This window comes from Lytechinus pictus, chromosome 11 (assembly GCF_037042905.1).
Source record: "Lytechinus pictus isolate F3 Inbred chromosome 11, Lp3.0, whole genome shotgun sequence".
NCBI lineage: Eukaryota > Metazoa > Echinodermata > Echinoidea > Temnopleuroida > Toxopneustidae > Lytechinus > Lytechinus pictus.
Window position 1 is genome coordinate 31,561,649 of NC_087255.1, and position 55,381 is coordinate 31,617,029.

Here is a 55,381-nt window from a genome sequence, read left to right on the forward strand (position 1 = left end):
AGGGGGAGGGAGGTGAGACCCCAGGGTGAGACGGAATTATGGGAAGAGAGATAGGGAGAGAGAGAGAATATAGAAGGTGTCTTATATGAAGGAGAAGTTCAAGAACTTTAATACTGAACGACTATTCCAAGCTAAAAGTATATATGAATGGATATTAAAACAAGCAAGACAGAAAATTTCATCAAAATCGAAATAAAATGAGGAATAAATAGAAATTTTAGATATTTCGGGGAAGTGATGCTACATGGAATGTAAAGAGTGAGTGGATGCCGTCATCTATCTTTTTTCTTTTTATTACTGGGTTTTCTTATATTCTGTCAAAATACATATTTTTGATTGCGGACATCGGGGGTCGTTAGTCAATACAGGCCAATAGATTTGCAGAAAAAGAGAGAGTAAGGAGAATCGTGTAAGAGTGCATGAGTGCATACAACCATTTGATATGTTTCTTTCTTTTATATGAAATACGTATAAAGTGAGCCAAATATTGCTTATTTTCTCCTTTCACACAAATCACACAAATCATTTTTAAAATGATTTGTGTGAAAGAAAGTAAGACTGCAGAAAGTTTGAAAGAAGTTGGACGAAATAACTGTTTAAAAAATGAGATCACTTTAAAATATGGAAGCCTCGATTTTGAAATACTGATTGTGACACGTGGGGACACTCTTCAATTTTTGTGAAATTATTATTTTTTTCTTCAAAATTGGCATAAAATACCTTTCCCCTCACCGCGATATCAAATATAACATACTTATCATCACCATCATCATCGTATATCATCATCATCATCATCATAATCATCATCACCATCATAACCACCATCATCATCATCATTGCGTAAATATGTTCACTAAAATGATCGAAATTGTATATTATCAGTAAAAAGTAGGATTCGTACTAAATTTGATGTACAATGTTGTGATTTAGTTAAAATTATTACTTGAACTATGATAATGACATTATTTGGGGCTAACCTCGATTAGCATCTTGATATTAATATGTTATCTCCAATTACCAAATGTTTTGTTCATATGTGATGTTCCAAGTAATTGTACCTGACAGTGAGATTTGGTATTTAAAAAATCAAATTCAATGCAATTCAATTCAATCATCATCTTCATCACCACCATCGCCGCCACCACCACCACATCCACCCAGCATCACCACTATCATAACCACCAACACCACTCTACAACCATCATCATCATGCACCGCCACCATGCACCACCACCACCACCATTATCATCATCACCAATATCATGGATATTGTCAATTTTTCCACTCTTCATACATGTAATATAATCTTGATGATGATGATGATGATGATAATGATGATGATGATGATGATGATGAACAACGGGGATCATTTCAATGAATATGGTAAGATATAAGATAAAACTCCATAAAGACATATTCTATGGGTATGAGAGTATAGTGATATTTGCAATGAATACGTGACAACATTGAACATACAAAGCATAGAAAAATGTACATTGGGACAATAATTGGGATTATTATAGTTACATGACTATAATAATAATAATGCCCTTTTTTCTTTTATCCTCTTGATCTTTATTCACAATAACATGTACATAATATACAAACAATAAAAAAATCAATTCAATTAAAAAATGCAATAATTTTTTTGAAAATAGCATTTTTTTTCTTCAAATGTCCAAACTTGCTTTTTTTTACATAAACTTTCTGAATAAGCAATAATAATATAGTAAACTGTAATTATGCCTTTAAAAAGTCAAAAGTACAGGATATTTAATCAACCTGCCAGGGGCTATGGGTGTCGATTGGTGTTCAAGTTGGGAAGGACTGACATAAATATTGTTTTTTTATCACAGGACTCTATAAGGGATTTTTCCCCTTTTAGTTTAAGAGGGGGGTGTCTTAACTGTCTTTGGCTTTAGGCGTCTAATATTTTTGGGGACCAGACATGGCGTAATGATTAAAAGGGCAGATTTTTTTAAAAGCCTGTCTACGAGCAAAAATGTTGACCTTTTGGATACAAAATCAAATTTTGTGATAGATGTGTCATTCACCCTTTTATTTTCCCATCTTTAAGTATTTTCTCCTTCTTTCTTGGTTGTGAAACTTTTTTGGCCATGGCCCCAAAATTTGACGGGTTCCAGAAATGGCATAAAAGGTAAAATTTATTCCCAAAAAGCTGCGAGTGAGTGAGTGAGAGAGGAACAATTTTGACTTTTATATATACAAAAGAAATCTGTGATAGATTTTGACATACAGGTTTATACTATATGGGACTTTTTTTTCATTTTCTATTCTTTCTTGGTTGGTCAGTGGCAGTAGCGTACCGTGAACCGCAGGAGACAAAGCATTGGGGGGGCAGTGCATTGTCTGTGAACAATGCTTTGCCCCCCCCAATGCTTTGTCTCCTCCGAGTCACGGTACGCTACTGGTCAGTGGGTACAAGGCTCTATAAGCCCCACGTCTCAGTGCATCAGGGGGGGGGGGGTTAGTCCTTAATCAGACCGATGGTGTTTTTTTAGTAGGCTATGTTAGCTTCGACGAGCGCGAAGCGTGAGCTGAAGTTAATTTTAGTTGGATAAAATTGCCAGAAAATTAACCATTTTGATGACTCGTATCGGTTTTCATTTCCCTTTAATTCCCTTTAAATTTAAATTCTCATTACTTTTGTATGTACTCCATTTATTTTACATTATGAACCCGAAGAAAGAAAACTTAAAACAAAAATAAGTCGGACATTCAAACGGGTGTTAAAATTAAAAGGGGCACATTCCATGCGCTTTCGGGGAGGAGTAAAAAGAGAATGCCATTTTTTTTCGATTTCTCCTGGAATTTGGTTCTTTCTCAACTTATCTAGTTTCCGTAAGGAATGGTTTAATTTATACGTAGCAGTAAACATAAAATAATGAAGAAAAAAAAAAAACGACCATCAATGATCACCATGCGTAAAGTGCCAACCATCCAGGGACCTGGGAAGCGGGGGTGCATGGGGTGCTGCGTCACCTGCGTGTATTATTTTCCATAGGCAGCACCCCCACGAAACCGGGTTCCCCCCTGTATTTTTTTAAATATGTTTTAATCTACATAATTATCACATCCGACAATCGCAAATCATTTACATATAGTCTTTCACATATTCCAATAACATCCCTCTTATAACGCGACTCAATCAAGCTCCAGCGGGGCAGCACTCCGATACAGACGTGGTCGCGCGCAATACGTGATAACCATACACACTCTTCAATAGCAGGGAGGGACATGGGGGTGGTTGGACTTGAAACTTCCAGGTTTTATGTCGAATCAAGTGAGCGCGCGCCCGACCGCCCGTGTATTGTATACACAAATTGCAAGTCAGACAATAAAAATCAAATTTCAGTCTTTTTCTGTTTTCTTTTTCGAAGTGGGGGTGCTGGGGGTGAAGCACCCCCAAATTTTTTATTTCCGCTTGCGCTTCGCGCTCGCATCAATTGTATAGTTTTATACCTATCCTCATTATGATTAGAAAAGTGCTTCAAATCTCTCGGTTTTTTTTGGCTGAAATCTCAATTTTGTTTCCGCTCGCGCTTCGCGCTCGCATCAATTGTATAGTTATATACCTATCACCTGTTCGTATTTACAAAACGTGCTTAGAATGTCCAGTATTTAGGTCAGAATGTCAAATTTTCAAGCTCGCACTTCGCGCTCGCATTATTTGATTGTTGATATATGTACGCGTCTTCATGGGTAACTGCAAAACAGTCCATAACACGTCCCTTTCGATCAGGCCAGAGCGTATATAAAAAATATCTGTTCGCGCTGATCGCGCTCACAATGATTATTTGTTACATACGCATCTTGGACCACAAACATTGCTCAAAATGTTCAATTTTCAGGACAAAATACATGAAATTTCCACAAAAAATAGCTCGCGCGTCGCGCTCAAATTGTCTAATTATATATTTATGTTCTTTTATAAGAAGAAAGCTAAGAAGTGACTGTCATATTTATGTATATATATACATATATATATATATATATATATATATATATGTATATATGTGTGTGTAATTATGGAAAACTCAATTGTGTCTGCCCCCCCCTCACCTTTGAGGAGAGATTTCAGCACCCCCACTGAAAAAATCGTTCCCAAGTCCCTGCAGCAATCATCATGATACTATTGTTATTTTATTATTAGGCCTATTATTATCATTATCATTATTATAATAATTTTTATTATATAACCCTCTATCCCCATGGGATCGACACCCATGTCTTCGGGTAACAGCACTCCTAAAGTTGTTGTTTTGTCCAAATATGCATCCCTTCTGCTTGCATGCATGGGTTTGTGTGCATGCGAAGTGAAGCATAATCACAAATCGGGCATTTTTTCAGAAGGCAATTTTTCTCTATAGTAAATAGCTTATTCAACTGATCTGTGAATCAGTTTTCTTGGCTTCATTCCTTACTGAAAAACGGGCATATCATAATAGATGATGAAATTCATCACCTATAATCAATATGTCCAAAGGTCAAAAGAAGGGCGTATATCTCGCTGAGACTGGCTTCGAGGCATCCCGCGAGGCATCCACTCCCTCCATATATACTAGGAGGAATAAAAAAAAATCAGAAAATTCTTGAAAAAAGCTCCTCCTAAAAACAAAAACAAACAAACTCCAGAGTACAGCGAATTTTTGAGTCCATAACAAATAACGTTACATAAAACATGACATTATTTAGACCCCTCTATACCGAAAAATATGTGCTATCATACATGTTTAATATTAATATTAAAACAAAGGAAACTACGATAATTATGGTAGAATATAGTGTTAACAAATATATTGCTCTAAGAAAACAAGGGCAGATACTATACTAGTAATCTTGTCAAATTATATTCATAAGTTTGCCACATGTACGCAGCATCTTTCTCAATGATTTTTTGCTGTAGCGATTTCATTGGATTGAAGAAACGACTTCGTAACTTCCGCATCTGGGTCACGAAGTTCGTCGCCGCGTGGTCCGCTGTGATTGGCCAATACTTGACCCTCCTTCTTAGTTGACCAATCACAGCTCGACATTTGGCTGCAGACTTCACGTGTACGTCTACCACCACAACATCTCGTAGGGTTGCAAATCACCATCAAATAGTGCAGATTTTGTCTGTACTTTCCCAGTGGCACACGTATTCCATACTTGTTTAAAGTTATAGCTTCAAGATGAGGATAATTTTGGCATGTTTTTGCTTGATGCTTGCTGCATACACGAATGCAGATACATATTTTGAGGAACGATTCGACGACGGTAAGTTCTTACTGGCCTGCCCCTGGGGCCAGGTCCTGCATGTTCGGCTATCGCCTACGGAACCGGTAGGTGCCCATCCCACTCCTTGCTCCCCGATCTGGCCCGGTCAACCAAACTGGTGCTTGTTCAAGTTGTTGAATGATGATCATGATGAATGATCTATCATATGGCTATGTTAAATGATGATTGAAGTAGGGTTTAATGAACTTTTGACTATACACGTCTTTCTTTGTTTTTCAATTTTTTTTAATTTTTTTTTCGATGGAAATTGCTGCAGACCTAATTTTTATCATAAACAAGACAAAATTAAGTTTAAATAATCAGTAAAAGTCGAAAAAGTGATACATTTATGAATTTTGGCTAAGTACACAATTTGCATTGGATTTGTACATGAATTCACGTTTTTGAGCAATTTTGGGTCTGACATGCACTTACATAATGTTGCGTAATTTTGTAACCACGTAACTGGGCATCGCAAATTTGATCCCCTAATTTCCAGATCCCCTACATAGAAATTGAACAAATTGACAAGAAAAATTACACAATCAGTTATCTGTAACCAAGTTGTAAGTCAAAGTAACAAGCAAGTCCACAACAGTATGAGTTAAGCAAACGCTTACTTCATAAGGTATTAAAAAGTCATTAATTTGTTGTAAGAGAGTTCTGACTTCTGGTGACTTGCAAGATTTGATTTTCACTGGAAGTGAATTCCATAAATGAGGGGTTGCAACATAAACAGTTCTGTCGCCCAAGGACCTCTTCACTCAAACTTCTTTAGTTGGTGAACATTCCCTGAAGACAAGGTCTTCATTATCTCTTCACCTCCAGAAGATTGATACACTGGCATGTGGTTTGTTAGAAGCTTAATAAAACCAAGAGTAGATCTTTGTATTTTAGTTTTTGCCTAACAGGCAGCCAGTATAATTCCTTGAGAACTGGAGTGATATGCTCAAATAGCTCTGAACGCTTCACGAGTCATGCGGCAGAATTCTGGACCTTCTGTAATCCTAACAATTCAACCAAAAGTTTTGTTTTACTTCAGAACTGCAAGGAAAATTTTTTAATGGTTCTGCCACCATCTTGGCTTTAATCATGGAAAACAGTTGCACTGTTTCAATGGGCAGATCACTCAGTCCAATATATTGGTATAATAGGGAATCTATATGTTGTGAATGCATTGGTCTTAAATCTTATCTTTTCATATTGATTTATAACAACAATATTGAAATTGAGTCACACCGTGATCAAATGCTAGACTACAGTAACTGCTGTTGTTCTCCTATCATTAGTAAGAGAATAGTGTTTACAAATTGGGCATGATGCGAGTTTTTGCTCTTTTCTTGTTGCCAGTGGCAAGCAGTGTTCATCATTGCATACGCCATTGCGCAATACGGTGAAAAATATTCACAAGATGACAGTGCTTTCTTACTATACTATGTTTCAAATGATCATTTTATACTCCCAACTGCTTAGTCATGGACTGCTAGTTGATGCAAGTTGCAAAACAATTTTTTTGTTTCTTACCTTCCAGAAGATTGGGAGTCTCGTTGGGTTGAATCCACAAGCAAAGGCAGTGATGCTGGCAAGTTCAAGTGGACTGCGGGAAAATTCTACGGTGATGCTGAGAAAGATAAGGGTAAGACTTTCGTCTTGATCTTTTTTTCAGATCGGCTTTTCTTAACTAAAATGTACTTGACACATCTTCAGTTCTATTGTATAGATTTTAATGAAAGCAACATGCAATGTAGGTAGGGTCTGGGAGGCCTTAAAAAAGCCAGAGTGTACAAAATGTAACAAGAAGGAACTGAATTAGCTGGGACCAGTCAGATATTGATTTTACGTATTTGTGTCTAGTTCCAGATTTCTAAATATGATGCTGCCATCCATGCCTATCTATTTATTTTACACAAAGTAGATCTGTTATAAAATATATTTCCCCTCCTTTTAAACTAATTTCCTGATCACTTTACACTCAAAAAGTAAAGAATCTTATCCTATGCTGTATTGTTTGATTTGACTTCAACTTTACAGGTATCCAAACTAGCCAGGATGCCAAGTTCTATGGCCTCTCTGCAAAGTTTGAGAACGAGTTCAGCAATGAGGGCAAGGATCTTGTCATTCAGTTCACTGTAAAGCACGAGCAGAAGATTGATTGTGGTGGTGGATACGTCAAACTCTTTGCATCGGACTTGGAACAGAAAGATATGCACGGTGATTCTCCCTACAACATCATGTTTGGTAAGGACATTTCTCTTCGATTCATTTTATTTTTTTCTCCACTTTTATTAAAAACAAAAAAAATACAATAAATACATGTATGCTATGATGATTACAGTTATCAATTTGATGTGCAGTTGAAGGAAACTCCACTTTTCAGGAATCATACTTGGAAGCGAAATCTGACTTCGCTTTTATCAGACTGTGCTGTGTTATCTAATATTTTCATGTTTTCTGTGATTCTTTGAAAAAAAATCTACAGAGCATTCTTACCATTTCCCATAATTTTTTTTTAAAATCTTGAATCTTGTGTTCATGAGGAACACGCAGAGAGAAATAACGTAAAAGCAATGCGTCAAACCAAATTGTAGAAAAATATTAGGTAACTGACAAAAGAAGCAATGTCATTTATTTCTGAACAATTCATTCTTCCTCATGGATTCCATTATTTAATTCCCAGTTAGTGTTGTGGAAATGATGGAGGTTGGTTAGGCCTTGGTTATCTCTCATTTCCTCTTCTGCTACACATGTATATTCTCAATGATGTTCATTTTCTAGATTGTTTGGTTGAAGTTGGTTGGTAATAATGTTGAATTCAGAAATTTTACTATGTCTTGACTCCCCAGCTGCTAAAATAATTACTGGGCATTTCAAGGATGGAGCAGTACACAAAATTCCTTAATTAATGTTTAGAACAATGCACCTACTCTTCACATAATACTATGTTTCAAACCACAATTTGTTTTTACTGCATAGATAAATGAAACAAATGTGACTTTCCTCAAAGATGTTCTCATTAATGTGCAGTGAGTTATAAGAGAACATTACTGCATCCTTACCATCTGTTAGCATGCGTGGTTATCCTTGTCAAGCATCTGGTTTTTAATGATGACTAATGTTTAACAATTGAATTTTGAAGTTTCATGATGTGTTTTTATGTGGAAAGTGAATGAATTAATTGAATGTATCTCTTGATTTTGATTAAACAGGACCTGACATCTGTGGACCTGGTACCAAGAAGGTTCATGTCATCTTCAGCTACAAGGGCAAAAATCTTCTTATTAAGAAGGATATTCGATGCAAGGTAAATGATCAGACATTCATCTGGGTGGTGTTTCGCAAAGATTTAAATGTGACCATATAAATCACACTTTAATTCCCAGGTGTGTGGTATATACACATAAACTCGTTAGTACAGATCATGCACAGAGAATGTACATAGCTGCGTAGTCATAACTGAGGTTATGAGTTGGATAAAGTATGACTCTAGTCACACTTAAACCTTTGTGAAACACTCCTGGGTCCCGTAACACAAAGGTTAGCAATTAATCGTAAGCTGGATTTTGACGATTGATTGTACATTGTAGTCAATGTAATCAATTGTAGAAAATGTTCTATGATCATTGCTAAGCATTGTGTTACAGGCCCCTGGTTAATTTTTTTATTAAAGTGCTAAAAATGAAAATATGAATTTTGTTTTCAGCTTAAAGATCCCATGGTGTATAAAGTTTTTTTTTTGTGTGTACCAACACCATTGACCCCATGTGTTTCAAAAGTACTGTAATCAGCTTAAGTGGACTAATTGGGTCAGAAGATAAAGATGTAATTTTTATAGCCTTATTGTTCATCAGTATGGTAATTTACATTGCTGTTGGGTACAGTCTACCTCTGGTATTTTATCGGATGTGATATGATGAAATGGCATTAAACCAAACCATCTTTCGGGGCTGAGCAAGTCCTGCTGAGAAAAATGCTTTCTGATTTCATCTGTTGATACTTTATAAGGTGTTAGTTAACTTTATTCGCTAATTTGAGAAGAAGACCAACTGACATAATTTCTGAAGGTCTCCATGGTGAAGAATAAATCATCATAGAGGTTTCACCATGTCTTCTTTTGTGGGCATGTGTTGGTCCTGAAAAGGACCACCCAAGTTCAATGTTTCAACAAGAATGTTCCTGTCGTCTTCAGGAAAATGAGGCAAATTTTGGAAAAGCAAGCTTTTTATACTCTTATCAGGGTGCCGTATGTAGAGTGCCTTGTAAATTGTCTAAACTGGCTGCTTGAAGACCAAGTAAATATTAATCATAGTTCTAATCGTCATTCATCTTTGCTTACAGGATGATGAATTCACCCATCTGTACACCCTGATTGTCAAGCCAGATAATACCTATGAGGTGCGTATTGACAACCAGAAGGCTCAGTCAGGTAACCTTGAGGATGATTGGGACTTCCTTCCACCTAAGATGATCAAGGATCCTGATGCAACAAAACCAGAAGACTGGGATGATAATGAGAAACTTGATGATCCTGAAGACACAAAGCCAGAGGTAGGATTCTTTAACATCTTGCAGGATTTTAAAATGTTTTTTTTCTCTTACAGCTTATACTGTAATTGTAATTCCGAACCTTCAGGTCAAACATGGATCACCAGAGATTTTGAAGCTGATCCGTCACTGAATTGCTGTGATAATCATGACTAAAATCACAATCGTCCACATAGTTGCTTGTATTTTATCGGATGTGATATGATGAAATGGCATTAAACCAAACCATCTTTCGGGGCTGAGCAAGTCCTGCTGAGAAAAATGCTTTCTGATTTCATCTGTTGATACTTTATAAGGTGAATAGTTAACTTTATTCGCCAATTTGAGAAGAAGACCAACTGACATAATTTCTGAAGGTCTCCATGGTCTCCATGTATGGGCTATGGAGAGAAAATGGTAACTCTTCAACTTCTTGTGAAGCATGCATGATGCTTATGAAATTTAATTTTCTGGGTCTCCTCTTGAAACATTAATGCATGCATGGACAGCATGTAGAGCAGCACAGCTCAGATTTTTGCAAAAGTCTACAAAGTTATTTACTCCCTTTAAAGTTTTGCCACAACAGCAACATTTCCCCTATAAACTTTTGACTGAAAGATGGCAGCAAGGCAAGACCCCCCCCCAAAAAAAAAAAGAATAAATAAAAAACAAATATATTTACCTCGGTAGGATTGGGACAAGCTGGAATTCATTGTATTTTATACAAATAACCAATATATTGCTTTCTGCTTGCATAGGATTGGGAAAAGCCAGAATTCATTGCTGACCCTGATGCCCAGAAGCCAGAAGATTGGGATGATGAGATGGATGGAGAATGGGAACCACCAATGATTAACAATCCAGATTACCAGGTCAGTATTACCTCTCTCAAGGCATGCCTAATACCCTCCATAGGGTGTACATAAAGCAGGGGTGTGAGAGTTCAGATTTTTATCTGATTTCAGATTTTTTTGTTTTGATTTTCAGCTTAATTTCAGCTTATTTTTGGCCTTCCTCTGTACAAAAAGTATGGGAGCTCTTTCTATTTCAGACTTTTTCAACACTCTTCTGCTTTTTACAGATCTTTTTATTTGTGACCACTCACCCCCTGATAAAGATATAATGCATGATATTTACAATGGATTGTAACATTTTTATACCTGATTTTTCATAGAAATATAGTTGTGCTGGTGTTGCTCTCATGTATTGGGGCTGGACGGTATATCATGGAATTTAATTGTTGAATTTATGCCATGTTTTTTAATGCATAAATTAGCATAATTAATTCACATGTAAATTCTTTATCATTTCTGGAATAATTAACCATACAGCCTTGTAGATTACATTGCACACCACCACTGTTCAATTTTTTGTGGTGCTCGCAAGATCGGCGACCGAGATCCCGGCTGTGAGATGGGTCCAGGTTAACTGGCTTCATGAGTCTTTTCGGGGTTAAGAGCTATCCCCTTCTGCAGCTATCCAAACTCTCCAAATATTGGCTCATAAGTTGGTAACATCCTTCTGCTTTTCAATCCTTGATGTATTTTGACCTATTCTTGATTATTATAACAATTTTTTTTTTTCCTATTTCAGGGAGAATGGTCACCCAAGAAAATTGACAACCCCAACTACAAAGGAAAATGGGTACATCCCGAGATTGAGAACCCTGAATATGAAGCAGATGAAAACCTTTACAGCTATGAAAGCTTTGGTGCTATTGGTTTTGATTTATGGCAGGTAAGTAGACAAAATGAAGACGTATCTATCCAAACAGTTCAATGCATTCATTCAGCCAGGCTTCGTTTTGATATTGAGCAATGCCCTCAAAATGTTGACCTCCGACCCCTCGTAGGTGGGACCTTTCTGGGCTTGAGCAATTCATAAGAGGAGATATAGAGGGTCAGGTTTACAAAAAGTAAAGTGATTATTTTATGGAATTGCCCTACTAGTTCAAAGTGTGAGGGTCGGTGTACAAAAAAGTGGTTATATTATGGAATGGTCCTATTGTTAGTTATAACAAAGTGGAATTGTGAGTAGTTCCTACTGATGCCTTTCCATCAGCTGGCATATCTAATTTCGATACTAAGAATTTTTTTTTTTAATGCAAAAACATCATGAGTACCCCTTAAAGTGTAACAGACTATTCCCTTAGTTGGTTTCCCACATAAAACATTCTGTTAGTGGAGAGCTCCCTTGAGGTCAAGACTCCTGGGAAGCATTTCATGAAACAAATACATGTAGTGATTTTTACTATCTATTGTTATAAGCTACTATCATTATAAGCTACTGAAATCTTTGCATCTGATTGGCTCAGAGGAAACTTTATTTCATGAAATACCAGGGGCCTCTTATGAAACTGGTTTGGCCTATGATAATGACTTTGGAGACCACCTAAAAGATATCATCTTCAAAGATGGTCACAGAGGAATCCTCCTCCCTGGTGGGTTGTTCTTGAACCAGAAGTAAAAGTCCATTTCAGTCAGTATATTGATGAATCACATAATTATTGAAAACAAAAATGGGAGGGGGGCACACCCTCAGAGTAATAGCTCACGTAGAATAATTCTCAACCACATCCGTTCATTGAGGTGCACACATTTTTTTTTCTTCACAATTTTTATCAAGATATTTTGTATCAAAGTATACAGGCAAGCAAATGTGATTATTATTAACAGTATATTATGGTGTCAAGTATCTGCTTATAAAAAGATGCAAGTCCTAAAAAAGGTGACTATTGGAATATCTTGGGGAATATTGAGTCACAGGAGAGATCTTGGGGGAAATAATAAAATAAGAATGTCAAGAGCTGATAATTGTTTGTTTTGTCCCACAGGTAAAATCAGGAACAATTTTCGACAATGTACTTATAACAGATGATCTTGAAGAAGCAGAGACACAAGCAAAAGAATTATTTGAAAAAACAAAGGTAAGTGGTTATTTTCATTAAGTGAACATTATTCATTTGTGTAACCTCGACACTTGCTAATATGGTAATTTACATAACATAAACAATTTTGTGACAGATGTGAAATGATGAAATGGCATTAAACCAAACCATCTTTCGGGGCTGAGCAAGTCCTGCTGAGAAAAATGCTTACTGATTTCATCTGTTGATACGTTTTGGAACAGCTAATCTTGACGATGACGGCTTCTCACTTTTGCACACTGAGCTGTAAACGTGTGTAAATTGACGACTGATCTTGAACAAAAAGAAAAGAGTCTGCACAAGTTAACATCACCTGGGGCCCTTAACACACAGCTTAGCTTTGATTGTAGATCATTTTTCTGCGATGGATTGTATTGACTACCATGTACATTCAATCGTGTAAATCAAGCATATGATTAATGACTAACCTTCATGACCCTGGTGTTGATTATGCAATGGTATCATTTTCACATCATCTCAAAGCCCTTTTTGGAGCCCAGGGTGGTGTTTCATGAAAGGACTTGTCACATGTTTCAAACAAACAAAATCTGTCTTTCCATAATACAGTCAGACAACTGCTTCTTAGACAATTTAAATCAAGAAAAGTTTTTAGATCCGACATGTCAGACTATTAAGTGTTGATGAAACACCCCAGTTCAGCATCCTGATGATTGCTCATGACATCCCCATCATTTGTGATATAATTTTATTATTCTTTTGAATGTTTTTATTGAACATGGACATTCTTTAAGTACAGGGATTAACAAATGTAGTTAAAAAAAGTATGTAGTACATGAAAAGATTTGCATGATGTTATTCCAGTAACCCTCTAATGTGTTATGATTGACATTGCAGGCAGGTGAAAAGAAAATGAAAGATGAACAAGACGAAGAGGAAAGGAAAGTACGAGAGGAGGAAGAGGCCAAGAGGAAAGAAGAGGAAGGCGAATATGATGAAGATGAAGAAGAAGAAGATTTAGATATGGATGATTTAGATTTGGATATGGGAGATTTTGAAGAGGATGACGAAGAGCTACCTGAGGATGACGAAGATGATGTTGATCTTCCTAAGGATGAATTGTAAAATAATCCTTGGATCAGAGACTTTATTATTCATATATCGGGGGATTGAAAGTACGGTGTTGGGGTGAAAGAACATCCACATCACCCAACCAGGGTTGTGGTATGATAGGCTCCATTTGATGTTGATTGGTATAATGTTTCTAAACCCAAACCTGTTTGGGAGAAGCTTGATCTGATCAATACCAACACCAGGGACAGGTAACACAAAGCTTTGTGCTTGACTGTAGGGCTGATGTTTATGATTGAATACATTGATCGTTATGTGAAATCAAGCATACAAATCAACTGAATGATTAATCGCTAAGCTTTGTGTTACGTGCCCCTGGACTGTACTTAAAATCATCTGCTGGGTTATCATGATTAAAATTGGGATCTGCTGGGTTATTGGGATTTAATACTTCAAAGAGTGGGCAAGACTGTTTTGAGGCGATGAAAACTATACTTCATTTCCATTCAACCTGCGTGTGTAATCACATTTCAAAAAATTATTTTTTCCTTATCACACATGTACCAAGTACTAAAATTCAATGATATCTTCATATTTTTATGAAGGAGTGGTATTGATAGTTATGTAATGTCAATGCTGCTGGAAATGGATTTGTGAATTTTGTAATGTTTTTGTTTGAGATGGTATATTTTTCCTGCGTTGTGACCGGCTTAGAGAGTGAAGCAGGGATGTATAATTTGTTACCAAGGCAAAAAACAATCTCAGACATTTTTTCTCTGATGCAGATTTCAAAATTCAGATTTTGGTGTGAAATATTGGTTCATGGGATGTCGGGGAGATAGAAACATTCATACCAAAGTGACTGTAAGATGTCAAAGTCCATTTCTACAAACTTTGTTTTTCTAAAAGAGCAATACTTAATGATTTATTATTGTATTTTTATCATGGCACTGTGTCCATTAATATGAATCATGTAATTTTAGTCACTTGTTTCTTTACAGTGTTCCATTTGATGCATTTGTTGGGATGTTAAATTATGGTTTTTATTTTAATTGGGATTATTGCAACTCTTGCTGGTATACAATGTATTGTTTTACATTAAGGAAATGAATTATATGAATGCTTTACCTTGCTTAATGCAGCCACTTCATATTTTTCGATGTTCTTCAATTCCACAGTTTTTTACTGTGAATGTTGACTTTCCTTGATAGAATTATCCGTGTCCATTTAATGTTTTCACCACAGGCATACTGCATACTTTTTAGTGAATAGTTTTTACTTTTTCAAAATCAAACTAAATTCGATACATGATTTTCATGTATTTTATTATCATGATTTCTGGTAATTCGTGGTAATTTATTATTTTTTTTTAGATCTCAACCAATATTCAGTTTCTTTTGTATATGATGGTGATGATAGCAAGAGAAGCATTCATGTCTCTATTTATGTCACTTTATTTTTTCATTTTTTTCCCATTTTGGTTGTAATCTTGTCTACCACCTTCAGATAGGTTATCTATTGAACAAGCTGCATTGTTCTGATTCAGTCAAAAATAGTTTTATGTTTATAAGGCTGGGAACCTCTCAAAATAGTCACCCCATTTCATTCAGAAGAATTAATCTTTATATTAATTTACAGAGTATGTTGGGGTTAAAACTTCTATGTGAAATGGGGCGACTACTTTGGGGTAGGCTTCTGGTCTGAAAAGAGAAAATATATGAAATGTTTCTTTGTTTTCATAATAAATTGTATGTGATGATGCAGCATTTCAAAGTTTGAGGTGTTCTGAATATTTTGTCTCTGTCATTTACCCCTCTTTTGAGGTCACATTCCATCCTTCAGACTCATGTAGATTAATAATATGAGCTGATCACAGAAGTCAAGTTTTTCACAAAGCTTGGACTTCATTAAACAGTTAAAGGGGAATGGGTTTGAGTAAAACCATAAACGTTAAATTTTCAAGTCTAAACGAAAGTTTAGGTATCAATACCCCCCTCCCCATACAGTGTAAGTCCTCGGGGGGGGGGCGTTTTACAAAGATTGTGCTAATACCTCGGTCATATTTGCTCTATGGCGGCAGTTCGAAAACAGCCATTATATTCATTTTATTCAAACCACCTATATGTAGCTGGTACAAAAAATGTTAAAACGTTTGTTTTCGACTCGTCGTAGAGCAATTGTGACTGAGGTATTACACACCAAAGTGCACATGATCTGATCAATGCCATGATGCATTATACAGTGCGTTTCAGAAAAAAGGTAATCCAAATCTAGAGGGCTGATATTCGAATCATATTTAATTTTGTGGAATTACTTTGCATGGATTTGAAAGAGAAACTTTTCAGCTTTCCATCGATACCCTATTTGTACCATTTGCGCCACGCACGACCGAATTAATTGATGTTGAAGACAAGTTTTGGTAAAGTGGGTAAAAAATCTGAAACGATTGAAAGGTAATTGTCTTATTCACCCACACCTTCAACATGTCCTCTTCCTTTGCACACAAAACCGGTAGCGTGGAGGAATTAAGGATATCTTGGACAGCTCGTCTTACCATTGCCCGATCATTGCACAAAAAAAGCATCCACCTCATGTCGAATTCGGCCCTGCAAATCATCAAGATCTTGAGGAGGAATTACAAATAACTTATTTTAAGTGTCTCCAAAGAAAATAATCACAGGGTGCGAGATCAGGGGATCTTGGTGGCCATTCTACGTCATGGTTGAGGGCAACAACTTGATGTCCAAAGAGTTCTTTCAACTTCTTTGAGTCTATCTCGAACGATGTTGGATCGAAGGACAGGAGTGCTAGTCCTGAATCCACTAAAGATGCAGGTACACTCCTCGAACCTGCCTCTCAAAATGTTAGTCCAACGACTGTGGTACAATCTCCTCGTTAATCATTTGCAATTACTTTCGCCCATTTACACTCCTTTGGAAGAAAAAGGTCCAATCAAGATTGTTTTCACGCTCAGGCATGGATGAAAGTATTCACATCGTCATCTGCCCTTTCATCAAGTTTTCGAAAACTTGGAGAAAGTGGTATCTGCACCTGTTGTCTTCAACATCACTTAATTCGGTCATGTGTGGCACAAATTGTACGAATAGGGTATCAATGGAAAGCTGACAAGTTTCTCTTTCACATCCATGCAGAATAATTTCACAAAATTGAATATAATTCGAATACCATCCCTCTAGATTTGGATTACCTTTTTTCTGAAACGCACTATACAGAATGCAACTGAAATTCAAGTGATTTTTTAGTCGCACTTAAATCCTGGTGAAACACTGTCCTCCAAGTTTTTTTGGACAATGAATACTGAATATATTTTTTTCATATGTGCGATAAACTTTATTCATTCCCAAAGCCTAGTCTAGTATTGAGCACAATATTGATTTACAGGGGGTAATTAACAAGGACTAGCTTAGATACAAATCGCTCTTTTAACTGGAATGTTTTTGTATGATGTAGATGAAGTTCGAAGAGCCAAAAAATCAATTTCTTTTCTTAAATTCAATTTTATTGAATATAAAACAAACACATACATATATAAAGTAAATATACATTGGGGAGTCTAAATAAATGACTCGTTCATATGATGTATCAAAGAGAATTCTGACCATGATCACTCTCGGTATTTCTCTATAAACAACAGCAGCAATATTTTTGGACACCGCCCTTGGCACTACCCAAGCAAAGGTTCTCTTCCCCGCACATATCAAGAATGAACATAATCCGTTTTTTAAAGCTCCATTTAGCTCCTCCATGTCTACAGTCTTCATCCTCCTCGCCTATAGACCTTATGCATTGACGTGATTGTGCTGCCATCTAGTAAGCGGTTAGTGCCATTGCCTTGTGTGCATTGGTGTTCTGCAGCTGGCGCATCTCTGACAACTCCGCTTACGCATATTCCTACACTATAACCTTCGGGGAAGGGAGTAATGAGATCATGATGCATAAGGTCTAAGACCCCTGTTACATCTGAGAGATTCCCTACCTCGGGCCGGCCCGGGGCCTACCTCGGGTCGGAAAGAAATCAGATGTAAACATCCCAAACCTACCTCGGGCCACCTTTTAGCGAACCTACCCGAGACCACATCCAGAGGTAGTCTCGGGAAGGTATCGGGCCGGCCCCGGTCCACCGATTTGTAGATGTAAACGCACACAAGCTTTCTAACCTATCTCGGTCCATTCGCCAGCTGTCAAATTACGTCATAGCGCGCCCTATCCCCTCCCCAGCCCCGTCGTTCTTCGAATGTTTTGTGGCATGCGACATGTGATTGATAAAGTCTTTGATTTGAGTGGAAAGAAGGAAGCATTTTAAATGTATCCTTTTCAAGTCGATCATATCTTCAACGACTGCTGGGATTATCAGCATTCTTCCAGAATCTGGGGTTAAGGTAAAGAGTCGTTTCGACTCTCTCTGGAAATGATCGGCACATGTAAACAACTTCAATTAGCGCGCAAATTATTCAGAGCCTAGATCGAGAGCGCCCTTTGATGTCAGCAATCGGATACCGCTCGAAACCGTACCGATAGGGGAGGGAATGAACGCTGTGATGTAAACAGACCACATTTCGGACTCGGTCCGTTCCCGAAGCTAATCCACCAATAATCCAGTCAAGGTTGCAAGTGGACTCGGTCGGGTCTCGGGTAGGAAACTTTCAGATGTAACAGGGGTCTAATACTGTAACTTAAGTAACTTTGACATTCACCTTCAAAAAGTCAAAATTTTATCCAACTCTATTCGCCCTTTTATCTGAAATGAAAGCTGTTGTTTGCTACCCTAATTTACAATGTTTGACCAGGGGCCCGTTGCATAAAGAGTTGCAATCAATCGCAACTCTAAAAATCATAAAAATCGCAACTTGATTTTCAACCAATCAACAGCACGCATTTGGGACTTGCGATTGATTTTTAGACTTGTGTTAAACGCAACTCTTTCTGCAACGGACCCCCGATGGTTCCTATTTATCAACTGCAAACATAATGTGAAATTCAAAATAATGTTTCCTCATACACGTATGTATTTCATGAGTCTGAAATTTAGCAATGTATTAGCAAAATATAATGCCTCCACCAATCACATACAGTAGGCATGAAAAACAAACTAAAGATGCAATATATGAAATATTGAGTACTGTATTCAAAATCAATGATAAAAACAGATCATGGGACACATAAAAACACTGATCCTGCTTTCACTAGAAAAGTGAAAAACAGTACTTTGTGATTTGTAACAATACCTTGACAGTATATGCCAATAAGGTAGGAAATCACTGAAGGATGTGCTGTATCAGTAGGTGAGTTGCCGGATTGTGAACATAATAAAAAAAGGCTTCAATCACACTGCAGTAGTATTATCTTTTGGCAAGATGCTAATATGTCTTTTTCCAGTATTAACCCAGATGTAAACTGGATGACTGTACTATGTACTGAAAATATCAGACTGACTTGAAATGACTTCTTCTGGAGATCAGTGACAAAAGAAATGGGTACAATCCTCAAATAAAAGAATGACCTGCCTCTGTTCCAGATCCAGGATACATACAATGATCACCTTATAACTTATTCAGATAGATGATCCAACACTAACAACCCCTCTTCAGGTCTGTATAATAGATGAATCACCAATGAAGCTATCTTGCAAAGGCGAACAGTAAAGGTTAACAATTTCTGTGGATGATCAAAGGCAATGAACAGTTCCTCAAGATTCCATGTTGTTAACTCCTCATTGGAATGTCCTCATTGTTCTATCTCCAGCGAGTATGAAGCAAACACTAGTTCAGGTCTCTGCACTGGTGCGCCACTAATGAAGAACTGATCCCGAAGATTACACGTTGTCCACTCCTCATTGGAATGTTCTCACTGTTTTGTCTAGCAAGTATGAGGCAAACAATTGTTCATGTTTTAACTCATCTTTGGAATATTGTCATTGTCATATAGTGGATGATCATAGCCAATGAACGATTCCTCAAGATTCCAATTTGTCATTCCTTCATTGGAATGTCCTCATTGTTCTATCTCCAGCGAGTATGAAGCAAACACTTGTTCAGGTCTCTGTAATGGATGAGCCACTAATGAAGCCATTTTGTTGTAAAGGTGTGGTATCATCCGTCCAACCTCATGGATGTATGACGTATTGTTCTTGTCAAGGTCTAGGAAAACATCATAGATGTCCTGCATGGGCATACAAGACAAAAAAATAAAGATGAATACCGGTAGTAAAAAGGGATGAAATTCGTTGTTGGACTGTTAAACCACATCTCAAAATTCATAAATGTATAAATATGAGGGTAGCTCATAAAAAGCTTTATTTTAGCAACTTCATATTGTATGAAAAACAGACTCCTGATTCCTGAAGAAAACTCTCTCGAGGCAAAAGAATGTCATAACTGAAAAATCTTCAATCCTTAATTTTGAAGTACTATCATGAACCATTAAAAAATGAGAATTTAGAGAATTTATATTACATGTCACATGGGGCTGCTACTCGCATATGATATCACAAATTCAAATTTTGAAAATTCATAACTCTTTAATTCTTTGAAAGATTTTTGACGAACCTTCACCAATATTTTCTTTATTTTTTTCTTCTGCTTTTATCTATTACAATCCCCTTTAAAATCATTCTGTCTCACATACCTTGCAATAGTTTTCTTCCGATGGTGATTCGTGGAGATAGAAGACATCAAAGAAGAAATATGGTGAATTTGATAGGGCTACTTGAGCCTATATAAGGGAGAGAAAATGATAACATAAAACATCAATATGGACTAATGGATTATCACAATTTTATTTGGCAATATCAATGAAAATAAATAGATCAAATACAAGCCATAAGATAAGGAGAGACATATGGATTGCAATTCATCTATGGAGAAATTTTAAATCTATCTGATACAGTATCAAGCCAAAATCTAACCTAACACTCTTCCAATTAAAATTAAATAGCATGATATGAACTAGGGAAATATTAAGACAATTTTAAAGGGGTTTTTAGTGATATTTTTCAAAACTATTTTCTTAATAAAGCGGTTACATTGAATTGCCAAGGTTTTTTAAAGGCTTTAAGAAATAGTTTCAGCCAAACAATTATAAATATGTTATCTGGTACTCACTTCTCGACCGCTGATAAACTCTGGAATGAGAGCTGACCTTCCATAGAAAAACAGAGTTCTAATGACGTATGGAGGAGGCAAGACTTCAATATCATCAATCACTGGTAGATCTACTTTATTTGCGCTGTCAGAAACAAGGAAATATAACCTGGAAGTTTATCCTACTCAGAATTTGACAATTACCACAGAGGAAAAATGGCATTTTGGCAATGTAAGTGAAGTACATTGATATGAAATGCATGGTTAAAATGGTTATATCCGAAAACAGAAAACTATTAAAAATAAAGGAATACACTATGACGTATGGAGAAGAATTTTTTCATGAAATTAGCTTTCTTGGAGAATTAGATATCTACAGCATTCCCTGTGTTCTCAATCAATATAACATAATGTTACTATTCATGTATATTCTTATCACATTATCAGGTAAAATCGTCACCTCCCCATCCATGGCCCTGACACTGTTTCCATCTGACTTTCAACATTTCATAATGAGGGCTTGCTCATACTCTATCAGAACTTCCTGGATCTACAACCAAAGTATAAATATGTTAATTTAGCATGAATTTTAGGACTCTTCCTCATGAAAGATTGCTCACTTGGCTTTAAAATGATAACAAAAGTTGAAATTTTTAGATAATAACAGAGGCAACATGATTTTCAGGGCAATTCTGCAGTCAGCAGAACCATCCTATGAATTATAAGACCGGCCTTGTTAGGGTATTATGTTCAATCCTGACGCTTTACTTACATGGTTTCAAAGAGTGATGTAAGGTCACATGACTCGCAATCCTGTGTCTCACTGGTCAGATCAAACATTACATTGAGAAACTCCTCCACATCAGAAGTAAAGTCTTGCAGCTTTAAAAATCAGAAAGAATAATAGTATTATAATAGTGATAATGAAGATAATGGTGATGAAGGTGATGGTGTTGAAGATGGTGATGATGATATTGACAATGGTGACTACGATGATGATGATGGCGATGATAATGATGTTGATGATGAAGATGACGATGAAGATGACATTGATGATGATATTGACGATGGTAACTATGATGATGGTGATGATGAAGATGAGGATGATGATGAAGATGATGATAATAATGATTACAACAAAATAATAATTATGTAATAATGATGATAAAACTATAGAACTATGGTTAATTTTTCTTTACCATTGTCACAGTTCTCAAATACGAGTCCTGGGTCCCGTAACACAAAGGTTAGCAATTGATCGCTAATTTCAAAGAATAGTTCTGATTGGTTCATAGTCAGTCTATTTAGCAAAATGCACATGCAACAAGGATCTTGATTGGTAATTTCATTTAGCGATTAATCGCTAACATTTGTGTTACGGCGTCTAGGACTTCGTCAAAGGTTTACAATCAATAACTAATTTCCTATGATCATTTTTCAATGATCGAACACACTTGGATTCATTTAATCCAACTATTTGCTGATGCATTTACCCCTAAAAATGTTGTTGGTAAGGGGCATATTGAATTCACTTACCCACACAGCACTTTCCTGGAGCACCACTAATGCAAACTGGTGTCTTGGGTTAATGCTACTCTTAGTTCTTATAAAGATACTCAATGCTCTTTTCACCAACTCTATGGGTAGGTGTTTAGTCCTGTAAAAAAAGAAGGAATTATGTTACATTCTGTCTGCTGACTTCAGGTTTATAATCACCTGGAAATTAATTGACAAACAGTAAATAATGAGCAATTTTCTCCCTCATCATGGCCAGAATCACCCCTAAAATTTATCATATTTGGGGGAAACAATCTCTCCTATAAACAGTATTAAAGAACATTTTAGAAAATCAACATTTACATTTACCACATCATAGCTTCTTGTGAAAAAGTAGCCCTTGAAATGAAAGAATTTGCCCCCATTCAAATATTGCCCTAGGAAATAATTCATATTTCCTTGCCTGCTATACTAACAGCTGGCCAAATTTTCCAAATCTTCCAAATTTAAACACCCGTGTCTAAACTACTAAGTCCCAGGAGTTCGAGGTTTGGTAATTTTCCACTTTTCACAAGCTTGCAGTTTACGATACCTTGAAAGGAGAACCTCAATATTAACACAAAGTGTATCTGATTAAAAGATGGAATTTCACAATGCTTTAAGTAACAGAGGTGTATCTGATTAAAAGATGGAATTTCACAATGCTTTTAAGTGACAGGGGTGTATCTGATTAAAAGATGGAATTTCACAATGCTTTAAGTGACAGGGGTGTATCTGATTATAAGATGGAATCTCACAATGCTTTAAGTGACAGGGGTGTATCTGATTATAAGATGGAATTTCACAATGCTTTACGTGACAGGGGTGTATCTGATTATAAGATGGAATCTCACAATGCTTTTAAGTGACAGGTGTGTATCTGATTATAAGATGGAATTTCACAATGCTTTACGTGACAGGGGTGTATCTGATTATAAGATGGAATTTCACAATGCTTTAAGTGACAGGGGTGTATCTGATCATAAGATGGAATTTCACAATGCTTTAAGTGACAGGGGTGTATCTGATTATAAGATGGAATTTCACAATGCTTTACGTGACAGGACCCTGAATGACTCACCCATCTCTTTGCAGGAAAGGTACTCTATTCACCTCACTGGCCAGGTCTAAGCAGATAATCTATGACAAAAATGAAAAATATATACAGTACAAGGTGCTACATAAGCACTTGCCCGAGTGCCCAGGGCAAGTAAAAGTTAGAGTCGGGCAAGCGTTTTGAAGTAAAGACCAAAACTACTTGCCCGAATTGGGCAAGCAATATTCTCACAGTAGAATGACCAAAATTAAGGTCGATATGATATGATATCGACCCTAATTTTGGTCATGGCAGGTAGATCAGTACATGTCAAAAGAGAGAAAAAGGTTAATGGTTTATAAAACCGCAAAATTTTCTTTTGAAGAGGTAAAACTTCAAGGATTTTTTCAGGCAAGTGAAATAGATTTTTGGGCAAGTATATTCCAACTATTTGAAAATTTACTTGCCCGACTGGGCAAGTGCTTCTAAAAAGTTATGTAGCACCATTTTTCAATTAAATCACATTCTTGAAAGATTTCTTAACGAGTCCTTTCAGTTCCTTTCTCCTGCATACAAATCTGATATTGTTTATCATTACAATGTGCTCAGAAAATAAATATTTGCTACAAGATGACCATATATTGTGGAACTGATTTGCCTCTGAATATTTGATCCTGAGCTCTACATGTATAAATAAGGTTAGCGGCCCATTGAAAGCTATTTACACCAACAGCAAAGTTCAAAAACTCACTACCATCCCTGCTAGTTACTTACAATTTTCTCTGGACAATTGACCGATGGTAACCTAGGTCGTTTGACAATATTGATACCACCATCTTCATCGGTGATCCCTGCCTCTGTCTCTGATGGGCCTCTGGATCTGAATTCAGTCTGGCTAGTTGTTCTCTTGGGTGGGGCTGGTCCAGTCTGGCCTTCATCGTTATCTGGTTGCAGGCCGCTGCTACTGGCTTGATCGACCCTAGAAAAAGAATGCGGACAAGCTTGAACAGAGAGTAACGGCACTACTGGGTGGTTCCTGTACAAAGGAATCAGTATCAATAGGTTAATGTCGCATTTACAGGTAAACTCAGATACCGGTAAGCTGACCTTCCACGAAACGATCTTCACCCAATTTGAGGTGATTTTTTCAGACCTGGGTCCCGTAACACAAAGGTTAGCAATTAATAATACGCTTGATTTTCACGATGAATTGTACATTGTAGTCAATGCAATCAATCATAGAAAAATGTTCTACGATCATTGCTAAGCTTTGTGTTGCGGGCCTAAATTGCTTTGACTTAGGTGATTATTTGACTGATGGAAGGTCGACTTAGGCAGAGTTACCTGTATGTTGTTGATAATATCTACTTAGTCAAATTTCTTCCAAGTCAAACAGAGTTCTGTGGTCCAAAAAGATTCAATTAAGGCAAATTTACTTTTTAGCACATCATTATGATTTTGCTTAGTATAGCACTACTTGAACCAGGGAGCTAAGACTTAATTGGATAACCTGCAGATCTTTCCTCCAAGTAGGCTGTAAGTGTATTGGGGTAAATACACTAATACACAAGCACCAATGATAATTGAAGGAAAGAAATACTTACACAACCTCAGATCCGTTATCTGGTTTATGTCCCTCTCTACTACCAGGATCGCTGCATTCTGTATTCCCATCGTAAACAGCAACATTTTCTTCAGGTACAGCTGGAATTTCCTCTCCTTCTTTGTCCATTTCAAGTTTGTTTCAGCTCAAACTTGATACTAGATTACAAAAGAAATTATAGCACCATATAATTATGATAAAAAAGAAAAAGACTGAGGGGACTTTGATTCGACATACCGTCCGGGAATACAAAAATCTGCTTGCCATGCCAAACATTACAAGTGATCATAATGGGTTGTGAATTTTTATATTGTCTTTAATTAAAAAAGTTTTGAGTGATCAATAGACCTTGTGTGTATGTGCTGATATTCGATTTTAGAGATATTCTTAAGCTCTTTTCAGTCTTCAGAAGATTGTGCCTGGAATAAATGTACAACAAACTATAACTATTAACACACATTAAAACCTCCAATTATTCCATTGGCAAGCAATCTGAACAAAAATATAAAAAAACTAAAAAGTTTAAATTCTTCCCCAAAAAAAAATTAAATCATATTTAAACCTGGAGTGAAACAAGAAAGCATGTTGAGTCAAATCAGTGAAGGAAACTGCTCATCTCCACAACCAACTAGAATATCAACATATAACATATTAACCAAATAATGAGATGACCCAGACAACTGGTATTTGTGAACCCAAGATCAACAGTAAACAGTTACAGCTTCTACTCCCCCAGAGCTGCCATTTGGTTATAAATATCCTTGGCCCAACAGAAAATAGAGCAACACAGACTTAGCATACAGGAACTCGGTCAAAGATCACAACCTGTCATGGCATTCCTAACTTATGAAATGGGAGAGATTTGTCATTGGAGCCCAGTGTCAATGCCACCAATCAATAAGAAAATAATGATTTGTTTCTTTAACAGGTGAATCTAGACATTTTCATTTTAAGCACATGTAGGCATATCAGTGATCTATCATTTGTCTGTTTTTCTCTCTCTCTTTCTGTCTCATTTTACATTGCTCTTTCCCCTTTCTTCTTTGAATTTTGATTCCCTCTTTACATTCATTCTTAATTCCTAGTTCTCTGTCTCATCATAATAGCTCCATTTATGTTTCTCACGGTTGACTTGATTCCTTTCTTTTATCCTTCATTCCCTCTTCCTTCTTACTTTTATTTTCCCTTTCCCCCTTTCTTTTCCAAATTTTTTTCTTTCAAACAGTCCAACACCTCTTACGAACCTTTGCAAATTATGTCTTTAAATAGTTCATGTTTGGACTGTATTAAAATTAAATGTTTTTTTTCTCACCAAACAATAAGTTTTTACCCAAGAAGATGTCCACTCAATGCCTCAGAAAGGTCCCTCTCCATATCCAGCCATAGGACAGCTGTATATTCATATATCTGGTGTTGAAAAGCAACTCTTACAGCTAAACCCTTCAAAGGCAAGTGGGCCTGATGAGATTCCACCAAGACTGCTCAAGCTTGTGGCTCATGAAATTGCACCACCATTAGCCTTCCTCTTTCAACAAAGTTATGATAATGGTGTGGTTCCATCCCAACGGAGACAAGCTTTTGTAACGTCGATCCATAAGTCAGGGGACAAAAGTGACCCATCCAACTACAGGCCAATTTCCTTGACTTGTATCTCCTGCAAAATCATGGAACATATCGTTCTGAGTCACATCTCAAAGCACATTGCAGTAAATAACATTCTTGCCGATGCACAACACGGTTTTCGACAAGGGTTATCAACTGTAACACAACTTACCTCGGTGGTCCATGAGTGGTCTCAAACACTTCAAAGTCGTAGTCAGTCTGATGCTGTATTTCTGGATTTCCAGAAAGCCTTCGACAGAGTACCGCATGAGCGTCTTTCCATCAAACTACAATATTATGGCATTTCTGGGGATTCTCTCAACTGGATCCGTGCTTTTTTTATTGGAAGGTCACAGTCAGCCGTTGTTGATGGGAGTCAATCATCATGGAAGGAGGTCTCATCAGGAGTACCGCAGGGTTCAGTTATCGGCCCTACTCTCTTCCTACTCTATATCAATGACATTAAAGATGACATTTCATCATCCATACGTCTCTTTGCTGATGATTGTGTAATCTTTCGTGAAATTTCATCAGACTCTGACTATAATGCTTTGCAACAGGACCTTCATACTTTAACTTCATGGTCATCAACTTGGCTCATGCACTTTAACGTTAGAAAATGTGGTGTGATGTCTTTTACTCGGAAACGCAGTCCAAGGATCTACCAATATCACATCCAGGATGATATTGTCCCAAGAGTCTCGGAGTATAAGTACCTGGGAGTAACTGTAACACCAGATCTTCGCTGGAATACACATTGCCAAAATATCAGGCAAAAAGCCAGCAAGGCCCTAGGACTTATCGGCCGAACTCTTTCGCCATGCTCAAGAGAAGTGAAGTCGAGAGCTTACACAGCCCTGGTTCGACCCCAGCTTGAATACGCCTCAGAGGCATGGAATCCCTACACCTTGACTGCCATCAGAAACCTTGAGCAAGTGCAAAGGACAGCAGCTCGGTTTGTTGCCCATGACTACAGGTGGTCTACGTCATCCTCACACCTGTTGTCTGCTCACGGATGGGACACGCTACATCATCGGCGACTCCTGGACCAATGCTCTCTTCTTTTCAAGATTCACTACAGACTGGTCAACATGCCAATGCCAGCTATAGTCACTCCGGCAACATATCTTGCAAGGAAGGACCATACACTGAAATTTGCTGTGCCAAAATCGTCAATTGATTCCTTCAAATACTCCTTCTTCCCAAGGACAATCAGAATATGGAACCACCTGCCTGGCGAAGTTGTATACAAAACAGGTCTACCAGCATTCAAAGAGGCTGCACTTCCCATCATTAGAAATCTGCAGCCTCCAACCGGATCTCTTGTTCTTTAAGATGTATCCAGGTTTTTTTTTACTTGCACATCGCACTCTCCTTTTATTGTAAAATAGAGATCTTCACTATGACACCAATCTTTCACGACATATTGCAAAGTTCATTCCAGTTTAGCTTTTTGGAGCTGCAAGAGGAATTATCGCATCAAGTATCAAGTAAGAGTCTCCAACATAAACTTTATTTCTTTAAATATTCTACAGGCATATCCACATCACCTCACTTAAAAGTGAGGGAGAGAAGCAACTGAGCTTGTCATGGGGGTGAGGATGCTTTAGCATTTTCTAAAGTGAAATTGAAGGATTTCTTGCACACTTTTGTGAAAATGTTCAGTGAAGAAATATTCTAGGTTTTTATTTTTTATTTTGTGCTTTCTTTATTCTTCCGGAAATTTTTTATTGCATAATTCTATAGTTGATTATACACACTTCACAGCTAAAACATAGTATGAACACATGCACACTTTTTTGGGCTTACCCTTAGAATCCAATCATAAATGTCATGAACTGAACTTCATTTTGATGCCTAATTCTAACACTACATGCTCTCATATTCGATTACGACATTGCATTGGATTGTAAAGACTAAAGTTACTCCCATTTTTGTCATGTTATCAATAAATAAATATCATAAACACTCACACTAGACTAGTGCTAGGTTAGTAATTAGTATACTAACATGTCAAGCGTTTGACAAGTCAAGCGTCACAACAACGTGCAGTGGCGAGCCAGGCCAGGTGACAATTTTCAAATTCACTGAATATCCCGAGTCAGGATAAGGCTATTATATTATAGGCTAGACAGCTGGCAGCCGTCTGTTTCGAGGAGTTTTTTAACATTTTTTTTTATTTTTTAATTTCTCCTCATACACAGACGGCTCGCTAGCGTGCAGCCACCATTAGGGGACTTGCAATGCAAAATCCCCCCGTCGGGGCTCTTCAATTTTTGTCTTTAATGAGTAAAAATTTTGAAAATTCACGCGACCAAAATGCAAATTAATATTCCCTCTTGGCATCAATTGCCAAAAAACGGAGAAAAATCAAGTTAAAAGGAACAAAGACAGTGACTTACCTCGGCTGTCGCGCAAATTCACTTCCCCGTTTTATCCGATCTTAAGTACATAAACATATGGCCATTGAGTCCCCTGTACAGATCGCGCTAGAACTTCGGTCTCTGTATTTGGTGAGTGAAGCCAACGGAGTTCAGCTGAACAACCAACATAACAGAGACCGAAGCTTTTGGTCTAATTATAGGCCTACTTATAGACTAGCCCTCTACTTGTAATTAATGTAAAGAATAAGATTTATTCACGGCGTGTCCTAAACATGCAACTAACACACACACAATTGAAAAAAAAAAGAATTGGTGTTCCCTGCATGAGTACTAGCTCAAAAAAACACTAGCGGTTCAGTTAACGACGACGTCCCCGAAACCCCCGGGGCAGCAGCCAGCAGCAGTCCATTCTCTCTAACTCGGAGGCCGAGTTGCTAGTTGTCCAGATAAATTAAAGACCCACCCAGTGCGCAAGGCGAAAAGGCTAAACTCCACTTGACAAGCTTGTAAACGGGTAACACTTTATATTCGTGAAACAACTTCAAAACAATTCTGATCAAGAAATTGAATAAAATTTTGCATACTTGTGTACCACGGTTAGTGTAAAACCAAAGCAAAACTTACCCGAAGACCCAAGTTCACATATTCCGAAACTTCCGCTTCGCTATATTTTTTTCTTTTACGGTGGCGGTCGAGGTCTCGAATAAACAAAAATTGAAAAATATTCCACCGTATGCATGGTGATGATCCACCGTCGAGTTTTGTTGATAGTGACTCGAGTCAAACAAACAATGCGATAAATAAAAATAAAATCTTCAGTTTCTTTTCTGATACTCGCACTTTAATTTGTCTGTGCTCTAATAACAGGGGTGGTGCCACAAGGACAACTAATTCTATGAATTGTCAAGTAATGAAACAGTAAATAAGAACAACACAAAACAAGAGAAAGGTGAAGAGGGTGAATAAGAAGAAGAAAAAAAGTAAAGTATGAAAAAGGAGAAGACTAGACCCATGTAACTTTATAATATCCCTATAATTCAATCAAGGAAACATGATCTACACTGATTTACCTACAGGCAAACATAGGTTTACAAACTCATCTGTATAAGTTCTTTATGATATTCAATTAATCTAAGGAACTCTAGGTCACACAAGAATCCAGACCAGGTGCGTGTTTCATAAAGTTGTTCATAAGATAAGAGTGACTTTAAGAACGACTGGTGATCCTTTCTTTTGGCAAATGGTATACACCATTAGCGATTGTTTAGCGTGTAAGAGAGGTTCACCAGTCGTTCTTAAAGTCGCTCTTAACTTACATCTTTATGAAACAGCCACCAGTATGGGGAGAAATATTGATGAAATTCTCCCTCTCTCACTGTTTGTTTATCCCCATCCCCCTCCCCCAATTGCCATATATACTCATTACTCACTGGATCATCAACTCTCAAATAACCCTTCCTCTTTCACTCTTTCTCTATGCATACAAAATAAATCAAAGAATAAGAGTGTTGTGACATATAATAAATGCATATTTTAATCAAAGAATTATTTTATCAACAAAAAAGTGTAAAATCAATGTTCTCATACAGTGCACAGTTAATGGCATGATTCAATCACCTGCACACATCAGTGTTCAGTTTTATGAGAAGCTTTATCCACCTGTCAAAATATTATTGTTTTGGCTCCATGCAAAACGGACAAAGTGATTTTGAAGAGTTATATCTGAAAGGGGGAATTTACAATTTAAAACACATATTCAAAGATGGGACCATCTAGTGTATGTAAGGGATATGAGTGATTTCAACAACATGGTGCAAGAGCATATCGATCAATAAAGTATTATGAATAGTATGCTTTTACTTAAAAGTGCATATATACTTGTAACAATTTCAAGGCATGTAAAACTTGAGAGAAAATTAGTGTTCAACAACCAAATGAGATGATTTCTCGACATGGGACACATTTTCTAAAATAGTAGTCTTCTTAAATTAGAAGGAACATTCTTCACTGGGGTCATGCAGTTGCCAGTCCCTTTTAAATACTGAGCATACACAAGGAAGAAAACAAAGCCGGACCCTCTACAATATCAACAAATTGATATACTTCTCAAACAGAAATATTACAAATTTAAGGCGAATGTTTTGTATGAACTATTAATTACAACAGGTTATTCGAGAAATCAGTGAAATCTTAAATGTCTGAAAATATGACTAGTTTCTTATGAAAAAAAAAATATATCTAGCACCTTTTTCACACTGTTCAGGAAACACCTAGTCAATATGAGCTCATTCATAAAGTTTGAGTTTGAATACAGAGTAATACAGAACATATTCAGATGATATCACTTGAAAAAAATGTTTTGATTGCCCCCCAAATTGAATGAAGTAACTTTTCAGAACTTCATTAATTTAACTACCGACAATAATGGCAACAGAACCTATAGAAGCTTTCAACTGATAAACAGTTAATAACAAACTACAGACAATCAAAACATGTCTGTCCTTTTGCACAATTCACATAACAATGCAAAGAAGAAAAGTGTCAAATTCTGTATCATCTATATCAAGAGCAATCCTTTTAATAAAGAATTACTTCTGAGGTTTTACATTCTTCCTTAATCACATTAATTCTACGAAACTACTTTCTTCAATAAATTGTTATAGGATAACTCTAATAAAAATTGTGCAAGTATTCCAGGTCCAATATAAAAAAAATACAATGTCAATGATATGTTAATCGTACTCAAACCTTAATGGAATTATTTGCAATCAGGGGTGTGAGTGGTCAAAAATAAAAAGATCTGAAAATAGCTGAAGAGTGTTGAAAAAGTCTGAAATAGAAAGAGCTCCCATACTTTTTGTACAGAGGAAGGCCAAAAATTAAGCTGAAAAAAAAAAAAAAATCTGAAATCAGATAAAAATCTGAACTCTCACACCCCTGTGCAATGCATGTGTATACAGATTATGGATTTGAAATGAATTTTGACCACTGAATGCTGCAATTCTCATGGGTTTCAAAATCACGGGTCGTGTGGTCCATTGGTTAGAGCGTTGGACAATCGAAAGATTGTGAGTTTGAATCTGCCATTGTCTCCACTTTGATAAAAAGACTGGAGAGTAGTAATCTGTCGTCTATAACGTCAGCCACAATGACTGATTACTAGTAACCTAGATGTAAAATGTTTCCTAGGTAATTGGTTATATACCAGCTTGGCGTTTACCAGCAAAAAGCTGTCCTGCCGAGTTCCTACGGGAGTGACCATAAACAGACATGGACTACTTGGTTACAATAGCTAAATGTTCCCACGGGAGTTACCATAAACAGAAACAGACATGGACTACTTGGTTACAACAGCCAAAGGTTAAAGTGCACTACATGTATTAAAGGCTGTCATCCAGGATTTTCTTTTCTTATGATGCTTACTGTTGACTTTTAGAAGATAAGTGTGCACCTGGAAGAACATATCAACACAATGATACAAGACATATGTCAATACATAAACTATTTCAATTATGATAAAATACTTTATGCATATGGAAAAATCAAGATCAATAGATTCTGAAAATGACCAACCTAAGTTACTCTACTTGCCCATAGTGACACCTTTTTGTCATGGCTGCACCCCCCCTTGTGTTTATTGCTAACTGTGATGGATAACACTTATAATCATCACTGGCAACCACCATTTAACTATGGACAATGAGCCTCTGTAACGTCTAATTAACTGATTGGTTATGACTGGTTGGAGCTTAGAATCGGAAAGAAAACAGTGGGCTAATTTTTAAATCGTGCATGTTATACTGGGGGCATGAAATGATTTTGAATGTTTGGGGTGGGGGAGGGGCCTGACTATGCATAAAATCACAATCAGATGGTCATTTTCACAGATATGTATTGTTTAATAAAAAATGGGGGAAGAGACTGAAGCAAACCTATTCCCTGATTCCGCTGACCCTTTATACTTTACCAAGGACAATTTGTATTGTGCATTTGAGATGGATCACATATCATATTGCTGCAAATGAGGAACATAACATATGTTAACTACCAAAAGTGTGCACTGGTGATAAGATCTGATATGACAGGTTATGAATCAACATGGGTGATAATAATGATGATAACAAGGCAAACGCCAAGCGTTGTCTCGCCTGCATATTGCAGTCATGAAGAGACTGCATGTCAAAACTACATGTATGCTATATGACTTAGATGGACCTCTGTTACGAGTTTGGCAATCCTACCTCGAAGATATAAAAAGTTATTATGTGTACAACAAAGCACAGTGCCAGTCATGGAAAGTTCATTGACCTTTGACCTTAATCAAATTCAACTCACATTTGAACTTGACCTGCACCTTCAAAAGATGGACCTCTTGTATGAATTTGGCAATCCTTACTCGAAGATATAGAAAGTTATTGTGTGTACAGCACAGCACAGTGCCAGTCATGGAAAGTTCATTGACCTTTGACCTTATTCAAATTCGGCTCACATTTGAACTTGGCCTGCACCTTCAAGAGATGGACCTCTGTTATGAATTTGACGATCTCACCTCGAAGCTATAGAAAGTTATTGTGTGTACAACACAGCACAGTGCCAGTCATGGAAAGTTCATTGACCTTTGACCTTATTCAAATTCGGCTCATATTCGAACTTGACCTGTACCTTCAAGAGATGGACGTCTGTTATGAATTTGGCGATCTCACCTCGAAGCTATAGAAAGTTATTGTGTGTACAACACAGCACAGTGCCAGTCATGGAAAGTTCATTGACCTTTGACCTTATTCAAATTCGGCTCACATTTGAACTTGGCCTGCACCTTCAAGAGATGGACCTCTGTTATGAATTTGACGATCTCACCTCGAAGCTATAGAAAGTTATTGTGTGTACAACACAGCACAGTGCCAGTCATGGAAAGTTCATTGACCTTTGACCTTATTCAAATTCGACTCATATTCAAACTTGACCTGTGCCTTCAGGAGATGGACCTCTGGTATGAATTTGGTGATCCCACCTCGAAGATATAGAAAGTTATTATGTGTACAACACAGCACAGTGCCATTCATGGAAAGTTCATTGACCTTTGACCTTATTCAAATTCGACTCTTATTCGAACTTGACCTGTGCCTTCAGGAGATACCTCTGGTATGAATTTGGTGATCCCACCTCGAAGATATAGAAAGTTATTATGTGTACAACACAGCACAGTGCCAGTCATGGAAAGTTCATTGACCTTTGACCTTATTCAAATTCGACTCTTATTCGAACTTGACCTGTGCCTTCAGGAGATGGACCTCTAGTATGAATTTGGTGATCCCACCTCGAAGATATAGAAAGTTATTGGGTGTACAAAGTTATTATGTGTACAACACAGCACAGTGCCAGTCATGGAAAGTTCATTGACCTTTGACCTTATTCCAATTGGACTCATATTCGAACTTGACCTGTGCCTTCAGGAGATGGACCTCTGGTATGAATTTGGTGATCCCACCTCGAAGCTATAGAAAGTTATTGGGTGTACAACACAATTGTTGACGACGACGACGACGCCGGAAATAAGTGATACCTATGTCTCGCTCCGCTACGCAGGCGAGACAAAAATAAGGTCATATTTTACTCAGGGTAGCCACTTAAGTTAAAAAAAAAACTGTTCTCCCAATGGGACATGCTCAACATGATAATGATATTATTACCCTGGCTTTAGCACGGTACATTGATTGGGCACTTGAGCATTCATAATTTCTTCCTAGTGGGTACCCATTCATCTCACCTGGGTTGAGTGCAGCACAATGTGGGTGAATTTCTTGCTGAAGGAAAACATATGACTTAGGAATATAGGAATAACATATAACTGATCACCATTGGTGATCAATCGCGAGGTGATAAAGGTCTGAAACTGCCCAAAGAATTAAATCAAGGATACATAATCTGCATTCCTGACGTTAACTGTTAATACAGGGTGTAAACATTTAAGTATTGATGAGTATGAGGGCAAGATAAACGCCATTGAATCAATAATGATATAAGGTGCCTCAAGAACTGAAAATAAGCCTAGGTATGTAATTCTTGCTTCTAAGTAATTCTCCTTGATTTCAGGAAATTAATGTAAAAATGTTTGTAAGCCTCAAAGCAAATATATTATAAGCTGAAGTCGTTAACATGAAATTTAATTGATTAAAGTGATATGTGAGACATCTATTCCTGAATATAGAAAAGCCGCATTTTAATTGTGATACAATATTTGGTATTTTTCTGAGGTATTGTTAGAGCGGAAAATAAAACAAGAGAGACTATGCAAAGTTAAGAGAGACGAAAATATTAGCAATTTTGTAAAAAAATGCGCTGACACGTTTTCATTAACATTTTTACTTTTTTAATCAGCAGCTTTACGACTCAAAACTGATATAAAGAATCTACAGTTTCTTTGTAGTATAAAGAATTAGGAGGATCATACTATTTCAAATCATCAAAATTTGCTTCAAAGAAAAATTAATTTGACTGGTTAGATATATATTTACATGCCCATTTCATACCTAAACATCAATAAAATTTATACTGCAGGAAACCTCAGATTTATCAATTAAAGGGTAAACATACTAAGAATTTCTTAAAATCTGGTCTCTGACTGTTACAATGGTACAGAATGACCATTTGATAGAGTTGACAAGCTTTCTGAAATGATGCTCAGCTTACAGGAAAGTGGGTTCTAATGATATGCATTATTGATAGCTGTAAGACCTTCATGCAGAAACCCAATATTAATCTTTAAAAGAAGGAGTACAGATATAACTGAGGTTTTCTGCAGAATTATATCATCTACCTATGCTACAGCTGGCTTTTTATATACACCATTGAGTACTATCATTGTTCAACATTACCAGATTTAATAGTTGTAGCATTAGATGTTTGTGATATACTTTCCAATAACATAGAATCTTGTAGTGTATTACTTGGCAAAGTTTGAGTTGTAGGTAAAAGGTTTTCACATGATGCTAATGTACTGCTTCCTTTTGATGTATCGAGTCTACTAGAGTCCGATTGGCTCGTACTTGATGAAACAGGATTGCTTGTCTCCGGTAGTGAGTTCTGCATCAACGAAGCATTACTAATTTCAGTTTCTCCTTGCGATGCATTGTTTTGATTTGAATCACTAATATTTGTGACAGTTCTGCTCTCAGGCGATTCCTGATTGAGGCTATTGTCTGTATTTGTTGTAGCATGAGTTGCTGAGTTTGAGGTGGCTGTCTCTGCTGCAGTTGTAGCCACTTCTGTTTGTTGGCTTACAGCAGCGTTGGCAGTTGCTGGCCGCCGATAGAGCAACGCCCCAAGGTACATGCTGAAAAGCGTGCGACGTTGCCGCCACACTGGACGTTGAACAGCAGCCACATTAACACCCGGTACAGGTTGTGCAGCTTGTTGTTGCTGTTGTGGTTGGGTACCATTTGGTGTTGTATTACCTCCACCTTGGTTATTGTCCTCCTGTCTATCAGTGTTGCCTGGCTGGGGTTGCTGGGCATTCTCTCCAAGGTTGATATTGATGTTGATACGAGGATGCATACCACCATGCTGGTTGCGTTGTAGCAACACTTGAAGCCTAGCTTGCTGTAAGATGGCAGGTAACTCATAGTGGTGAAAGAAATATATCATGGAGTGCTGAAAAAAGGACAACAGCAGCAATCAATAAATATCAAAAATGAAATCCTGTAAAATTAGTCAAGATTAAATATCTACTATTATTCATGACAAATCTATTTGCTGGTATCACTTTTTCACATGCTTCAATTAAAAATAAATTTCTATCATTTTTTGTTATGTTATTACAAATGTACATTTGTCATTGTCTATCAAAGCAATAACTTGGTTTGTGGTGGGATATGTCATTGTACTAGTTCAGCATTGTGAATATGTGCTCATACAGTGACTGAAAGGCTAGCTTCCCATTATTTTAGCACAGAGTTAGACCATGGTATAACTTAAACTGGACTTCAGAGTACTGGCCGATGTCTCAGGCACCTATACAAATAACTACATTATATATCATTCTGACACCAAAGCAAATGTTTCTGATGATTAACATAATCTATGACATATCATAATAAACTCACTTGAATAAAAAGCCAGGATGTAATGAGTGCCAAGCCACTGTACTGCCCATTGAAGCGATAATGGTATGCATAAAATGCAAAATGGTACAAGTAAAAGAATCTGGAAGGAAGGAACAAACAAGAGGTAAAAATGCAGGTAAAGGAACATACATCGAAGATTGGAATAAGAAACATTAAATGTTGAACTATTTTTTAAAATCATGAACAAGAAAATAATGTTGGCAAACCCTGATCACTTTTAAATGTAATGTTAAATTCAAAATAATAATAATAATAGTAATATTAATAATAACAATAACAATACCAAAATTTATAACGGCTTTTCCCAAATGGCCCAAAGCACTAACGATTTCAATTTAGCTAATACACAAAAAAAATATCATCATCACCATCATCATCATCGTCATCACCAACACTTGTGTCAATTTTCTACTCTACATCAAATCTATAGAACCTTGTGAATACCTTAGCCAGTGTCGTTTAGTGATCTGTGTATGACAGCAGATAGATCTCATCATCATCATCACTACCACTTTCACTATCATCATCATCATCATCACTACCACTTTCACTATCATCATCATCATCACTACCACTTTCACTATCATCATCATCAACAACATCATCAAATTTTCATCTTTCTAGAACCTTGTGAATACCTTAGCCAGTGTCGTTTAGTGATCTGTGTATGACAGCAGATAGATCTCATCATCATCATCAATACCACTTTCACTATCATCATCATCATCATCATCATTATCACTACCACTTTCACTATCATCATCATCACCACCATCATCATCATCATCAAATTTTCATCTTTCTAGAACCTTGTAAATACCTAAGCCAGTGTCGTTTAGTGATCTGTGTATGACAGCAGATAGATCTCATCATCATCATCATCATCACCACTACCACTTTCACTATCATCATCAATATCATCAAATTTTCATCTTTCTAGAACCTTGTGAATACCTAAGCCAGTGACGTTTAGTGATCTGTGTATGACAGCAGATAGCATCATATTGATCAGCTACCCATACAATGAGAATGATGTAGAATGCCGTGGTTGTATCGTTGAAGAACTCAGACATGATAGCTTCCATACCTTATACACACATGTAGAGAAACACAGTCAGAAGATAAAATAATCAAAGCAAAGATCAATCATTGAATAATAATGAATAGGAAATTTCCTTTTGTTTCACTTAAAGTTCCTTTAAAAACTAGGACTGAGTCACACGCTTAACAGTCGTTTAAATAACCATAAGAAGAACAAAAATTTGTAATTTTGCAAACAATTTAACAAAGAGAAGATAAACCTTAATAACAAGTCCAAATATTTTCATATCTGGGCATAATTATTGATAGGTTAGGTGCTACAATTGTTTATAAACTCTTTGTAATTAATTGCAACACTTTCTGTTATGGGGCCCTAAACTCATGCAGAAAAATGTAACATATATATCTAAATCACATATCTACATATGAACATATATACATGTATTTTTTTAGGGTAAATGATTAAAGAAGGATTATTCAAAGTTCTTTAGTAACCCTTCTTCTTAAAACTCTCATTATAATTCATCTTAAATTTAATTTGAATGGATATCTTGCCAGAGGTATCCCTACTTACCAACTAGAGCGAGGATGACTGTAAGAAGAGGAGCAGCAGGGAATGCAATCGTTGTATTCATCTCCAACATTTGTAGTAGGTCAACTACATTAAAAAAATACCATAACATTAAGTGAGACCTTACTGAAAAACTGTTCAAATGATTAATTGCATAAGAGTGCCATAAAAACAAAACAACAATGTACATGAGACTAGGCATTTAATTTTCTAAATAAAGAGGCTTTAATAGGAGAAATCATAATTAAAAAAAAAACATTTTGGCATTACTCCTATGTGTTTAAGATCCCATGCTCGATCTGTAATGAAAATAATAAGTCAGAAAAAATTGGAACCAGTGGGATTCGAACCCGTCATCTACTGCTTGCCGGGCAGCGACTTAACCACCAAGCTATTCTGATTCACGACCAAGTCACGATGTACTGGAATTCAAATACCCTTGATTCCTCTTCTTTCTGACTTATTATGCAAATGCATTCTGCCGTGGACAATAGATAATAAATAAAGAGGCTTTAATATAAGAAACTATACCGGTGATAAACGGCCATAAGTAAAGCATTTATCAGTGGTCATGGGTTTAAATAATCAAATGACAAGGATCCACATCATTAACTAATAAAACAAATAATACACATCACTCATTCCCACTTTATAAAGATTTCTTATAACTACAAATCCAGAACTCATGTAACAGGTTTACTATCAGCCAATAAAGTTGAATGATTACAGTGCAATGTAGCGATAAACTCCTAATACACATTTGATTTTTCAACCTTCTTTTTTTTATGAAATAAGGGCAAGATAAAATAAGCCAGAACAAAACTTCCAAAAGATATTAAGATAGAAAAGATATTGAGTGTACTGACCAATGAAGACAAAAATCTGATGATGAGAGTATCTTAGTAGCATGGAGATAGATATGGTGAAGATCAGCATGATGAACCCAGCTGCGATGTACGAGGAACGAGCCATCCACATGCTGACGAAGCGGTAATGCTCTCCCGTCACAACGTTGCGCAGGTAACCTGATTCATAGAGAATGGGAATTGGGAAGAAGTCAGAGATCATGGGTGGTCTGAGATTTACCTGTTTGAGACTGAATGGCCCGAATTCACAAAGGTGGTTTTGAAAACCCACGGTTGAATCCACGGTTTATGCAGATTTCCTGTATAAATTACGCTTAATTTAACGCGTGTCGGGCGCGTGTATAAAAAATGTCCAATGCTGATGCGCGATTTTGTCACAATGCGCCAAATTAATGCCTGTTGCCGTGGTTATCCACGCTATTGTATTCATGAATTCACTGTTTTTATTCATGAGTCCACTCTTCAAACAGTGGACTCATGAATAAAATAGCGTATCTAACCATGGCAACAGGCGTCAATTTGGCGCATTGTGACAAAAGCGCGCATCAGCATTGGACATTTTTTATACACGCGCCCGATTCGCGTTAAAATAAGCGTAATTCATACAGGAAATCTGCATAAACCATGGACTCAACCATGGGTTTTCAAAACCACCTTTGTGAATTCGGGCCAATAATTTTGATATTACATGTTTTCCATAGACTCCAGCCCACATATATGCAGGCTCGGTCTCCAACAGTTTAAAATATGCTAGACTAGAAGTGAAACTGCTCCTTTGGTAGAATAATCATTGATCAGGGCTCCATAACATAAAGTTTTGCAATGAATAGCAAATGTGAAAGAGCACTTCTGATTGGTTCCTGGTCAGTATTTTGCACCAAATGCGCGTGTAACATTGATCTTGATTGGTCAGTTCATTTAGCGATTGATCGCTAATCTTTGTGTTACGGAGCCCAGGAGAATGTTTCAATATGGTAATTTTTGGTATTACCATGGTAACAGTGCTTGAAAGTCAATTAGAATCAAAGTATTTTGGGGTACTTACACAAATGGCAAGGTAGCCATAATTTCACAATTGTTGAGCCCTTATTGTGACATCACTCATGCGTATTAATCTAGAGAGAGTGGTCGACAAGTGTACTCAACACCTGGGCCCCGTCATTGAACTAAATTCTTTTTTTTTATAGACACAACACTGCTTTTATTTATGGGCACTGTTTTGAGTACTTTCCCTTTAGTAATTCACCTTTTTCTAATACTGCAAGATGGAAACCATTGTGAAAAATAAAAATAAAGAACATACCTTTGTTGTCTTCATACTCTGCTAAGCTCTTCACACTGGACATGAGAATATCATCATAACCAAGGAATTCATCCAGCAGGAATCGACTCAAGGAATCACCAAAGCATTCATCTTGTGTGGGATCTTAGAAATCATTAAGAAATATTTTACATGACATGAAAACAAACTACCAAGCAAGGTAAATCGGGGGAGCGTCTCAAGAAAAGTTCAGTCAGTTATTTTTTACTTTCACTGTTATGAGCTTCTGCAAATCCTTGCATCTGATTGGCCGAGAGCAAATAAGTCAGTAAAAATCATGGACAACATTTTTCATGAAACATTCCCCTGTTCTACATGTTTGTATGAAGTGACTCACTGTGAGGCTTTGCTTACACTGCATTCATACACAAACAAAAACATTGTTTCGTGACAGAAGTGATGGTTTGTTTTCGTTCCCCTGACCCTGGTTTTAAGATAACACAAACAATCAGGTGAGAGAGTAGAGTTGAAGGCTTAAAGATTAGGTCGTTTTTTCTCTCCAAAATTTTGGATAAATAGCTGTTCTTATTGCTCCAATTCAACATTGGCATTGGAAGGTAAGTGTGATTGTTTGACAGTGTAAGCAAGAGGGTAAGCCATGGTGGACTGACTGGAAGGATGCAGTCATGATAGGGTTAAATATAAATACCAGTTGTGGTAACTATCTCAAAATGAGTTCGAACAGAATCTAATAAAATGACCACCCAGGTGTTTGTATGTATGAATGACTCTGGGAAAAAATGTGTAATTCCATGCAAAAAAAGCATGGAATTTCCACAAAATTTCTGGTATTTTTCCGAGCGATATTAATACACTGTCCCACATAGGCCTTTTTGTGTTGTGTGCATCAGAATTATCCGTTTTTGATTTCACAAAAATAAGTTTATTTCAATGTACCAGATCTGTATCTATATCAAATATGGTGGCAATTAAACTTGATCTTAAAGACTTTCTTATGAAATAATTGTTGGCTGCAACTACTCTCTCTTACATTTAAGCCATGGTTTTCTGAGGATATAGAGTATACTCTTGATGTATGACTTACCAAGTTGAATGACCATGACAGGGATACCCAGTCTCTCTCTCGTACCAGATGATAGTCTTAGAAAACCATACTCCAATGAATATTCCATGATGTACTCATCTACTGGCCAAACTGTATACAAACAAATATTATGATAAAACCAGACTGAATGAAAAGGTTTGAATGAGCATAACCCTTATTGAAGCAATTCAACCAAAAGGAATTTGTAAATAGAACTAATTTTACTTCTTCCTGCTTTCATTGATTACATAATACTTCTATAAAGCAAAGCATATAAATTTACATCCTTGTTTTATATTATACACATGTAGTTACACAACTATACTTAAATATTATCCTTTATGTATACTGCATATATGCAAACATATTTCATACATGGATTGTACTTTTTTTTTAAGAAGAAATAGAGAAAACAAACAAGCAAGCAAACAAATAAATGTAAGAGAAAGGAAGGTTGAAAATGAAAATTACAGTACCTTCAACGAATGAATTTTTCTTCACTGAGTCATTATTCAAAGCGTTTGAATTTCACCCAGAAAAAATGTAGCAAAATAGGAAAGAATTATGTGTACCTGCTCTTGTAAACATTTCAAACTCTGACACAGTCTCACGGAACGGCTGCATGTTTTTCTCCAGCTTTTGTGTGGCGGACATGTCAATTGTGATGTTTGTTGTCTGCCATGAGAGACCATTAAAGAACGAGGTCTGGATGGTATCGGTGTTCACTTCCTCTCGCTTACGCAAGGCATCATCGGCTTTTAAGACGTCTGAGTATTCCCAGTATGGTGGCATCATAGTCATATTGGCATACTGCATCTCATCGTCATCAATCTTTGTCATGCCTCCTGTGGATGGACAAGTTTTGGACAATTTTTTTCAAGAGGATGGTTCATGAATCAAAATTCATTGTGCATAATATTGACTTGACTTCCTATACATTATATTATTCTAAAGCACTTCACATGGACTAGTTCAAATAGGATAATACATTATCGAAATTGGCATATAGATAAATGGAAAGTCTTTGACAGTGCACTTCATTTGGATGAAAAATTCACTGTGATCTACATGTATCCTGTGCACTACAATAAAGATCTTTATAAGCACACATAAGCAGAGGCACCAAGGAAGTGTTGTACGGTACTCCAACTTTTTATGAATTTAGGGTACAGTGGCTTGGACTTTTATCTTCTTATTGCTTCTATACTATTGCTGTAAAAAAAATCCTCAAAAAAAGAGCACAAAATATTTGATTGATTGTAGGCATGAAAGGTACTATCACTACCTCAGTACACCCTCTTTCCTTAGCCTAAATTTGTAACTTACATAGCTTTATCCAGATCACAGTAGAAGTAATCATTTGCGTGACATCTCCTTCAAAAATGACAATTATTTGCTCATCACTATACCTTGATGTCTACTTAAGTATTTTTATGACAAACCATTTTGGCCCGAATTCACGAAGGTGGTTTTGAAAACCATTGGTTGATCCCATGGTTTATTCAGATTTCCTGTATAAATAACGCTTATTTACCGAGTATATTAAAGGTTAAGTCCACCCCAGAAATATGTTGATTTGAATAAATAGAGAAAAATCAAACGAGCATAAAGCTGAAATTTTCATCAAAATCGGATGTAAAATAAGAGAGTTATGGCATTTTAAACTTTCATTTTTTTTTCACGAAACAGTGATATGCTCAATTCAGTGTCATGCAAATGAGTCGGTCGATGATGTCCATCACTCACTTTTTCTTTTGTTTTTTATTGTTTGAATTACACAATATTTCATTTTTTGCAGATATGACAACAAAGACAAAGTTGACTGAACCATATAGTATTAAACAATGCTAATTCCACATGTTCAGGGAGGAATTAAGCGTTGTTTCACTTGACAATGAGGAGAAAATTAGAATATTTCATATTTCATGTAATAAAATACAAAAGAAATAGTGAGTGGATGACGTCATCAGTCTGCTCATTTGCATACCGCCCAGGATGTGCGTATAACTGTTTTTTAAAATTAAGCGAAACTTTAAAATGTCATAATTTTCTTATTTTACATCCGATTCTGATGAAATTTTCAGTGTTATGCTTGTTGGATTTTTCTCTTCTTATTCAAATCAACTTTATGTTGGGGTGGACTTGTCCTTTAACAAGATGTCCAATGCTGATGCGTGCTTTTGTCAGTGCGCCAAAATGACGCCTGTTGTCATGGTATACGCTATTTTATTCACGAGTTCACTGTTTTGAATTAATGAGTCCACTCTTCAAACAGTGGACTCATGAATAAAATAACATATTAAACTATGGCAATAGGCATCATTTTGGCGAACTGTGACAAAAGCGTGCATCAGCATTGGACGTCTTATATACACGGTAAACAAGCGTAATTTATACAGGAAATCTGCATAAACCATGGGTTCACCTGATGGTTTTAAAAACCACCTTTGTGAATTCAGGCTTTTAGGTATAATATATAACTTGTATAATTTAGTAATTTGATTTGTAAAGTGCATAAAGAGTTTTTGGACTATTATGCACTATATATTAGTTTCAATCATTATTATCATTTATCAAAAATTTCATTAGAAGTTAAATTACAATTCATATACCTAATTTCCTTCTCCCATACGAGACTTCATATATGGGACTTTCATCACTGCGATTCCTTACGATTTCAACTCTCAGGATACCATCCCTCGGCCACTTGTCACGATAGTCCGCAAGGCAGTTGATTGGTGAACGAGAGAATGTACGGTGAATGTATGCAAGAACAAATAGGGCAGTCAAGGCCTGTTGTAGAGAGAGATAATTTTACAAATGGTAGATTTTCAATCTGGGGCCTGTTGCATAAAACTTCTGCCATAAAAAACCTCTGTCAAATAAACAAAAACTCTGAATAAAATATAATGTTCTAAATATCAAAATGTCAGATTGAGAAAGATTATAATTTAAAAGGAGACAAGAAATTCCATCTTTAATAGCTTTTTATGAACAGGTTACATGATACATGTTTCAATTGGGTGAATCATTCAAGTGAAACAAAGCTTGTGGTTTTATAGCAAATTGGTCAAAATTTTATAGACAGGTGACGGTAGGACCATCTATGGTGGCAAATTTGTCATTTTAATTGACCCAAAGATTTAGACAAAATAATAAGTATGTTCAATAGGGGATTAAATGAAAAGAATATAATCAAATATTAGACATTTACCTTAAGGAGGATTGCAAACTCAAAGAATCTTCGAACAGGAGGAGGGAAAGCTCTGGCATAGGTGATAGCGATCTTGAAGAACAGGGCATGAAAGAGACGATCCCTTACATTGAGAAGCGGGTTGTTGTTGTTATTATTGTTGGCTCTAGCGTTGTTAGCGTTCTGAGCGGCAGGAATATTAGGCAACGCCTGCTCTGCATCCACTTCCGGTGCAGCAGCTTGTTGAGGTTGGGGCGAAGGGTTCTCCTGTGTTGCCTGTGGCTGCTGTTGCTGGTTGTCGGGCAAAGAACCATCAGTTTGAGGGTTAGAGTCTGGAAGGTTAGATGAAGAGGGTTGGCGGTCCTGTCCCAAAGTTGCATCAGCACCAGGTCCGACAGATGTATCGGTGTTTGTAGACATTGTTCAAGGTGTTATTTCACAATCTAGAGGAAAAAAAGGTGGGTAGCATCTTGGAAGTAAGCATTAAATCGTTTACCTGAAATTCTGCTACATTGGGCATGAGGAACAGCTATACTGTATTTTAGTTTTAATCATGACATCATTCAAATTCTTGGTCAGACTTTATCTTTGCTGTAGTTTGGACACGGACTAACTAAAGTTTTGATTGTGAACTTTAGTTAATATCTGAACGACAACGAAGATGAAATCTGACTGAAAGTTTGAAAATGACGTTGAGATCAAGGATAAATACAGGGGTGGCCCTGATGCCCAATATGGCTGAAATTCAAGTGTTCAAAGAATGAAAGGTTCAAAAGGAATCTTGGCAAAAATTTAAATTAGTTTGCTAAAATGGGCAAAACAGGCGTTTGGGCTGGCTACGAAAGTCTTAGTGCTATTGGAACCAACGTAATTTAGTGGATCATGGTACAGAGACTGAAGCTCTATAGTATCATATCTTGGCTCTTTGGCTACATGTTCATGTATCTGTGTGATTTTAATCAAAGAAGAATGCAATGACCAACAAATTTGAAATACAAAGAATAGAGGCAGATAGAATTAAGTCAAAATGGTGAGAAACAAAAAATTAACTAGTTGATTGCAGTCGCGCAAACAGGAATAAGAGCAGCCTCAAAATGTCAAATTCTCATCAAAACCCAAGCATTGTGTAAGTAAATGTGTGCTCATACATGGTGCACCATTCAATGTTATCATTGACAGGCCAAAGGAAGGTGAATGTTTATATAAAGAAATTTATTTTGCTCAAGTTTTTACAAGATTTATGGCACACTCTAACATAGACCGAAAGCTTCAGTCTAGGTTTCGTCACTTGTTCTGCTGGACTGTCTGGATTCACTACAGCTCCTCCAGAGGAGAACCCCCCGCCCCCCAAAAAAAGTCCTGAACGGCTGGAGCTACGTGAGCAATAATCTCTTTCATTTATTTTCCTATGGTAATACGAATTTGGCAAAGTAGATGCAATTTCTTTGCATGATCAATTGACAAGGCAGCTTTGGGACTCCTTCCAAATCCGGCAGCGAAATCAACATGATCAAGAGGTAATTTTAGAGGTCTCTTATCAGAAAATATGGCAGGATTTTTGAGTGTCATCGTGAGTTTTGTGATATTTACTTCTTGGTTAACGATGTCTGACTTTGGAATATTTCACCATAAATTAGATTAAGACAGTCTGTTAAATTTTCATTTTTCATCGTCATGATCATTTGTGCATAGTTTTCATGTCCCCCATCCCCCATCATAAAAACTCCTTCAGAATACAACAAATATCACTGGTGGAATATCAAAGAAATGTATGTCAACGTCAGTGTTTGTTTGATCTTAGATTTAGTTTTGGCCGGTCCACCCCCCCCCCCCCCCTGTCATACTAAGTGACATGACGGCAGGCTAACTCTGCTGTAAGTTAGTGTTAGCAGCTAGCAGTTAAACTACTAGTACTACTACTCAGTATGGTTGGAACTACCCCTTATCGACCACCTAATCTTCTAAGCATCGTATCTGCGAAAATATTCATCAATTTTACCCCGTTTTCGTCTCATTTGTGCAGAAAATTGAGCAGATCAGATTCCCATGTTTCGCTCGGCGACTCCAATTCAATCCGCGTATATATCGACGAACAACGAATACGACGATTTTACATTTGCTCATTTGCACCCGTCTTTTGAAACCGACCACCCGCGTTACGCTAAGTTTACGGCCGATTCTTGTCGCAGTGGTGAAATATTTTTACTTTTCAAAATCAGTTCTATGATGTCAACATGCTAAATTATCGTCTCACTACTTCCACTGCGAGCTCCGGCACAAGATTCGACGATTGACGACGGATATTTGTTCTAAAGCCGTTTCCTATCGGATTTCTTGGTTTTTCAGCGGGGTTTGGGTCTGGTCAATACAATTTTGATTAATTCTACTGAATTTTTACTTTTTGTTGCTTCTTTTTTCTTGTAAAATCGATTCTTACCGTTTCTACGGACACTGCGCCTACTCTCCCGCGCGTATCGTTTGTAATACGCAATAATTTTAACACGCGCAAGGTGGTCGGTTTCAAAAGAGGTGGTCGATATGTGGTAGTCTCACCATAGTATAGTGAGTGATTGTATATCCGACCGGCCTTGTATTAGGTACCTAACGCGCGCATCATACGCATCAGAAAATAATTTCATACGCTCAAAATTTTGCAACATCCTTCCAATAGGGTGTCTGAAGCCACACTGAAAAGTGTCAGCATAAAACAGGCTAATTCAGGGGAAAATATGGCACATTTTTTCGGGGAAGTTCAGGCTACTAGAAAAATGTGATCTGAATTGATTATTAACTTGTGTTTGGCATGTATGGAAAGAGAAAATTCAGGGGCTTCTTTTGACAGTAAGGACAAGTTTATATGATCATTTTAAATAAGGATTTAGAGATAAATTGCAAACCCTTATTTTTGTGTGTGTTGAGATTGCCATTTCTCCATGCGTTTTCTATGGGAAAATGAAATTTCTGTTTTGCACAATTTTTTTCACTTTGTCGCAATTTTTCATTGTGATCTGGTTTCCAAATCTTTATAAAAATCATACCATCAGATAGAGCATAAAAAATCCTATTGGACTCTTTATGGACAAGTTTTTGGCATTAATAATAAATTTTTAACAGCTCTCGGAAGCTAAAAATTTGGATTTGTGTGTGTCCATTTCTTAACTACACAGTCTATGGCAGAGAAATGCTGAAAATTTACCTAATTTCATTCTTCTTTTTTGCAGCCAATAATTTGATTTTTTTCAAAAATGTTACATTTCTGTTAGTCTGAAGGTCATTTCTCTTCAAATTCACAAAGAAAATGTGATATTTTCTTGAAATAAGAAAAATAATTTTTTTCTCCAGACACCCTACTTCCAAAGAGAACTTGAATACTAAAGATGATGAAAAATGGTAAAAAACAATTTTTCAAAGTCTTAATATTCTAAAAATAATAAAATATGGTCAAAATAGCTCATCAGTGATTTTGTTTTTTTCTTAACTTTTCCCATAGAAAACACACGTTCGGTAATACGATACCGGTACCTTTTTCAAGTGACCAAAATATTTCACCTACGAAGAGGGGTCCGATTGGAAGCTAATATCGTATAAAGGAAAAACGATTTCGGCAAAATTTTTACATATTTATATTTTGTAGGTATTTGTGTATTTATGGTGAAAGTTTGGTGAATTTTATGAGAATAATGTGTTTGATATTATTGAATTCATGAAAAGTTCGGTAATACGATCCCCTACCACTACCAGACCGGTAGGCGGTACTACTACTACTAGCTGTGCAGGCAGTGCGTGCAATTCAATTGGAGCAGAGTGTTTACATGTACAATTCTCGACTGAGTCTGAGCTGTGGACAATCAATGATACGAACCTGAACCGATTTGCTACGTTTATTCCTTGTTTTCCACACGTTACACTCGTTATTAGACTTCTCTCTACGATAACGTGACACAAGATGAGAACATTCCTTCCTCTATTATATATGGGATGCCGAAATAAAGTTATTTACATTAAAAAGAAGGGTGCTCTGCCTACTCCATTCGCTCATTATAGTCAGTGGCCATATTGCGTGTGAAGACTTTACAAAAAATAAGGGTAGCAGCGCCAGCTGGAGGTTTGATTTGGAGGAATTAGGAATTATGAACGGGGAATTTTTCAGGGTCCAGAAAATGCGGAGAAAATTTCTGCTTTAATGGCTTTTCAGGCAATAGGCCTATTGTTTTACAATAATAGGAAATTAAAAATATAGTTTGTGCTTTTAATTATAGAAGACAAGAGCGGTCAAATCAATCTATCTTTAATCTTAGACTAAAACATGAGAAGCCGAGAGAATAACATAAAGGAGGGGCGGGAGGAGGGGAAAGGAGCTAAGAAGTGGAAGGGGGGGGGGGTGAAAGGAACTAGGAGGAGGGGGAGGAGGAGGGAAAATTGGACCAGATTTTGTTCACTTGTCATATTATCATTATTACCCTCTGAAAATAGTATTTTGTCGATTTAAAGGCTTTGTTCCCATACTCTTTAGAATATGGTTTCCACAAAATGGGCACACACAGCATCCCCAATTTTATTTTAACAAACACATTAGACATGATCTTCGCCCCATTTACCATTTTGTCAATTTCCTGTTGGGTTGAATCCTCTCCTTGGTCTAATGACAACATTTGCTCCCGAGACAAGTCCCCCTGCTTTATTTCGTCTCAGATGCCAGGGTTAGGGTTGCAAAAGGATTTTCATGTTATAGGTTTGCTAGTCATTGAATAATGTGTGGAATCAATAGCAGAGCTATTGTCGCCGGAGCAAAGATCATGAAATCATACGATTAGATGAGTTTTTTTATGGACCAAATTATCAGAAAGTGCAAAGAAATTAAGTAGATGAAGTGAATTAGAACATCTTAGCATGAGACCAAGTGACAAATTAGACCATATTGATAATAATAATGATAATAATATTTATTTTACTCTATTTATACCTTCGCAACTTGGACCGTAAACATGTAGTTTTCCTAGCGAAATACATACCCTTTTTTCACTATTTTAGTGTTTTTGACACCCTTATTACGCTATCTACCTAACGTACCCCATCTTGAAAAAAAAAATCCTTTTTACATGTTTTTTGGGTCACGCGTGGTATCCACACATCAATGGAAGTCCCCCTCCCCCCCCGGAGTCGGTTTCAATGGTCTGACTGTACCATTCCCTACCTTTATACAGTGCGTCCCACAAAAAACGAAACCGATTTTATCGATGATTTTACATAACTTAATCACAAATACAATAGACAAATGACCTACCATTGTAAAGCTTAGAATCTCCTCTTTCATCTGAAATTACTTAGATTATTTCTTATTCACGCATGAGTGAGCAAAAACAATTTGAAGAGGGGATACCAAACAGTCATTTGGCGGGCTGTATCTGGGTTTCAAAGAGAAAACCACATTTTTAGAAAGTTCAATATCTGCTCTTTAATTTGATACCTCAATTACAGAAAATGGTCAAGAATTAACAAAGTTCTGGTTATTTGAAATAAGGCTTGAATTTCAATAATTTCATAAAATGAAGAGGTTCTACAGGCTAGCGTTCAAACTCACTTGACACTCCGTTTTGTTGACGATCAGCCATGCATTAAGTCTTTTGTTAATCGTGCGATAGCTTCTGTGGGAAACCGGTGAAAACACGTTTATTTAATGAAATTATGGAAAAACAAGCATTGTTTCGAGGGAACATAACTTTTTTACTTCTTGACCATTTTTGTGATTAAGGTATCAAATAAAAGAGCAGATATTGAACTTTTTAGGCATGTGATTTTCTTTTTGAAATTCAGATACCCCCCGCCAAATGAGTTTTTTGTATCCTTTCTTCAGATTGTTTTTGCTCACTCATGCGTGAATTGTGATTAAGTTATGATAAATCATCGCTTGATCTCGGTTTCGTTTTTTCTGGGACGCACTGTATATTAGAACTGCACTATCCTTTTCCATATTTAAATCTAGTCTCAAGACCTACTTATTTTCAAAATAATGTTTATCATGTTCAATATAGTATGTTGTTAAATGTTAACAGTTTTCATTAATTTGTATCACATATTTTAGGTTGAATGGAGAATTTAAAGGACAAGTCCACCCCAACAAAAAGTTGATTTGAATAAAAAAAGAAAAATCCAACAAGCATAACACTGAAAATTTCATCAAAATCGGATGTAAAATAAGAAAGTTATGACATTTTAAAGTTTTGCTTAAAGTTCACAGTTATCTGCACATCCTGGTCGGTATGCAAATGAGGGAACTGATGACATCACTTACTCACTATTTCTTATGTATTTATTACATAAAATATGAAATATTCTAATTTTCTCCTCATTGTCCTGTGAAATAAAGCTTTATTTCTCCTTGAACATGTGGAATTACCATTGTTTGACATTTTATGGTTCAGTCAAGTTGGTCCTTATTGTCAAATCTGTAAAAAATGAATTACTGTATAATTCAAACAATAAACAACAGAAGAAATAGTGAGGGACATCATCGATTGTCTCATTTGCATGTGACGAAATTGTGCATATAACTATTTTGTGAAAAATAAGCAAAACTTTAAAATGTCATAACTTTCTTATTTAACATCTGATTTTGATGAAATTTTCAGCATTATGCTTGTCTGATTTTTCTCTATTGATTCAAATCAACACTTTTCTGAGGTGGACTTGACCTTTATATTGGGTTTAATGTATAATTTAGTAATTTAATATCTGTATAGCGCATAGAGTCTTTTGACTATTATGCGCTATTTAAATTTCAAATATCACTATCATTACCACCATTAATACCTGAACACAAACACAACTATAAAACAATTAGGAAAATGACAAATGATGACAAAAATAAACAATAAAGCATAGATTATGCAACAAGAGCTTTTTTTAATAGCAAGAGTGATATTCACAATCAGTCTCAAATAACATATACAATTGCAAAAAATCACTGTTTTGTGACAAAATGTTTGGAATAGAGCTTGTATATTTCCTTCAAATTTCTAGAGAAAACAACACATAATCTTTGAAACATATTTCACTCATTCGTAACAACATTACATCACAAAACAAAATGGCTCTTCATTTGGACTAATTAATCTTTTATATACACATAATATAGGCTTTTTAAACTGAAATGGTACAAAAATAACCTACCAACTTCTTTTGTGATCATTAGTGTTATAAAGCTACATGACAGAGAGCAACCAAATGAAGCAGAAATGTACAAAGCACTTAAATTTCAAACCATCCAGTATTACATAAATCCTTTAAAAAATAAGACATAACACCACACAAGGCCAAAAACATAACAAAATATTGTAAATACATTCATACTGGTGTGTAAATCTTAAAAAATACTATAATTGACATTTTAATGATTATATAAATGTATACATTGTGAGAGAGAACCATGTTTAACTCCACCTAACATGACAAGAATCATAGCTCCTTCAAATTATTATTTTTGCATTCTTGCCTGTTTTATGTCAAATAATATGCAATTCAAAACCCACCATGTTACACTGCATCTATGAAATTTGTCATACAAATAAAACAACGTACTGTAAAATATATACTTTTCAAGAATATTCCTTAAAAATGTCTTAAAATAAAGTAGGAATAGTACACACATAAATCATTATTTGATCATTAAAAATGATAGGATCATCATAAAATATAATCACACTGTAAAATTGGCAATAATTGTTCCTAATATCATGTCATCTAAATTCCTATTGCTAACTAACACTGCAATTAAATCATACAAGCAATGGGAGAATCATAATTACACAAGTAAATAAAATTAATAAGAACATGTTAAAAAGAACTATGGACATTTTCAAAAGTAAGTTTCCTGTCAATATCTGCAACATTATACTAGGAAGCACATTATCTAATTGCATTCACACTTCTACATGCCTCTAAATCATATTTAATAGCCATTTGGTCTAATCCCTCTTTGTTTAATGGCAATTTGGTCTCCTTCAATATGGTCCAAACCCATTTTATCTACAACATGCAATGCAGACTGAATGGGATTATACATTTTGAGTCTTGGGAAATCTGGGTATTTGAACAATTGGTATTACAAACTAGAAGCCCATAAACCATCAATGACAACCATTTTAAAACTAGAATGTTCTGAGAAAAACAGTCATTTCAAATGATTACCTAGATGACAAGGAGTCAATGACAACCATTTTAAAACTAGAATGTTCTGAGATAAAAAGTCATTTCAAATGATTATCTAGATGACAGGGAGTACTCTGAGTCGATGAAGTGAGAATCGCTCCAAGTGAGGATCAGACTACTGAAGTGCCAATTAGGCCAGATTGATAGTAGAGCAAATGGGAGTAGCCACTGTGGTGTCAGACAACATGGCAATTTGACCAACTGGAATTAGACCAACTGGTGTTACACCAAGTGGCTATAATCATTATCTTTTTCCACAGCAAATAGAAATCTAAGCAAGCTATCTTAATGGATGCACAGGTCAATGTGGGTACAAGTTGTGTTATATCAAGCATACTAACTTTGAGAAAAATGAGAAGAAAACGTTACAAATGAGGATATGAAGATTTAATTTATTTACAATATTGCGAATCACACAGAATTTTTTATTCGTAGTAATGCTAAATTTTCTTTAAATGTTCACATATTTCAATTGGTGACACACCAGAATGGGTAACTTCTTATTTCATCTTGTCTAAATATTTTCTTTTCTTGAGAAAAAAACTCTATACAAAGCAGCTAAGAACGTTAATGAATGATTCATATATTTCAAAACCTCAAATGTGTAATACGAAATGAAATCTTGATGTAATTTGTAAAGCTCTGGCCAAAATCATTTCCACCCACATTTAAAGATGAAATTGTCCCTCTACAAAAGGATTTGTATGTGTATTTAAAGATCAATAATTGTGAAAAAGATCAGAAAATACATAATTACTCAATATGGCATTAAAAAAATATTTTAAAACAGGCTTACAGATTATAGATAATGATTTACACAGCAAACTAAGCAGTACATTCTTGATACATGATACAGAGATACAAATGGTAAATATGAACACAACACAAGAGTGTGAAAAAGAAAGAACATGATGTTAATAACAGGAAAAAAATGAAACAAATAATATCCAAAGATTCTTTGGTATTTCAATCATGATCTACATGTAGAGACTATACCCAATTGAACATGACAAATACATGAATACTTGATTTTACAAAGGGAAAATAAAAAAGTACATGTACTGTGAGTATACAGTGTAAGTAAAACTATACAATTCAGTAGAATCAATCAATAGATGAATTACAAAAGGGGATAAAGGCTTCATAAACTTTGAAAACAATCCATAGAAATCTGAAAACCATTAGCAACTCTCTGAATAGGATATGAATATTTTTTAAAAGGTATTTTAAATAATGCAAACAAATTATGCTTCCACTTGACTTGTTATGACATTAACCATGGGCTAAATTCACATTCATGAACATATAAAATTTAGTTTTGGGACTACAAGTAGCAACAAGTAAAAATCCCAAGAATAAATTATGAGAAAACAGATGAACTGCTTTAGCGATTTATATATATTCCAAGTAGTATTATGGGAAATGTATCTTTTTCAATGACAACAGGTTATTGAAATCCTGTTTGTACGTCCCCACAAAATAAATTTATTTGAATCATTAGGTAAACAGGTATAGTGAAATACAAACTGAAATAATTTTTCCCCTATCACAATATTCTGTTTGCATAATGTTTCATTATAGAAATTCTTCAACTTTTTCCTCTTTCCATTTTTTACATCTTAAAAGATGAAAACAAGAAACTTGTTTATCTTATTATTAAATGACAAAGCTACAATAGTGAATACTAAAAACAGAAGTGAATACTAAAACAGAAGAACATCCAAATTAAATACCACCAGTATGAAGCGTTAACCAAAACATTAAGGATATGACATGAAAAGCAGAATTATAGTAAAGTTTTGTATCACAACAAAAGTCATAGTGAATACAAGTACAATACCAACATTCAAATAGCAAGAACCATTATCTGTTTGTAATATCATACACGTACTAGTAGCAAGGAAATAAACCATGAGCACAAATACAATACACTGTACATCAATACTGCATGAACCAAGAAAATTCCACATCATATACAGTAACATTATCTAAGTTT

General features: G+C 36.2%; 3 protein-coding genes across 6 annotated transcripts; 1 reads left to right on the forward strand and 2 right to left on the reverse strand.

Moving 5' to 3' along the window:
- Positions 1 to 5,020: 5,020 nt before the first annotated feature.
- On the forward strand, positions 5,021 to 15,522 carry LOC129271184 (calreticulin-like). The gene is made up of 9 exons (XM_054908557.2): positions 5,021 to 5,280; positions 6,812 to 6,916; positions 7,312 to 7,518; positions 8,487 to 8,581; positions 9,616 to 9,825; positions 10,560 to 10,673; positions 11,395 to 11,538; positions 12,635 to 12,727; positions 13,583 to 15,522. Exons 1-9 carry the CDS (start codon positions 5,196 to 5,198, stop codon positions 13,808 to 13,810), a joined length of 1,281 nt encoding a protein of 426 aa, XP_054764532.2. The 5' UTR covers positions 5,021 to 5,195; the 3' UTR covers positions 13,811 to 15,522.
- A 1,732-nt stretch (positions 15,523 to 17,254) lies between these two features.
- On the reverse strand, positions 17,255 to 29,922 carry LOC129271186 (BRISC and BRCA1-A complex member 1-like). 4 transcript variants are annotated; one of them, XR_010295038.1, is made up of 10 exons: positions 29,642 to 29,703; positions 25,033 to 25,189; positions 24,203 to 24,407; positions 23,474 to 23,532; positions 22,393 to 22,513; positions 21,629 to 21,738; positions 20,878 to 21,001; positions 20,402 to 20,488; positions 18,508 to 19,936; positions 17,255 to 17,728 (listed from the first exon to the last, which is right to left on the reverse strand). XR_010295038.1 is itself a non-coding variant. In XM_054908558.2 (9 exons), exons 2-9 carry the CDS (start codon positions 25,158 to 25,160, stop codon positions 19,769 to 19,771), a joined length of 1,002 nt encoding a protein of 333 aa, XP_054764533.1. In that variant the 5' UTR covers positions 25,161 to 25,189; positions 29,642 to 29,922; the 3' UTR covers positions 17,255 to 19,768. The 4 variants fall into 4 exon arrangements, 3 of the variants coding, with proteins under 3 accessions (XP_054764533.1, XP_063962423.1, XP_063962424.1); XM_054908558.2 differs by having other exon boundaries at positions 17,255 to 19,936; positions 29,642 to 29,922; XM_064106353.1 differs by having other exon boundaries at positions 17,255 to 19,936; positions 29,602 to 29,643.
- Positions 29,923 to 30,525: 603 nt separating this feature from the next.
- Positions 30,526 to 49,258, reverse strand: LOC129271187 (membralin-like). The gene is made up of 12 exons (XM_064106352.1): positions 49,040 to 49,258; positions 45,199 to 45,620; positions 44,597 to 44,777; positions 42,557 to 42,829; positions 41,985 to 42,095; positions 40,922 to 41,044; positions 39,619 to 39,777; positions 38,756 to 38,839; positions 38,095 to 38,227; positions 37,120 to 37,219; positions 34,155 to 36,667; positions 30,526 to 33,386 (listed from the first exon to the last, which is right to left on the reverse strand). Exons 2-11 carry the CDS (start codon positions 45,595 to 45,597, stop codon positions 35,876 to 35,878), a joined length of 2,355 nt encoding a protein of 784 aa, XP_063962422.1. The 5' UTR covers positions 45,598 to 45,620; positions 49,040 to 49,258; the 3' UTR covers positions 30,526 to 33,386; positions 34,155 to 35,875.
- Positions 49,259 to 55,381: the final 6,123 nt, after the last annotated feature.

Coding starts and splice junctions, on each gene's coding strand:
- LOC129271184 (XM_054908557.2), top strand. CDS start 5,196: ATGAGGATAATTTTGGCATGTTTTTGCTTGATGCTTGCTGCATACACG. Junction 7,519..8,486: donor TCCCTACAACATCATGTTTG/GTAAGGACATTT, acceptor TTGATTAAACAG/GACCTGACATCTGTGGACCT. Junction 9,826..10,559: donor CTGAAGACACAAAGCCAGAG/GTAGGATTCTTT, acceptor CTGCTTGCATAG/GATTGGGAAAAGCCAGAATT.
- LOC129271186 (XM_054908558.2), bottom strand. CDS start 25,160: ATGGACAAAGAAGGAGAGGAAATTCCAGCTGTACCTGAAGAAAATGTT. Junction 20,489..20,877: donor AGTTTATCAGCGGTCGAGAA/GTGAGTACCAGA, acceptor TCCCTTATATAG/GCTCAAGTAGCCCTATCAAA. Junction 19,937..20,401: donor CGGAAGAAAACTATTGCAAG/GTATGTGAGACA, acceptor ATGCCCATGCAG/GACATCTATGATGTTTTCCT.
- LOC129271187 (XM_064106352.1), bottom strand. CDS start 45,597: ATGTCTACAAACACCGATACATCTGTCGGACCTGGTGCTGATGCAACT. Junction 38,228..38,755: donor AGTCATCCTCGCTCTAGTTG/GTAAGTAGGGAT, acceptor TGTGTGTATAAG/GTATGGAAGCTATCATGTCT. Junction 37,220..38,094: donor ACTAAACGTCACTGGCTTAG/GTATTCACAAGG, acceptor CCTTCCTTCCAG/ATTCTTTTACTTGTACCATT.